This window comes from Natator depressus, chromosome 9, assembly GCF_965152275.1.
Source record: "Natator depressus isolate rNatDep1 chromosome 9, rNatDep2.hap1, whole genome shotgun sequence".
NCBI lineage: Eukaryota > Metazoa > Chordata > Testudines > Cheloniidae > Natator > Natator depressus.
In genome coordinates, this window is record NC_134242.1 from 18858335 (window position 1) to 18930423 (window position 72089).

The 72089-nt window shown below is 39.3% G+C and overlaps 1 protein-coding gene across 2 annotated transcripts; it reads left to right on the top strand.

Annotated features, from left to right (window-relative positions):
- Positions 1 to 10452: 10452 nt before the first annotated feature.
- Positions 10453 to 58983, top strand: BCHE (butyrylcholinesterase). 2 transcript variants are annotated; one of them, XM_074963629.1, is made up of 5 exons: positions 10453 to 10590; positions 12033 to 12146; positions 14428 to 15952; positions 46570 to 46736; positions 56110 to 58983. In XM_074963629.1, exons 3-5 carry the CDS (start codon positions 14430 to 14432, stop codon positions 56232 to 56234), a joined length of 1815 nt encoding a protein of 604 aa, XP_074819730.1. In that variant the 5' UTR covers positions 10453 to 10590; positions 12033 to 12146; positions 14428 to 14429; the 3' UTR covers positions 56235 to 58983. The 2 variants fall into 2 exon arrangements, with proteins under 2 accessions (XP_074819730.1, XP_074819729.1); XM_074963628.1 differs by lacking the exon at positions 12033 to 12146.
- The last annotated feature ends 13106 nt before the right edge of the window (positions 58984 to 72089 follow it).

A 72089-nucleotide genomic window follows, 5' to 3' on the forward strand; every position in this document is an offset into this window, starting at 1 on the left:
ACAGTACTAGTAGACATGGCCCATGCTGGTTTGTTTCAGTATGTGTCTAGCTTAGATAAAGCAGGTATAGGAAGTACTTATGCATCCTGTAGAATCATGTCCCTGCCTGCAATTGGACAGTGAAAAGCATGAAACTCTCTACTCAGCTGCTCACCACTCCCTTGGTTCCTCACTAGTATTTGGAGTGAAAAAAATGACATTCAATATATTTTATTTGAAGTCAAGATATAATAGTTCCCCTACATTATCAGTACAATGCTTGGGCTCAAGAACAGCAAACCATATGGTCCAGACCTGTCTCCTTCTTCTTCTCCTCTGTGCAATAGCCCTTTCATAGTTACAAAATTCCACAGCACAGACACAATCCTGTGATTTAAGAGGTAATGCTTAGAATTGGCTTAATGGTAGCCAAGATAATTGAGGGATGACAGGGCCTTAGTCCACCATAGCCATGTGGACATGTTACGCAATGGGGCAGAACCCAGTTAGTTACTTGCTTGTAAATCCTGTTATTTGCTGTTCAGATGATAGTCTAACCCAGTAGACTGCACTGAGGCCAACATCCCATTAGCTTAAATTTGGAGATTGCCTGGGGCTGGCTTTAGACAGTGCCATTTTCTGTCTAAGAGTTTCTTTTTCCTATTTCCTTGTGAGGACCAGACGGCCACAATTAGAGCAGGCTCCAGCAGTAGTAGATTCCTCAGGGAGTGGCCTATTGAACAATCAGCCTAAACCCCAGCATCACTATCACTTGGCATCAGGTGATACTTTGGGACCACCTGATGCCAAGAGGACAGCAGCCTAGGAGGGAGGGGAAACAATCTACTGAGTTGTTTCTTCTTACACTCAGCCTCCAGCATGCAGTTCACTCCTAGTTATATTGTATGAGTGCTGCAGCCAGCCAGTCTTGAATCACATTACAGAGCAACACTACTCCCAGTCTTTCTCTTCTTTGAGAAGCATCTCCAGCTGAGGTTCAGGAGACAGAAAGTTTGTGTGGACGGAAACCCGAAACTGTTTCTTTTGTCAAGATGTAGATTTTTCACCCACACCCTCTTTCCTGCCAAAGAGTGGCCACTTACTCAGGTGATGGTCCATTTGTATTTGATGACCCCTGTCTGAGGTGTCAGCTTGCCTTTTGTTTCTGGGGAACTGGTTTATAGCCACTCCCCAGACTTGAAACATGTCTTACTAATACCATAGGGTAGAATCTTCTAACCTTACAATGTTGCCACATGTATTTTACCAGGACAATAATGGTCAGCAAATTCTGAGTTTTCAGTCATACTCACAAGTCATACTTTGTACAAAATTTATCATAATCCTTTAAAAGCTGTGAACACGGGTACAGATCATCACAGGAACATATAAAGTTCTGCTTTTCCAAATGCAAGAAAACCAAAGACAAAAGGCGTAGTTTCTTAGCTTACAAGCCCAAGGCTTCTTTTCAGCCAACCCTTGACCCAAAACCTCTCTCTAAGTTTCTCTTGGGGTCACGTTGTGCTTAAGGCTTCTGCTTGGATTTTTTCCTCTGCTCTCATCTCTCTCAGTTGTTTGTGTTCTGCACACACACATCCCATTAGCCAAAACAATACTCAGCAAAAGCATCCACTTACACAGTCCAAATCTCCTGGGTTCACATTGCCCTTTTGTCTGAGGTTAGGGATTTTGATTAACTTACCTACAGTTATGTAAATGAAGGGTGGGTTCATACCCGTCAGACTCAACAAGGTTTTAACTCAACCCACAGCAAGGTTTCACCCAGTTCATAACACTAAGTTGCAGCTTCAATCACTGAACACAGCATCTTGAGGTAGCTGCCAGGCCCATATTAAGTAAATGTGAACTCTGTCTGTCTGGGTCTATATTTTCTACATATTTCTCCATATTTTATATGCTATTTACTTAGTAAGAAATTTATTCAGGTATTGTTTATTGTTTTTCTTACTATGTGGTTTTTCTTATACTTGTTCCTGCTGTTATTCTTGTTAATATTTACTGGTAAAATTATCTTCCTCACATTGGTTAGAATGTTCCATTCTATGCATCCGATGAAGTGAGCTGTAGCCCATGAAAGCTTATGCTCTAATAAATTTGTTAGTCTCTAACGTGCCACAAGTATTCCTGTTCTTTTCACACTGGTTTGTATGCATTCAAGTGCTGCAGTTGTACACTGGTTTTACTTTCAACAGTGCCAAGAGCCGTCTGCTAAATACGAGAACCTCTTTGGCCTCATGCAAGGGAGGAGAAGGTGAGCAAGAGGCTGTGAGCACAAAGCAATTGCTGATTTACATGGCTGAGTGCTAACCACTGTTAAATATTTTCTCATTGGGGAGGACAGTTTCGAAGTACAAGTGTCTCCAGAGTACAAACTCAGACTACATTTGCACTACTTTGTGGTCCATGTCAAAATCTTAGTTCGCTTTCATCAGCTGGTGTCACAGCTTTATGTGTGCACATGAAAATTAGAAGCATTCTAATGTTCTCATTATCATTCAGTCCTTAACCATTCCTATTTGTGCCTCCTATGACATTAGAGAATATTCTTACCCCCACATTTTCACACAGGAAACACAAGGCTTGAGCTGCTGAAGTGCAAAGTCGGCAACAAATGGTGCAAAATGACTGCCTATTTGTCTCTGGCTGCAATGCAAGCCAGTTGGGGCAGCATTTGTGTAGTACAAGCATACTCATGTGCAAATTATTGTGCAAACATTTCTCATTTGGCCCTTTGGTCTGGGGGCTCATTTTTCAGGCCATGCTCTCACTACACCTCTTATTAATAAATATTATGTATTACATAATAGCTCCTCCTGGCTGCTGCTTTTGGAAACTTTTACCAAGCACAATTCCCTGTATCCCTAGTTTGATCTCCATGGACAGTGGTCATTAGGAGCAAACACCACTATTGCCTTTTACTGCAGATCCAAAAAAAATTTTTTTAATGTGGCATATTAAAAATGCAACCCTCTTTATTATATTTACAGAACTAAGAGGGAATTAAAATAAGCAATGGTCTTGTGATTAAAGCTCTGGAGATCTGAATACAAGTCAAACTTCTTGAGTGACCTTGGACAAGTCTCTTCACCTCTGTGCCTCAATTCTCCATCTGTAAAATGGGGATAATAGTACTCCCTTTCCCTAATCTTTGTCTGTCTCACTAATTTCTTCCAGGCAGGGACTGTCCTCACTGTGTGTTTGTAAAGACCCCCACCCAATGGGGCCCAAGGGCAAAAGTAAGGGAATGGGTGGAGTGCCTCCCTTCATTGCTGAAAACAGAGGGAGAGCTACTCTCTTCTCCCTGGCTAGGCAGTTCTCCCCTAGTGCTCCCCTTCCTCCTTGGCTGATGCAACAAGAGCTCCCCCTCCTTGTTCAATCTATTTTAATGACTAATAACCCCCAATCACAGATGGGGTCTCTAGGTGTTACCATAAAACAATAACAAGCAGCCGGTGATGCAGGGTAAAGAAATATTGAGCTAAGTGCCTGCATTCCATCCTTAATTTTTATTCTTGTATCTATGTACTGAGTATATTTTGGAAAGATGCCACCATCTTTCTGAGAATGCTACTTCTTAAAAGTAAATTAAATTTGGATTTTTAGAGTTAATTGACAGAAAAACGCAAACAGAGGGAGGGGGAAAACACGTCCATAGCAATGTTATTTCAGGCTTGAATGATTTCATCAGCACATGTCAAAGTGAGAGGAAAAAAAGAAAACTAACTGTGTACCATTCATGGAGTGAGTTAATGTGTCAGGAAGCCATATAAGGAAAATGATCATTAGCAAGTGATATGCTTAAGAAATTAATGAAAGTGACTGAACCAATCCCTTTATCCCTACGCAAAATAGGTTGGAATATTTAGGAATAATTCATGGTTTAAGGTCTTTGTGAGACAGCAACTCAAAATGCCCTTTGTAGGGTTATAATCATAGAGTTTAAGGCCAGAAGGGACCACCAGATCATCTAGTCTGACCTTCTGTATATTACAATTTGTATTCCCCTCATTGTATTATTTTAACATCCTTTTTATTTTAATGTTCTGCACTTTATATATGTACTTTATATAACCTGAAGGAGTTTACTGTACTTTACCAATAAACCACCTGTCCTGACAGCTCAGTTTTTCAAACAGATGGTACTGTGATGAATTACCTAATATGTAGGAATGATGGCATGTTTCTGGGAAATTTGCACAGATGCTTTTAATGAGATATTCATGGTCACACACTGCTTGCCCATTCACAGAATGACGCTACCTTCTGTTACGACAGGCTCTCCTTCTGCCTTTATGCTTTTATGACTACATTATAACAGCCTCTATCATCAGAGGTCTGATAGGCTTTTGATGACATAAGTGTCTGATGTCAGTGGTTCAAAACATGAATGTAATTTTTCCCTATTTGTAGAAACTGGACAAAGAACAAATCAGCTCAGAGTAATCTTGTTTTTACAAAATGAAATCAATTTAATAAAATTTGGTGGAGGGGAAGAGCTAAATCAGTTTTGAATGATTGGAACTAAATAAAAAGAGACTATGGATTGAAGAACAGTTTTTAGTTTTGTCCTAGTGCAGACAGTGTTCAAGAAACCTGCACTTGATGCTAACAATTTAATGTCATTGTGGCCTCCTATCTCTTGATCAAGGTTACTGAGGAAATAGTAGAACTAAGATGCTGTTGAAGATAGCTAGTCACTAAGACCTTCTCTTGTTCAAGCTTCTGACTTGGTTGTACCAATAAGATGGTATCGGTTGATCTGATAATAGACCTCATGACTAGGAACAAACATCTGAACTAATGTTATTAGTAATTTTCAGCATCATCACAAGGTAATGCTGCCCTGTTCACTGGACCTTACAGGAGTGGACTAAGTTGGATTGAACTGGTTTTACTTATTCCTCCAGAGAGATCCCAGAGGATCATGATTCTATTCTGCAAGCATTTAAATTTCAATTATTTTGAAAAATTTACTCTTATCACCCCTCCTTCTAAAAGCCTGTGTCAAACCTTTGGGGGAGATGGGAAGACGCTATAAAATGCAATGTCATTTAATTCTGAGGTCATCTAGCTGCACATCTCTTTCCAACCAGATCTGAAAATTGCTGTTTCTCCACTGTTCCAGTGTCAGACGTAACTCAGAATGTGGATAAAATATTGGATTCAACTGATTCGAGGTAGATAGAGGTGACTTATTTACATAGTGCTTTATATTTCAAAGTGCTGTACAAAAATTTACTACTTCAATCTTACAACAACCCTATGAAATAGGTCATTAAAAATTGTTATATCTCTTTTACTGTTAGAGAAACTGAAATATGGAGAGGTTAGTTCACAACTTGGCTAAAACCACACAGAGAGAAGCAGAATTAGGTCTCAGGAGTTCCTGGCTTCCAGCCCCATGCTCACCCTACTAGATCCAAACATACTTACTTGTCTGTATCCCAGTCAGGGTCTTATCATTGACCACAGAGTCTGTTCAAGAGTCTGTTTGCTTGTAGTACTTATAAATTGTCAGAAAATTGAAATAATTCGGGACATCAATTATTTTCACAAGTGATCTTTGAACAAACACCTGGATCTACTTTTGTGCCAAGTCAGAGCAGCTTGGATACCTACCCAGTGGAGTGGTTGCTACCTGTTGGACACAAATCTATTTCCCAGATGGACAAAAACTTAACTAGTAGAAGTGGAAAACAGCACAGCTGTAACATCTTTGCAAAGACTGAATCTCTTGCAGAATGCACTGGAACCTAGACTATAATTTAATTAGCCCCAACACATTAACATAACATTTCAACTATGTGCTGACACTTAATTTTGTCTGTTTTCTTATAAGCCAAAGATGGGAAATGTAAAAGTGTTTTGCAAGCCATTTTGTGTATATATTAATCTTGTTTTAAATTCTGTTTATTGAAACAGGTCCCCATAAAAAGACAGAAAAGATTAGATTATTGAATGATACCATCGGGAACTAAAACTAAATAAACAAAATGAATAAAAATAATAAATGTATCTTATAATTAGCAATATTTTTTTTCATTTACACTGATTTCCCCAGAATTTTTGTAAAACAGCCACCGATAATTGTACTAACAAGGAGAAAATTATAGCAGCCTATAATTAGAGTAATAGGGAGAAAATTATAGCACCATATAATTGTACTAATAATGAGAACAAATAAGAACGCAGTGGTTTTTATAAAGTGCAGTGACATCCATTTTCAAGATATTCACCATAGGTATCTTTTCTAATATTAGCCAATTTCTACAAGGATAATGTGGCTCCATGTGACTGTTTAAACCATTTATTAATGGAAATATTATTGGGGAATTTCTATTTAGCAGCTCTCACTGATTAATAGCTAATAATAAATAACGTAGACAGGGCAAGAAGGATCAGTGTTAAGATTGTTGTCACATTCCAAAAGTGCTAGACATGTTGTTAGGTTGATTTGAGATTCAAAAATATTTGAATAGTGGAATTGTATTTGTCTCTGGAAAATTTTCATTATGTGGTGGACACAGCCACATGATCAATGTCACCAATACACACCACATCCTCTTCAGTATAAGGCCTCAGTTCTGCATCACACTGAGAGATTTTCTGCATCCTCACCAAGCCTCACTGAAATCCATTTATAGAAATAATTCTATAGAGAACATTTTGAGCTGTAGGTTTTGAATCCTAGATTTACAATTGAGTAAGTTACTATGGTGAGTGTCACTTTTGTGAGTGTGTTGGCTAGTCCATCTATTTTCACACTGCTGGCTGCCCTCTTAAATTTCATCATTCTTGGAATTACCACCATCAAAGGAATAGCTTTGGAATTGGACTAGGAGAGCTTTGGAATAGGAAAAAGGAATGAGAAAAATTATCACAGTGTTGGTCCAACCACTGGCCACCAATCACCTTTATAGCCTTAAACTCTATTCAAGGAAAACTGTATCTGCAGTGACATTGGTTTACATTCACTGCAATGTGGAAGAGTTAAATTAAACATATGAGAGTCCTTAAATGAAATACAACATGCTGAGAATTCCAAAAAATGTATGGCAGAAGAGGCAATAGAAGAGCTAGAGAATTTAAACAAAACGTTCACTTCTTCAGACCCAGGGCAACAATTCATACAAATCAGTCATAATTTACTGTGCATTTTTGTTCCTCACTGATGAAGTAAGATGAAGAGAGAGAATATAGGTTTTCTACTTTTTAACTACAGTATACATTTCTCCATAAATAAGGCACTTATTAAAGTAACACTTTCTATATGGTTCTTTTGAAGGGCCTTATCAAAACCTTTTTGAAAAAATTAAGTAAATGTTGTCCACCCTGTTACCTTCAGCATGTAATTTTCCACAGAGCTGCAAACGGTTGAAGTAGAACAATTTTTGCTTAAAGCTGTACTGTTTACACCCTATGAGTAAGGAAATATCTTGACATGGAGGCATGTAAGTCAGGTAAAATGTGTTTCCTCCTCTCTTCCACCCCCGAACACTTTCTGTGTGATATTTCCATTGATGATGGTGGTGGCTATGAGTGCGACTTGAAAAAATATGACCCCCATTGTTCTATAGATCAGAGCAGTCAAAAAGCAGGATTGAGTCAGGGATGGGATGAAAGGAGGAGGGTGTTTAAGTCAGAGAGTATCCTTAAAGTTCAGAGCAACACCTAGTGAGTGAAATACTCTTACTGGTGTGATATAGTCATATCTGTTGTAAAACAATCAAGTCTATCACTTATAATAACTTCCACTGGCATATTGGCAGCTCTGGGCTACTCCCTGATTCATCCAGGTATTCAAGCATATGTATAATTTAAGGCTACTCACATGCTAAAAATTATACATATGCTTAGGTAATTTGCTGATCTGGGGCCTCAGTTATGAAATAATAATACATAATAATATTTTGCACTCCTGTAGTATCTTCCTTTGAGGATCTCCAAGTCCTTGGCATACTTCAAGTAGTTCCTCTGAGTATTTTGGTATTTACATTAGAGACCGTCTAGATACAGAGGTAAGATCACTCAAAAACCTTAATTCTGCCCTAATAGTGCCTGAGGTAACTTACCAACACACAAGACTGGTCTTAAAATAATCTCCTTATTAGGAAGGAAACTGCACAGAAATAAGGTAAAAAACACTTCCTAATGTTCCTAACTTCCTAATGATCTCAAGCAGCAGGCTGTGCTGTGCTTCTTCTTTATTTCTATTACTCAGCAAACAGTGCCTCACCAAAAAACCAAATCACAGCATCTAGAGTCTACAGTAGGTGTGACATCTCTACAGTTCCTGGAGGACTTACTCATGGCACACACAGTGACTCCTACTAAGAGAGTCTGAGACAGCTTGATCTGTCAGTCACACAGGTTCACAAAGACCTTATACCTTGAGTTTAATAAATCCCTGTGTTGGACAGAATTGATAGTTGTTTTCAGGGTGGTCGCATCGGGGCACATTAAGGGTGTTTGATTGACCTTAGCTTTGTATACTTTATTTGTGAAGTGTAAATGTTACTGTTTTTCTGTGTCAGAGCCAGTGATAGGGCAGATCCAGGGGACAGATGTTTATGGAATGGTGGTGACCTATCTTGCTGGGCCTCAAAACTATCAGTTACAAAGCAGCTGAATGTGAAGTAATGCATAAATCCATCTTCTTGTTATTTCAGCATGTTCAAAATAAAAGTTTACGATCCTCTCTCCCTTACTCCAGTGTAAATCTGTTGCAATACTTGGGATTTATACTTGTGTAACTGAGCTCAGAATCTAGGTTGAGAAGCTTTAATCGAAAATGAGTGTGCATCTTTGACACTTTCACACTAAAGTTCCAGGGATGTATAACAGAGATTTGGGTTCAGATTGATGATACATTATCGCAAGGGCACGTCCCAAGAGTATGCCTAACAGACACGTGAACCTGAACGATACATGGTAAATCCTCACTATGAAAAATCCCATTTATCATGATTTTTTTCTAGAATTTTCTCTGTCTTCACATTAAAGAGTATAAGCTTAATATTTTAACTTTTTATTTGTGCTTTCTATCTGTTCTGTAATTGCCAATATTGTATTTTTTTTCTAATCAAAATAGAACTCTAGTTTGATCATTCTATCCAGGGAAATGTATTGCCTTGAGCTCTCAAAGGCGACAAAGTTCTGTGCTGTCCAGAATGAAGCTGGCTGTCTTTGTAGTAGTTGACGGCATGTAAAAGTCTGAGGTCTTCCTTCAGAGCAGTGCCAGAGAAAGTTGGGTGAGATAGCAGCATGGACACAGAGCCAAAGGATGGTGTTGTGGTTAAGGCACTTGAGTGGTACTCAGGAGATCTGGCTTTAATTTTTGGCTCTGCCATAGGTTCACTGTGTGACCTTAGGTAAATCCCTTAATCGCTGTGTGCCTCTGTTTCCCATCTGTAAAATGGGGTTAATAATGTATAATCCTTCCTTCTTCCCACCCCGTGTCTCTTATTTATTTAGACTGAGATAGGGACTGCCTCTTATTCTGTGTCTGTACAGTGCCTAGCACAAAAGGATCCTGAAACTCCTGATCTCAGTTGATGTTTCTAGGTGCCGTCCATAATATAAATAATAATAAATTTAAAAGTGACAAACAAGCAAAAGACAGATGGCGCCACCATAAATACCTCCCAGTCCTGTTAATGTCTTATTTCTCCAGTTGAAACAGTGATACTGTGTAGAATAAGGCCAGGAAAGTATACATTTTTTTAAAACTAAAATTAGAATGAGAAGATACAGTATTGTACAATGGGCATTTGACAGCAGAGCCAATCAAAACTCAGAACTTCCATTTCACAGGAAATTCCAGCATTTCAGAATTTGCTTGTATTCCAAATCAGAATGGAAACAATTTTGTCTAACTCCATTTTTGTCAAAATAAACACAATTTTGTGAAATATTTTGGTTTTGATTAAACTGCATTTTCTGATGGAAAACTGTTTTGTAGAAAATTTTATGACTAGCTCTATTAGACAATCAAATTCAGTTAATACAATTGATTGTTGTTGCTTGCTGGTATATCTGTATAAAATGTTCTCATTTTCTCTCCTTCCACTATTTGTAGTGGAAATAGCCAATTGACCTGGGCTGGAAAGATATTTTCAGTATTTTGCCAGATCGTTATAGAAATCTTGAACTTTTGCAAAAGAGAAAAAAATACAAGTAGGAATAGTTCTTCATGAAAGAAAAACAAAAAAGAAGCAAGATTTATACTTCTGCTGTTGTGTTTTGTAGTCTGATTTGTTATAAAGTTGTAGCCTTGTATTAAGGATAATTTTATTTTTCTCTTTCCAATACAATCTAATGCTTGATTTAATCAAAACTGGTATAATTCTGAAGCATTTCTACAACTATACCATTACCCTTTGAACAGATGTCAGATACTAAAGAACAGCTGCCTACAGATCAAGTTGCTGTTGCCAACTCTCGCGAGCTTTCTGACAGAAACAGTTGATTATAATGTCAGTACTGTCCAATTTACAGGCTTAAAGTAGCAGCCGAACACTGCTTTTCACTGAAGTATACAAAGATCTTGACTCTTTTAAAAACTTTGTAGTCTTTGTTATACAAACTGGGGTAAGTGATTCTCTATTTGCATGTTTCTATGCCAGTTAAACTCAATTTGTATGGGGATTCTGATCTTTTAAAATGTTATGTTCTGACCATTTGTTGCTCTGTTGGAGATACTCACTCTGCTCTGCAAATGGAACTGATGGAACAAGTAAGCAGGCATGTGTATCAGACCTTGGTATTATTCAAGGGATTCTGGGCTAAGTAAATTGAACTAAGCAATAAATCATTTATTAATTCAACCATCTTTTCTATTTAAATAGAGATTACGTAGCCTTGTGCATAGATTTCTTGGTTGGGTAAAGATTTGCAAGGAGAGAAAATAATCTTTGAAATAAATTATATTCCCTCACTGAATAAGAATACAAAAGTATATTCTTTTAAATTTTTATTGGATAAAACAAATACAGAAGCAACTTTTTAAAATATACAAATATAGTAAATGACATATCTCTACTTGGTTAAGGGTGGCAGGCTAAAGCAATCTTCTGACCTCTTTTATGCTTGTAGTAATAATCAAGTCATATTTATTTAGCTCAGTGTGTTTTATGTTGCTGACTTTGTTTTAATGCAACATTAAAATTATTACAAAATGTAATATTTCACCACCAAGTGCAGTAGCATACCTTTCAATTGCTAATTTTGTCACTATTAGCAGGAAACATTACTTGAAACTACCATGCTTTCATTTAGCAGTGTAGAAGTTTTATACTTTTCCCAAAGTTTGACTTATTTCATTTGCTCATTAAAATGATCAGATAGCTCATTGGAGAGCCAATTATAACATGTACAGTGTTGAATTTTTTACTTTAACTGTTTCTTTAACATTTGCATTAATAGCTAAAACATTTTAGGATTGTGGATCAAAAGTTCAGGGTCTGTTTTATATTTGCTGATTTTTACTTTTGTCTCTATTAGTTTTTTAGTGTGTGTGTGTGTGTGTGTGTGTATATATATGTATATATATAGAGAGTCTAAAGGTTCTGCATGAACCCCATATTCCTGATGTTCACATCTCCCCTTTATGATTTATTATTATAATTTCACTTTTCTTATGCCTATAATATTACCATTGATTATTTCAATCTTTTACAGTTCCAGATAGCACTTTAAATGCTACGTTAAATGCTTGCTTTCAGTGTGACATATTGGATTGTTTTAAAAATTACCCTCCTTATCCAGTTTACTGTATATTGGATAATTGCTGACTTCCTATGCTGCTAGGTCCTTAGCCCAATACCGATGCAATCTCCTGATCACTTAATTCATGAATTAACTTAAAAGTAATACAACCAGGATTTGACTCATGCATAATCCTTAACCCCTATAGAACATTTTTCATTTGTAGCTCTTTAAAGTGCTTTACAAAGATAGGAGCTCTCACTGTAACCTTTGAATGGGTGGGTAAACTGATGTACAAAGTAGTAAGTGATTTTATTTTGCCTAAGGACTGCAGCTTGGTGCACTAAATCCCTGATTCTGCAAACAGTTGAAGTAATTCTGTTGGTCTGAGGCTGCTCACACCAGTAAAGTTTAGCATGGGTGTGTTTGCAGGATTCTAGGTAAGTAAATCTTAAGGTTTGGTTATTGTTGGATAAAGCCCTTTAGCCCTTTATCTTTATGAATCACACTGAGAAGCTTCTACGTAAAAGATTCTATTGCTTTACATCTTTTTCCACAATAGATCATCTGTGTACTATAGATTTTTATTTGCTCATGCGTTTAACGCAAGTGTGAAATATTGTCTGTGATAATTTATCTCTCTGAGTTACTTTGATTCTATCTCATATTTAGGAATCACTTTAACAAGAAAGAAGAAAAGGAGTACTTGTGGCACCTTAGAGACTAACCAATTTATTTGAGCATAAGCTTTCGTGAGCTACAGCTCACTTCATATGCATCCGATGAAGTGAGCTGTAGCTCACGAAAGCTTATGCTCAAATAAATTGGTTAGTCTCTAAGGTGCCACAAGTACTCCTTTTCTTTTTACGATTACAGACTAACACGGCTGTTACTCTGAAATCTGTCATTTAACAAGAAACTTCCCCATTTTTTCTATTCACCCTCAACTTTCCAACAATAAACAAACAAATTAAGTGTTCTTAGATCAGGCATTCAGCTATACTTTCCACAGAAATTAGCCTCACTCCTTGTAAGGAGAGAAGTGCTGCTCATTAACAAAGAATGAACTATTTAAAGTGGCAGTGCTGAATATGCTACTTACAACAGGACAGAAGCGGGGGGCGGGGGGGGAGAACAAAAAGAGAAGACAGGCTTTGTTGAATATATTCACTGAAACAAACTATAGGATTGGGCCAAATGAGGGTTTTCTTCTTTTTTGACATTTGGCTTTTGAGAGGAAGAGAATGTTTTTATAACAGAGTTAGTAAGTCCAACTTTAAATGACTAAGATCAATGGGGCTACGCACATGCATAAGCACATGATTAAGTACTTTACCTAATCAGGGTCTAAATGCCTAGAATTACCAGCACCTAGAGGCCCCAATCAAGGACTGTACCAAGCACTGCAAAAATAAAGAAAAAATATAGTCCCTGCCCGAATAAATATACAATCTCAGCAACAACAATAATGTTAATTGTTATGGCGAACAATGTCTATAAAACATTTATTTGTTCATGATTTTGGCATAACTATGTATGTGAATACATACAAGAACTGAAGTTATAGAGTATTACAGACATACAAATCAATTGAAGTACAGACTTATGAAAAACACCTCCAATTCCCAGGCAGTACTGTTCAGTTTATAGCGAAGTTATTTTGATGTTTTGCTATTGCATTTCAACCCACTTGGGTTCTGTATCATAAATACATGGTTCAATATCTACAGTTTCACATGGTCCCTGAAACAAAAATAGAGATCTGAATACCCCCACAAGTGGAGAAAATTCTAATTCAAATGAGAGAAGCTGCTTTTTTGGGGTTAATAATGTGTCTGTTTATTTGTGAAGAAATTGCTACATGGGCTGAATTTTGTCCCATAGTTCTAGTAAGAGTTTCCTCGATATCCTTAAGATTGTGCACATTGTTACTAGCTCTCTCTGTTTACGGGATAGTATGAATTAGAAAAGTAACCACTGCCAGAATAATTTCTAATCATGCATTATGTTTTGCATGATGTTCTTCTCATGTACTAGCACCAATTTACAAAGGTAAATATTATGAAAAGGCCTGAAGAGCATATTTTTGTGTGCTAAACCAAATGAAATAGTGTTTGTGGGACGAAAACAGATACTCCTTAGCAAAGCAACCTATGTATGGCTACTTCTGGTGACTTTTACTGTGATGCCATACAAGACACCTGCTGCATTGGGCATATGGCTAATGGTTCATATAGTCACAAACTCACTGGCAATATACCTTCCTCTCTTTCGCCCACCCCTACCTAGCCCTCAACCTCCTACCTCCTTCCATGCTGTGGTGGACAGAACTGTTGTGGAGCACTTAGGGGCAGCAAAGTCCCTGTGGATCCTCTCCATGTCTATCCCCTCTGTATATAGGGACATCTATGCCAATGTGAGGAGAGAAAGCAGGATTATGATCCAAAAACATTGTCTGACTCTAGACTATAAAATTTACCCATTGCTGGAAAACCATGTCAGAACGGGGTGAAGTGAAATCGTTACTGAATATGATTCAGCAGCAAGTGTAGCCAAGGACAAGCCATGGCTAAAATCTGCTCTGTTGCTCTGTGCAGCAGAACCACCCCAGTTTCAGTGCCTTTGGGGTCTTCCACATGCCTTCTGCATGCAGCAAGGTTTGGCCCTTGTACTGATACGTTAAAATGCATGCTCCTAAACTTCATTTTTATTTTATTTCAGGAATGATGACATGCAGCAATGGGACAAGTGTCTGCACAAGATTTCTGATGTGGTTTCTTCTACTGTATATGTTTGTCAGGAAGGTGCTACCTGAAGACGACGTTATAGTTACCACTAAGAAAGGAAAAGTAAGAGGGATTCACTTGCCTGTACTTGGGGGAACTGTGACAGCCTTTCTGGGAATTCCTTATGGAGAGCCACCACTTGGTAGACTACGATTCAAAAAACCAGAGCCCCGCAACAAGTGGACAGAGATTTGGGATGCCACAAAACATGCAAACTCTTGTTATCAGAATATAGATAAAACTTTCCCTGGATTCCCCGGGTCAGAGATGTGGAATCCAAACACTAACCTTAGTGAAGACTGCTTATACCTCAATGTATGGGTTCCTTCTCCAAAACCCAAAAATGCAACTGTCATGGTATGGATTTATGGGGGTGGATTTCAATCAGGGACATCCTCTTTACCTGTCTATGATGGCAAATTTCTGGCACGTGTTGAAAGAGTCATTGTAGTTTCAGTGAACTATAGAACAGGGGCACTAGGATTCTTGGCTTTACCTGGAAACCAGGAAGCTCCAGGAAATGCAGGTTTATTTGATCAAAGGTTAGCACTTCAGTGGGTCCAGGAGAACATAGCCATCTTTGGTGGCAATTCTAGAAGTGTGACTTTATTTGGAGAGAGTGCCGGGGCTGCTTCCGTTAGCTACCATATCCTTTCTTCCGAAAGCCATCCTCTTTTCACAAGAGCCATCATGCAAAGTGGTTCTGCTAATGCCCCCTGGGCCACACTAACACATTCTGAGGCAAGGAAGAGAACTTTGACTTTAGCTAAATTACTCAGCTGCTCTGGTAGCAATGAGACAGACATAATTCTCTGTCTCCGAAACAAGGATCCCCATGATGTCCTTGAGAATGAAGTTTCTGTTTTAACACACAACTCTCTTTTAAAAATGTATTTCTGTCCCATAGTTGATGGTGACTTTCTCACTGAAATGCCACAAACATTGATCCAGCATGGGCTCTTTAAACAAACCCAACTCTTAGTGGGAGTTAACAAAGATGAAGGGACAGCTTTTCTAGTGTATGGGGCACCTGGTTTCAGCAAAGATAATGATAGCCTGATCAATAAAACAGAATTTCAAGTAGGTTTAAGTCTGTCCTTTCCAGAAGCAAGTGAACTTGGGGTGGAATCAATCATTTTTCACTACACAGACTGGGAAGATGAGCAGAACCCTGACAATTATCGTGATGCTATGGATGACATTATTGGGGATTACAATATCATATGTCCTGTAATGGAGTTCACAAATTTTTTTGCTCAACTAGGAAATAATGTATTCTTCTACTTCTTTGAACATCGGTCCTCAAAACTTGCTTGGCCAGAATGGATGGGAGTAATGCATGGTTATGAGATTGAGTTTGTATTTGGATTACCTCTAGAGAGAAGAGTTAATTATACCAAAGCTGAACAAATCTTGAGTAGATCCATATTGAGATACTGGGCAAGTTTTGCGAAAACTGGGTAAGTTTAACTTTTGCTCGTTGATTTTTATGTCAGATGCACAAACTAAAAATACTGATTCTGTTGATTGTGTTCCGGAGGCTAGTGAGGACTGTGAAGAAGGATTAATCGTCCAGCTAGCTGGGACTTCTCTTTTATTATTGATAAAAAAAATAGCATCTCAGTCAAATAAACTGTTGAAATGCAGCTGACAATATCATATGAGTTTAAGAAAATGTTGTGTACCCTTCAAAGTTGTTAATCATCTGCTGCCCACTTATGGCAGCAGCTGTTGCAAATGAAGGCAAGCATTTCAAGCTTCAAAAACGTAATGGTCAATGGCAAAACTCTGGTTGACTTAAGTATGACTCACCTTGAGATTGAAATTTACCACAAAACCCAAAGAACAAAATTTTATGTGCGGCACTAAGTGGGATTGGGGGAGGGAATCCAACCCCCTCAAGCTGTGTACCCAGCTTCTGTTCCAGCATATAGACTGGAATAGTGTCTATAACACCTATTGTCCCCATATGGTGGGGAAAGGTGTCTGTATTAGTGGATCTGCATAAGGCTTCTACAGTCGCCATAGAAATATTCTTTAGGTTTGAAGACATTTACACTAACGATAGCGATTAGTAGATCCGTACAGAGTTAGTCTTAATGTTATAACTCTAGTGCAGTGGTTTTCAAACTTGGATATGTATACCACTAGGGGTATGTGAGCTCTCATCAGGGGTATGCGAGAAAAATTCTGTAATGGCAGACAATGGATCACGTCATGCCTTACATACCTTTCTTTTTTTCTGTTTTCACAGGTATATTATGACCCTATCTCAGATGGGTATATATGGTAGACTACATTATTTGAAAGGGATATGCAACCTAAAAAGTTTGAAAACCATTGCTTTAGTGGTACGTTCAGAATTGACCTGCCTTCTGGTTACTTTATCCATATCTACTAAGGAAAAAAAACCCCATATTGTAAATAGAAAACTGTATCCATGGCAATGCACACTTCAGTATTTAACTTATCCGCACATTAAAAAGAAATAACTTTATCTATATTTTTTTATCCTCACAGTAACTGGCTTCTGGCATGGCTATTTCCTTAAACTCATTTATGCCCCCATACAAAACACACTGAGGTCAATAAAAAAATTCCCATTGACTTCAACTTTGGATCATGCCCTAACCATTTTTCATTCATAGATTCATAGCTTACAAGCCAGAGTAGACCACTGTTGTCATCTAGTCTGATCTCATACATAACAGATGCCATAGTACTTCCATGAATTAATTTCACTTTGAACTATACCATATAATTTAGAAAAATTATCCAATCTTGTTTTCAAATTGTCAGTGATGGAGAACCATCACAACCCTTGGTAAGTTGTTCCATTGGTAAATTAGTCTCACTTCTAAAAATGTCTGCCTTATTTTTAGTCTGAATTTGTCTAGTTTCAATTTCCAGCCATTGGGTCTTGTTTTACCTTTATCTATTAAATTGAAGAGCCTTTTACTATCTATTTCTGTTCTCCATTTAAATACCTATAGACTATGATCCCCTTAACCCCTTAACCTTCTCTTTGTTAAACTAAACAGGCTGTGCTCATGGAGTCTTTCACAATATAGCATATTTTCCCAATCCTTTAATCATGCTAATGACCCTTCTCTGAACTCTCTCCTACTTAGCAACATCCTTTGTGAATTGTTTATATAGTCAAGAATTACATTAGCTCTTTTGGCCATAACATCACATTGGGAGCTCATGTTTAGTTGATTATTCACCATGACCCCATGTCCTTTTCAGAGTCACTGCTTCCCAAGACAGACCTGCATTCTTTGTTCCAAGGTGTATGTATGACTTTACATTGAATCTGGGACCTTTCTTCATTATTTACCACTCCCCCAATCTTTGTCCTCTGCAAACTGTTAGGACCTTTCCTCTTTGGTCTTATTGCTTACTTAGAAACAAATTCATGTTCAGAAACTGTTGTCTCACATTTCTCACCCAAACTATTCTTTTGAGTCGATTATGTGTTTATAAGGTATTTAAGAGGGCAGTATTATTTCATGAATGATAAGAATGGTAAAAATTGATTTGGTGAACTGTATTTAATAGGCCTAGTTTTGTATTCATTTTACATTACATGTTGAGGGGAACTAACAGTTTGTTTAAATGCATCATTCCTTTAATAGATTTTCCGTTTAAGAGGTGTAATTATTTGGCTACATGGATGGAAAAAATAATTCATTTAGCCAGTCTATTCCTTTAGCAGGCTTGAGTGGGGGCTTTCTTGATGGTACTTGATGAGCATTATAAAAGGAATTAAGATACTACATATTTGCCATCTCTCTGAATTCTGGCATACACCGCAGATAAACTCTTCAAATGAATAGTATTTTAATCTAAGTTTTATATTACTGAAAAATTATTTTAATCTAAGAACTCTTTTCATTAGCATTGAGGCACTACGCATTTTAAGCAATAAAATGTGCTTGCATTGAGTAATTTTTTAACGTTGGGCTGCATTTTAGAAAAGGAATGCATTTGATGCTTTACTGTCATTTATGCATTAATTTTTTGCAATAAATTGCTGCTATGGAGCCTATACAGTGAGGTCAGCTAAAACTTGGTAATCCTTTCTGCTTAAGGGTTAAGGATGGATCCAATATCCATAGCACTCTGAAACCAGTGGAGATCAGACCTTTCAACAGGAATTAAGAAAATGCACTGAATTAGGGATCTCCACTAGATTCTACAGCTTTTACAAACCTATCCTGCAGGAAATTGCAGATAATGACAATGCTGTAGCCACCACAACTATATCTAAAAGTGTAGAAGTTTCAATTTAAATCGAAACATTTATTTGTTTTACAAATGAGCTTCTCTTTTCATAGAGATTTTGCAGAGCCATATTTAGATGTGTGCTTTTGGTATTAGCATAGTTTCAGAGGTATAATACATAGTTTCCTGTTTCTCAATATCTGCTTGGTAAGATGAAGTTACAGAGATAAGGGCACAGTGCAAGCTAAAATTAGGCAACTTAAGGTGTGTGTGTGCAAGTTTAAATTTGTGAAAGACTGTCAGCCAATAGTCTTGTCATCTAGTCTGATTATCATTTGGACTATAATTAGATTAGCTGGTAGATAGTATTTCAAGTGGTTTCCACAGCAAACAGAAAATACTCAGTATCTGCTTCTACCACAAGTAATGAAAACATGACTATTTATGGTAGATAATACATCTATGCAATTCTAATCCCCAGCAAAACAATCACATTGGTATGTTTTCTACTGAGTTAATCTGTTAGATGCCACTCACTTCATAAACAAACACATGGCTCTAACCAATGTACACTGCCCATAGTTTAGAATAAGTGGATCAAATTGATTCTAAAAATTATCAGGAGTAGAGTATGCCTCCCCTCTTCCTGACATGTCTGAACACACGCTACAGATTCATAAAAAATACAAATACTCCTTGCATTTGACATATTGTGCATAGTAAATTCTAGTGCAATAAAAGGGTAAGTATATAGGGGGCAAAAGTGCCTTTGCCATTGAGTACCAGAGGAGAAAACTGGGCCAAAAAGATGAAAATCAGAATGATTATACAGCACAGTTATTACTGCGGGCGTTTGACCTAATATTCTAATGTGCACTAATACCAAAGCACGAGGAAGGAAACAGAAGCCTGCATATGAAAAGAGATATTAAAAACTCAGCAAAAGCTGAAAGATTTTTTTTTTGTCTCAATGACTTTACACTTGGAGGTAATTTTGAGGTGGCTCAACTTACCTCAGAAAGGACAGAGTGCTTCATTTAGCCTTCAGTGCTGTGGCTTGTAACTGCATGTTCCTCATGGGTTCTCTTTGAGCTTGCAGTTTGGCCCTATATTTTTCATCCAGACATGAGTGCTGGGATTAAGGGTGTTCATTATGAAACAGGCAGGTTCAATGACCCTAAAGGAGCCGTCTTCCATTCTCAAGAAATACCTGATGTCATGTAAAACCAGAAAAAAAAAGTTATCAACAAAAGACAAATGATTCCTTCAAAACGTACCCTAGTGATATATAAATCCTTGATTCTTTTGTTTGCTAAATAAAATAGGGCTGTCAACTGGCCTGATGTTTTCCAAGACCAATGAATGTTTTACACAAGACAGTTGCTTCAATTTTCCAAGTCTGTAGGCACTTTTATCTGGCAACCTCACTAAAAATAAAGGTGTCAATCATGACTGGCCACTTTGCCAGGAGACACTCTCAGGGATTAGGATTTTCTGTTTTTTTTTAATCAGGATGCAGGAAACAGTACTCTTGTCGATGGTAAGACACTAAGAGCCAGAAACAAACCGGTTAGATAATTTTGGCCAAAATATTCAAAGTTGGATGTCTAAAGTTACACACCAAAATTCCTATTTAGGACCCTAAGGAAATGGCCTGATTTTAGGATGCAAATTATATGTTGAGGTACTGATCTTTAGGCACCCAGTTTTGCCTTTCATGCTTTTGAGTGGTACAGGATTGATTGCCCGGGAGACTGAACTCCTCTATTTATCCACAGATGCAATATGAGCAACTGTAGTGCAGACTTCTCTACACTGTATGCCAGTGTACCTCAACCCTGATCTGAAAGGACATCTCTAAGGGTGAGCAAGTAGTTCAGTCCATGGTCTCTCTTATGAGTCTGCCAAGAAGAGCAATAATTGGTGTCCAATAGGGTGAGCTCTTTATGAACTCTCCTCCATTGAAAATTGCATCAAGACCATAGATTTGCATAATTTTCAATAATTACCCAGGGATCTGTATTTTCCAGTGCTGCTTGACTCAAGGGAATAGAAATCTCATGCTATCAGCTGATTTACTTAGATTTCTTCCATTTTGGGACAAAATCTCCAGGGTATCTTGCAAGACTTCCAGGACTGCAAATGCAATCCAAACCTACACTCTGATTTGGCCTTCAGCCTGGTACTCAAATCTTAGCCTGAGCCTAATCCAGATCTAATCCAAATGCCTCCTCTTTAGCCCAATTTTGCTAAAAATAAGAGTTATTTTGAAAATATTTATTTGCTATCTTGCTAAAAATTCAGAATAAATCCATCTTTGAATAGATTCCATGTAATCTGAGTACATTTCTAAATTATCTCACATGATAATGAAAAAGATTTCTCACAACTTCTGATGTCTTCACTACGGTAGTTCAAACAGAAGCCACCATTCTTTACCTAAAAGAGTTAAGTCCAAAGTCTATCTTATAACAAAGTGGCCTCTTTGCTCTTGTGTTGGTAAAATAGGTATCATTTTATATTTTCTTTTTCCTACTACTCAGCCACATCAGTGGTGATTGTGTGAATAGTTCGAGAGCAGGATACAGTTTGAGATTAACCCTCTCATACTAGGATGATACTGAATTTTACTGATGAAAAGAATCTTTTGACAGCTGGATTTTTTTTTAATAGAACAATAGCTCTCTGTCATTTTGTTGATACAAATATTGTTCTGTTGTTGTGACCATTTCCCTAGAAATCTTTCCTAAGTGCTTTGCATGAAGATTAAGGGCAAAATTATGACTGCTTTTGTGCCGTATGCTAGGAGTAGGATGAGGGTTTAAAAGGTCTTTTCCTCCAACTGGAGAATCCAGGCAGTATACAATCCTGAGCAATAAGATCATGGAGCAGGCTAGTATGCAACACAGAGACCCCACCATCCTGGGTTGTGGCCAGTTGCATTAGCAACCTGGGCAAGATACCAACCAATTGCATACCTACTAACATCTGATCTCTGAGAGGAAAGTGCATGATACTTGTGGGGGAAAAAAACAGGGATAAGGAATGCTATTTTGTATAATCCATTCCCTCAGTACTCCCTGAATTATTCTACATGCTTCTGGTCTGTGCAAGCACATGACATCAGAGCACCTTTATCTGGCTGCTATGGCTCTCCAACCCATTGAGCACTCCAAAGCAAGAGGAGACCAGATAAATATCCTTGGAAAACACTGACTAGGGTATGAATTGGGCAAGGGTCCACAAGGAAATGTTGGTGATGAATAAAGATAACATGGTCTGATATACACTCTGTCTACAGGAGCCACATTCTAATATTCAGCATTTTTGTTTCCTTGGAAAACCCAGAGAGTTATTGGCCTTTATGATGTAACTCGAGTGCTTTTATCTTTCAATAACTATGTGCCTTTTATTGTATCTCTGATGTTTTTTCATCTGAAGTTTATTGACAGGTGAACAGTTGTATTTTCCAGCAACCTTTTTGCTTTCAAACTGAATTCTTTTTATTGAAGCAGAAAGTGCACATACTTAGGAGTGGCCTCTGTTGAACAATATGTCATCAGCACCAGGCTCACAACTAATGCTCTTTAAAGGGCAGAGAAAGGTAAATATTACTAAACTGTCAATAAGATTCCAGTGAATGGAAGTCAAAGCCCTACCTATTTTTTACTTACATTCACTGTCACCTGCAGCTTTTTGCTATTGCATTAGTCATTTCAGCTTTTAATAGGCTGAACTGGAGCATTGGGTCAGATTCTTCCATGTTTTTCAAATGCTGTAGTTCACTCAGAGCATTTCTAGTTTCATAAACTTAATTTTAGGGAATATCTTTCTCCACAACTTTGAGCAAGTAGGAGACAACATTGTTTTTGGTTTCCCTAAAAAAAAAGCCCACTCTCCTGGCTGGAGTAGAGAAAGAGCTTTTGTTTCTTCTTTGTAAAGAAATAAGAAAATAACTGGATTGGGGGAAGATGGTAGCTCCAGAACAAAATCATAATTCATTTATTTTTGTTTTAAATAATATTTCACTTATCCTGACTCAGTTGCTATTGTTTCTATTGTTACTTGGGACCATTTGCAGCTGGACCTAGTTCAGAGCAGCCCTAAGACCAGGGTCTGAACCAGGCCTCAGCCAGACTGAGACTTGAATGGGTACCCCTTTCAGGCCTGCACCTAGCAGAGCTCAGCAGAATGGATTCAGCCAAGTTGTGCTTGATGAAGACCCAATCAAGTCACCAGTGGAATAAGACTCCTTGAAAAAGATGGGATCTGGATATTAGGCTCTGTATATCTATCTATGTTCAGACATGAAGACATAGTCAATATGGATTGAGGTTTTTGGTGGCTTTATCTGGGAGTTTTCCCTGTATGTTTTATTTTAAGTGAGGTCCATGATGACAGACACATTTGTTATTCTCATTTTTCTTTGCCACTTTTGCTGCTCTTCAGAAAGCTTTTGGAAGCAAATGAGTGACACTAACTAGTACTATTAATCATAGTCAGCTGAATGTTCTGCTACCTTCTAGTAAGATGAGGCTTTATTTATCATGGAAAAAATATATGGCATCCCAAATCAGTTGTTGCTAGGTTATGTCTTTTGCATTCTTTTATTCATTATGTTTATTCAGTGTATTTTTCTAGACACGAGTGAAGGAAAATTGACAAGGAGACAGAAATCAGATGAGACAAAAGCTCAAGTAAGAAAGTAGTAGAACATATAAATATAATATTTTAACGCTTTGTGAAAAATGTCTCCTATAAAAAGAAACTTGCAAAATTTGTCTCACTGTTTTCACAAATGGTTAAACAAATCTTTTGAAGCTTTTTAAAAACAAAACAAAAAAAACAAGCCTTTGAAATATTCACTCCTATGTTTTAGGGGAACCTGTGTGGCTTTGATTGTTAAAGCTGTGAAGGATCTTACATGGTTATTATAGTCTTCCCCGATGTTCCTGTGGTGGACATATGACAAATGTCAGTGCTTTTCTTACCAATTTATCACACTATACTTACAGGGAGTAGTTTCATAACAGTGAGAACAAAAACAGAAGCCTCATCTTGAGTCTAGACAGCAGACTGAACTAAAGATCCAAGACTTAGTTGTGTAGAAAGTAACATATATCGTAGAAAACAGAAAATTTAGAAACTCAGTTTTTACCTTCCCAACACTCTGGACAAAGAGTAGGAAATTAGCTTGTGGAAACAAACTAAGCATGGGCCATAGATACTACTGCAATGAGGGCTACGTACATTCATAGAAAGATAGACGTATGAGCCACAAAACTCTGATTCAGATATGGATTTGCACAAAATTCAGGGGTTCATGGGCCCAGGATTCAAAGCATATTTAAACATAGCCCAGAGATTGTTGGACTGGAGCTTATGGTTTCAGCCCTTTTCAAAGAAGAAACCCATGCCTTGTCATGAAACCTTCACCTTCTGATCTAGAGACAAATGGCATGGTCCATATTGGCAGATCGAGCCCTCATGTAGCCTTTTTTCTGCCATATAGATGACAGAAAAATGTAGGTGAGATCAAGGAGTTTGAACCAAATGCAAAATATGGTAGGAAGACAATGGAGTAATTCACGTGTGTTTAGGGATATATGGGAAGACACATTGTTGGAGCCACGGAAGAGAAAGATGCCTTTATCAGGCGAGTAGGAAAGCTTCTTCTGGTGTATGGCTTCTGATGGCACAAAGAATTAATTAGATATTGGGTAAGTGATGCAGCCACTCCATCAGAGCAACAGCACCCGGAGACATAAATCACATCCATCCATCATCAAGATGATAAAGAGAGCAGTCCATAACCAAATGGCATACTGTTTGTTCTTGAGCTCCACAGAGGCAGAACAGGGAGATGAAGAAGCTGCAATGGTAAAGATGTAAGTTAAACCACCCATGACCAGAACGAATCCTGTTTTAATGAAGAAGGATCTTTTGGTTCATATGGTTGCTCTGAAGCAGTCCCAAATGGCATGCCAAAAGTTCCATCTCTTCCATTTCTTCAATTTGGCCACTGCAATCTTTAGCCCTGCTATCACCATTAAAATAGGACATTGCTGAGAGTGTGGGAGGTTAACAAATGTATGCTGAGAGATGGAAAATGGAGTGTCAACAGTGGTGAAGACAAGATCTGGCAATAACTCAGTACCCCAGCGGGATGACTGAAAGTATAAGAATGCTTGAGGTCATAAAGGCAGAATGGATTGGCAGCACTTGTCCAGTCAAGAAGTGTTTTGCCACCAGGAGAGTCAGTGGCATGATCAACGTTTATGTGAGAGGTACTGAACTCTCCTCACACTACTGCAGGAAGGGAAGCAAGGAGGCTGGAAAGGACGTGGCCACAATAATTAAGACAAAAGATGACTAAGGTATGGGCAAGACTTTTAGCAATGGGTAAAGTTGTTCAAAACTAGGAAATTTCCTTTCCTCAATTTCCTCAAAGTCTGACATTTCAAAATTAAGTTTTCATTCCAAATTGGAAAGAAAACAAAAAAATTAAAAATTTCCCATGAAATGAAATTTCCAAACTAATTTTGCTTCAGGTCTGTAGAAGTGTTCTGAGTTTGACTATTTTATATTATTATTTATAATATAATATAAAGTAACATTTTGAAATGAAAAACTTGAAATGTTTCATTTCAACCTTATCAAAAAAGCTTAATTTCAATGTGTTTTTAAAGGAAATTTCACTAAAATTGACACATTTCCTTGGAAATTTTCAGTTTCAACTAAGAGAATTTTCTATCAGAAAAACATTCCATTAGGAAAAAATTTCACCCACTCTGTTAATGGGAAGAGAGACAAAAAGATAGACTGTGACAAGATTATACAAGAAGAAATATTAGATACATATCTATATCTATATATAAATTGTGGGAGCAGAAGGAGAGTGAGAGTTAAAAAGATGAGACTCTATAAGTTTGGTAGATGCACAGCTGTCCATCTGGGTTGAGAAAAGAGGAAATGAAGAAGAGTTAGAAGGAAAGACAAGGACATACAGAAGGAGCTATCTGACAGACTGCAGGTGTGAGATTGGACAGAAATGGAAAGCAATATTTCAACCATCTTCATAATATGGTTGAAACTCTTGGTGTCAATGAGATGATCTAAAGAGAGATTGTTCAGCAAGGAGGAGACAGAAGAAAGAACCCTGTGGGATACCAAGAGACAGAGAGGATGAGAAGACACATTAAGTCATAAAGGAAGGACAAGAACTAGGATAGCACAGTATCACCAAAGTGTAAGGGAAAAGGAGCTGGAAGAGGAGAGTGATCAGTGGTGTTGCAAGCAGCAGATAGATTAAAGATAATAAGGACACAGAATCACCCCTATCATTTAGCTAGTGCAAGACACTAGTCATCTTAGTCAGGTGGCTTTGGTCTAGTCAAGAGGGCAGAAGCCAGATTGGAAGGGAACATGATTTAGGGGAGAGGAATCCCTGGCAATGTGAGGCATAGTGGAGCCATTTTATAATTCCAGAAAGAGAATGGGAGGAGGAAGCCCTTATAAATATGTTTATTAGGTACTGAAGCACAAAGAGGAAAATCTAATTTATTCCTACCCTTTCCTCTCCATATCCTAGGGTGACCAGATGACCCGATTTTATAGAGATAGTCCAATTTTGGGGTCTTTTTCTTATATAGACTCCTATTACCCCCCACCCCCATCCCGATCTTTAACATTTGCTGTCTGATCACCCTACCACATCCTTGCTATGGAACATCCATAATACAGTCTCTTTTTCCATGTGACCCATTTTAGAGCCACGAACAAATCTGTGGAAATCATGCTTTCTTCACAGATAGTTCATAAACAAAACTATGGACTACGCCTAACAAATAACATTGTTTATTATAAACAGTTGGTTCCACTTTATTCAGGAGTCTTTTAAATGACTCAGCATCATTCAACATCAGTACTGATGTCCACACATATTGTTATATTAAAAAGCAGTAATGGGAACCACTGTTTACCTATTTGGTACGTTCGGCTCTAGTACATCATGCATGAAGCCAATAACTGGAGACACACGTTTGGCAGTCATCTGAGGTTCTGGCTTGCAAACTGACAAGCTGTCATAGAATTTCAAAACTGAAAACAGGAATATTTGGTTTAGTCATTTTATTTCAAATGGGGCAGGGTTACAAAATGTTTAGACTAGCTTAATATCATCTCCAACATAAATAAAAGGTACACATTTTTTCCCATATGTACAGAAAATCAGACTCAGAAAATAGAAGTTTGTTCTTGACAAGAGATGGGTCAAATCACTGCTGAAAAAGTTTGCACACTTCCAAATGGCAAATCAGAGCTTCATTTAAAAACTGTGTAAACATCATAGTGAACAATCAAATGAAGTAACAGACTAGCAACTAAAAATACAATATAACGATTTGTCTTGAATTGTGCCACTCAGTGCTGTGTATATGATGGTCCCATCTAACAAAATGTACAACCCATTGCAGTAAGTAAAGAGTCTCTCCCTAATGAAGACAGGCCAAAGATGGTCTTGTGATTAAAGCATTGGACTGAGACTCAGGAGATGTAGGTTGCATTCTTGATTATGCTGTGGGATCTTTGTGTGACCTTGTGCACATCACTTTGTCTCTCTGTGCCTCTGTTCCCCATCTCTAAGATTATAAAAAATAGTAAAAAGAAAAGGAGTACTTGTGGCACCTTAGAGACTAACCAATTTATTTGAGCATAAGCTTTCGTGAGCTACATTTCGTGAGCTACATTTCCTGAGCTTATGCTCAAATAAATTGGTTAGTCTCTAAGGTGCCACAAGTACTCCTTTTCTTTTTGCGAATATAGACTAACACGGCTGTTACTCTGAAACCTGTCATAAAAAATAGTGTTTGTCAGGTGTTCAGATACCAAAATGAGGGGAGCTATATAAAACTTACAGGTAGATAGTAGATAGTAAATATGCTGAACCACTTTGGAAGACATCAGGATTCATCACAACTAATCTTGCCTATGTGGAAAAAGTATAGACCCATGAAAAGTCAAAGGGGGAATCAAGTTGGTGGGAGTGACTGCCCCACTTGCCCCAAAGTAAAGGACGCCCCGGGGCAGAGGGACACACTTTTTCACATGATTGACTTCTCTTTGCATTTGTGAAGGATGGGAATTGCATAAATATATATTTATGTATATGTGCAAATTGTGACCACGTTAAGATCTGTGCATGTCTAAGATGGTGCACACTTAAGTTTTTCACATACACTTTTGGAGATGTACCAGGGAGCGGAAAGCATGGGTCCAACATTAGTACTTAGTTTCATTAGACCATAACTTTCTACAACAGCATTTTTAGAGAAGAACCAAATTGTGTTGCTCTTTAGTGTGAACATCTACCTGTAATCAGTGTTAATCAAGGGTAAAATCCTAATTTTATAGACCCTGGTCTTCTGCCATAGACACAGCTTAAGTTCAAAAATGTTCTGCTTTCCATTTTTGTATGACTGGACAATGCCATGTGAGTTTAGCTCATAAGAGACTGAAACTGCAGAGGAAATTTTTTGCAAACCATTATTTTTCTGGATAATCCTAGCATTTTTAACTGAAATCCTGATGAGAAACATGAGGAACAGAAACCTGCACATTTCAATTCACTCACAAACACAAAAGAATGGTTTCCATGGAGAGTAATCTGTGTCAGAGAAGTGGCAATGAGGAATGATAGAGAGATAGCTATGAATCTAAGGCCAAATTGTCACAGGGGCCTCAATCTGGTGTCTAATTCTGTGCCTGCAGTTTTGTTCCCATCAGCCACAGGTGCAGTCAATTAAGGGTGAAAATGGTAGCAGTTAGCAATCTAGCTGCATGATTTGTGGGAGCAGTTGTTTTTTGGGCTCACAAATCTGGAAGTTTGATGTCTAAATTCAGTCATTTCATGCTCACAGTTGATTGAACTCACAAAACTGTATTTTAGCGTAGGCATAAAATTAGAAGCTGTTAGTCTTCTCTCCCAGATGCTTCAGCCCTCATGTTTGTTCAGCATTTGCCCCTAGGAGAAAGCCTGAACCATTTAAAGACTGTCTATGGTTACACCACAGCAGTTCAAAATTCCAAGGTCTGTTGTCTCCAGTTTACAACAAAGAGATCCTTTTGGGGCTGAGGCTGCGAGACAAATACTCTGATCGTTGTCTCGATTACCAGAGTCTAACAAATCTCTCTGTGATGGATCTGATTTGGTAAGGTGGCAGCCTAAGGATGAACTTCCTGGAATCCCAGTACTTCAAAGGTTATTGTGGATATAACATGATATTTCTACAAGGCCAAAACATGATAGAAAACATTAGAACATTACATGGATTATACAGAAATTAATAGATTCATAGCATATCATTTCTGCTGTCATTACAAAAGAAAGCTAAAGATCTATACAGATGATAACAACCCATTCTTTTCTAAGCTCTCATAGCATCTGGACTGTGGGAAAAGGAAACCATCACTTCATGTCACATTCCCTCTGTTAGTCCTCACAAACTTGCCCCTCCCCCCTTGCTTTCTCTGGTAAGATTTCCCTTCAGCTTTTCAAATCTAATGTATTTTATGGTGCCAGATGTAATTTAAATTCCTAAGGGGATGTTTGTATTCTGCCTTCTTGTGGACATCTTACTTCATTGCTCCACAATGGGTTTAGCCTTGAGATCATGAAAGACTTAGATATCACTTTACTCCGGTTGAAGTGGCTTGTTCCAGCATTTTACTCAGCTCTGCTTTCCTGGGCTATGAGTACACAAGCATTTTTTCTTGAAATTTCCCATTGTCGCATTACCACCAGTGCAACTCCATATGTGGGAGTAAAGGTAGAAGTTCTAGGGTAAACCTGCCACTGGTCATCCTGCATATCTAACCCTGCTCAGAGTAGGTCTAGATAAGACAGCATTTAGACACTGGTGGGCCACACTCACACTCCCACTATTCCTAGCACTGGTGGAACTTCAAAAGTGGTAAATGTCAAGAAAAATGCTCGTGTAGACAAGGCCACAGGGGACCAACAAATTTCAGCCATTTTACTCAGTTGTGAATGGAGTATCCAGTCGAGGAAGAAATAATAATTAGGGTATTAGTATAAAACCAAATATCAGATATCACATCCTGCCATATTTGCTGCACAGAGGCTGTTTTTGAAAGTTTGATCCTTGGAGATCAGGAAAGCACTGAAACCATTTATCTGACAGTCTGTGAGTGACTGGGAGTGTACTCCACTAATGGTGGAGAAGCAGAGAGCCAAATACAGTAATTATATGCATATGAGTACCGTATTACTCTTCTCTCACATTCCAATGGCACCAATACATTTTACCAAAGCCACTGGGGATTTAAAAGACTCTTAGTACTTCTACAGTAGTTAACACTTTTTTCTCCCCCTTTGACCGCTACAAAGTAATCCTGATTTATAGTTTAATCTTATTTCTAATGGCAACTAAGAGTGTGAAGAGTAAGTTTGAAAGGTAGTCCTTGAAAGCTTTAATTGGCACCACATTGAAAGAGCTTTCAGGTCGACAAACCACAAAGGCTCATTGATGGCCACACATTTCATAAATGTGACTAGAGCATACAGCATACATATATGCATACAGCAAGTGGAGACTAGACCCACAAAGAAGTTGTTATGCCAGTACTGTAAATTCTATCTGCAAGTGAAGAAGAGAGTTTTCTATACAGCTCTATACATTTATGCATTAAGGGCCTGCTCCAAAACACAATGAAGTTAAGGGCAGTCTGATTGAGATCAGCTTCTAAGATACTCCTTGACTTTATCGGGAATTGGATCAGGCCTCAAATGCCATCTCAAACAACAGTATGAGCTCCATTTAGATTAAGACGGAGGAAGACAATACAGAATGAAAAATTGTCTGCTTCTTTATTTGCAGATATTCACAAATACAGTCTGAGATACACATGTGATTATTTTTATATGTGTTAGACAGCCTGTGTTAACTGTCCTTTACATTGGAGCACCTCAGCATAACTGTGAATTAATAACAGTGTCTGTTAAAAGAGCGGTGAGCGAACCTCAAAATGTTTGGAAATTCAATTTGCATAAATACCCCAAAGTTCAAATGTTTACTTAAAGCTGACCTAAACTGAAGTTGTCTCTCCCCACACCCTCAAATGTCCCATCTATTTTTTTAAATTATTATTATTTCATTCATTCCTGCCAATCTTGCTTTTCCTTACTTCTCCACAATGCTAGGCCTTTCTTATCCAAGACACTCCAAAGTGACCCTGAGTTAGGGGCCTGTGGTAAGGGGTTGCACAGAGGCATTGGGAGGTATGAGAATGTGTTAGGAGGTCATGAAGAGAAAGGTTCTGCCAGCTGAGAACTAAGAGGGCCTGGAGCATATTGGGAGGAAGGACTCTTTTTCATAGGGTGACCAGACAGCAAGTGTGAAAAATTGGGACAGGGGTTGGGGGGTGTGATAAGAGCCTATATAAGACAAAGCCCCAAATATCGTGACTGTCCCTATAAAATCAGGACATCTGGTCACTCTACTTTTTCTAAACCAGTACAAACCTTAAAAAAAAAAAAAAAAGCAGAGTTTGGTTTAATTCAAAATAACCCCTGAGATTCAAGGTGTTTAAGTGATTAATTGTCCATTAAGGGGGTTTTGCACTTGGCAGCACACGCTGACTTCCCTATATATTATTTATTTGTTTTAGTCCCAATATTTTGAAGACCAGTCTTGAGGACATTTAATGTGTGAGAAAATTTGACAAATGAGGCCCACGCAATTCACCCACAAGAACCATCTCAACTTTTGTGGCTTGTTGCACTTCTTAAGTCTTTTCTAGAGTAGAACAGAATCAGACAAAAACAGAAGGAGCAGAATGTTACTTCTGTGGAATGCTGCATACCACAATAATTTATGGCTTCAGATGTTTGTACACACCACTGTTGTCATCAAGTAAGAATCTGGAAGGAATATCCTGAGCCTTATTTAGCATGTATAAGTGATAGAAAGCCTAGCTGTCAGGTCCTTCTCCAGTTTCTGGGAGTTAAAATGAGAGCCAGTTGGATCACACAGATTTCTCCAGGGATCAGCAGAAGAAATAATGTTTGCTTTTGATATTCCTCTTTCAGTTATACTGCAGTTTTCTTACGACAGGGCAATGGAGCCACTTCCTGGTCATTAGATTACAATCTCTATTTTGTTTGGGGATGGGGGAGGGGAGAAGACTGAGTACAGCAATAAAAGCCAAACTTTCCATAAATACCTTTTTAATATAGAAAGTAACCGAGAGCCTCATTCTGCAATCCTTACTCAAGTTAAATAGTATTCACATGTTTTTTCTACTCAGTTCAATGTGAATACTCACCTATGTCAGACTCAATGTAAAGGTTGCAGAATCAAGACCTAAGAGGGTTGGTGGTTTTGTGTCATCTTCTGCTTAAGGAACAATGCAGAATTTCAGAAATCCCTTCTTACAAAGATCAAATTAAATTAGATTCAACAAGTACATTAATACCTTTAAAAACTGCCTGCATTATACATGTATAGGAACCTGGGGTCAGATTGTGGCTTGTTGTTTGAAAGGTGGCTGAGGTGGGAAAGAGTGCAAGGGAACTGGATTTTTAAGAATAATATTACTGCATCTTTTCCCATCCACACTAAATATTCCACATGGTGATGATGACACCAATGTAGTTACCACTTTTCAAATGGGTACTTACTTTAGTCTCGCTATTGTAAATGGCACCACACATAATCTTTGGATAAGAGACAGAATAGTGAAATACTTCTGTTATCACAGTAGCAGCCATGTTAGTCTGTATTCGCAAAAAGAAAAGGAGGACTTGTGGCACCTTAGAGACTAACCAATTTATTTGAGCATAAGCTTTCATGAGCTACAGCTTCACTTCATCGTGTCTTTTATTTTAGCCTTGTGAGAATCAAAGCCCCAAAGAGACCATTTTTGAATAAAATTTTAAATATGATGCATTTTCACAGGGAGTCCATCAGATCATTTGGTTAGCTGATGTGGAGGAATATTCTGAAGAAGTGTGTTAATTCTAAAAATCTGGAGAATACACTCATTATGCCAACTCACTGGTAGCCCCAGTTGGTAATGATATTGACATTAAAGGTAGTCTATGTATTTGTGAAGTGATAGTGTGTCACATTACCATTTTATTCATTCAGGAGTGGTGCTTCCCACAGTCTTGTTATTCTAAATGGCACATTCACAAACTTTGGATAATAGACCGAGTAGCAAAATGCTTCTGTCATCTTGTCTTTTCTCTCAGAGTTACTGAAAAAACAGCGAAATGGAAGAGGGCATTTTAGTATAAAATATTTTGGCACAGTAGAAAGTATTTACCCAGTGAGTCCATCAGATCATTTTATTAGAAGGTAAATGATTAGTTGACTTGGGAAAATGTGCTGAATAGCTGTCTGAATTTAAAAAATCTGGAGAGTCAACTCATTATACTGAATCACACATAGGTGGCCCCAATTGGTAGTGATATTGGCATCAAATGTAATCTATTTATTCATGCAGTGAAAGCCTTTCACATTTGTGCAGACCCCTCTTCTTGAATGAAAAGTTTACACAATAATTAGAGCTTCTGGGGATATTTTGTGTTTATTTTTCCAAGCATTTGAAGTATTCTTCAGCATCTGTCTATGCTGCCATGAAGCAGAGTTTCCAGAACTATTTTTTTCTGACACTGAATAGTATTGCTCCTCAAGCTGAGAGGGTTTGAGCTATCAAATTTGTGGTACTCCCCAGTGCCTACTTGACAAGAAATAGTGTGAACCTGATATCTGGGTTTGAGGAAAACAGAAGATAGGCCAAATTGTTTCAGCAGGGTTTGGGGAGATTGAACCAAGGTTTAACACCAAATCTGCAACTCCTTTCAATAAGATCCAGCAGGTGAATATCCATTTAGCTCCCAGTGTCATCCTCCAGTCTAAGAAAAAACCCTTGTAAGTGTTATACCATATGCATGCCGCAAATGTGAGCTGTCACAGGTTTGTAGTCTCTCTGGGAATCAAACCACAGCCCTGAATTGTTATTAGCCTAGCAGTTGTTATGTTGTGACTAGAAAGTGAAAATAGGTATAAATATCATGCATCATGGCCTTTAGAAATTATGTGAGACATCTGGATACATGTGCCTGACTAATGCAACAAATACTTCCTGCCACTCTCTGAAATGATCTAGTGCGCCACACAGCTAGTTACATTTTGAAGGGCTGGAACACCATAAACATGCCTGGTGCTCCTCTTCAGCTCTCCAGCTAATTAAGAGTGCCCTTCTGTCCAAATAGAAGAGAGAGAGAACAGCAAAACCACCTCTTCCAGACCATAAAATGTACTGTTCATCCATCTTGCCCAAAAGCCTAGTCAAGATATTAAAGATATTTTATTTGGCTAGTTTGCTCAACTCTCAGCATGGTTAACTCTCAGCAATGCAACTTAATCATTAGCATACTGAGTGTTAAGAGGTATCGCTGGGGGTCCCAATCCCAAGGTCCTTAATTCCTTCCTCAAACTGCACGACTCTCATCGAGTAGTCTCTGACTACACTGAAATTAATTGAACTACTCCCCCAGAATGACCGGTTGTTAAAGTCTGGCTCTTTGTGTCTGTTTATTTCTAAAGAGTCAGAGTCTGCTGTCCTTACTCTCACTAAGTAATTCACTATTCTATTAATATTCCCACTGAAATCAGTAGGCTAGATTGGCTGAGCAGGGGTGAAAGATCCCTCATCCTTTTGCTCATCCTACCTGCATCTTGTCTGAAGGGCAGTCCCTCTTTCTGAAATGGTGGGATGGAAGAGAGTGGGACCTTACTTGAGATGGGAAATAAGCTATATTAATTCAAGAGCCACACAATCACTTTTGTGACACTGAGTCAGTTTCTTCCCACAACTTGCCCCTGGGGTGAAGTATTTGTTTATCAACCCTTACTCACTGCTGAACCTAAACAGAGCAAACCTTACTATTGCTCCTAGCTACTTTCATAGTTCTTACAGCCTTTGTAAAATCAACTATAGGGAATGTAAGAGACAGAAGTCATTCTTGCTTCCCATTGTCATGATACCATACAGCAGAATAGGACCCACTGAACAACAGCCTGGTGTTGAGTAAATCATGAAAACTAGACATAAAATAGAAATTCACACTCACCTTCTCCTCCCTTAAAGAAACTGTTTAAAGATTGGGGTCAAATTGGAACCTAGTGCTAGCATGGTCACTGTTATTATTATTATAGCACCACAGAAGCCTTGAATAATTACCCACCCAGTTTCATAGAATGGTAAGAAATGTGACAGTGACTGATTCAGGGCATAGATGAAGAGATAAGGAATTGGGCAGTGTTTCAGCATATGAGCCTATTAAAAGAGAAATGCTTGTATATTCTGCCCATGTTCAGCATATGAAGGGAAAAGTTTCTCCTTACTATTTTATTCCATACACATGTAAACACATACACAAATCCAAATAGCTGTGTGTATAAGCTATGAAAATGTATTTTACTATGTGCTACTACCAGTGCTGAAAGCATATGAGTAAAAAGCTTCCATATGAGGAGAGATTAATAAGAATGGGACTTACCAGCTTGGGAAAGAGATGATTAAGGGGAGGATATGATAGAGGTCTATAAAATTATGACTGGTGTGGAGAAAAGTAAATAATGAAGTGTTATTTACTCCTTTTCATAACACAAGAACTAGGGGTCACCAAATAAAATTAATAGGCATTGGGTTTACAACAAACAAAAGGAAGTATTTATTCATGCAATACACAGTTAACCTGTGGAACTTTCTGCAAGAGGATGTTGTGAAGGCCAAGACAGCAACAGGGTTCAAAAAAGAACTAGATAAGTTCTTGGAGGATAGGTCCATCGATGGCTATTAGCCAGGATGGGCAGGGATGCAAAACCATGCTCTGAAGAGTCCCGAGCCTCTGTTTGCCAGAAGCTGGCAATGGGCCCCAGGGGTAGATCACTTGATGATTACCTGTTCTGTTCATTTCCTCTGAGGCACCTGGCATTGGTCACTGTCAGAAGACAGGATGCTGGGGTAGATGGACCATTGGTCTGACCCAGTATGGCTGTTCTTATGTTCTTAAGTTAAAGGATAACTAAACACTTCTAAGCCATTTTCAGCTGTATCTTCCCCTGAGAAATTTGTAGAATTGAGCATAGAAAACTTTCCTCTCGAGCATTTCAGCATCCAACAGCACATTTGTGTTGGGGATTGGTAAAGGGGCAAAGCAGAAAGCCAACTGAAGCTCTTTCACTGAAATTAAGTGCACTAATTTACAGGTCTTGGAGAATTCATTTCTTGAATGCTAGTAAAAAAATGTAATGAGTTGTTGCAAAATGATGACCAAACCCTATTCATCACATCTTAGATTAAGCTGTATCTAATTGTGTGTGCGATTGATAAATCATCCATAAAAGTAATGCTGAGGAGATACCAATAAAAATGTAATGAATGCTTATATTGTGTTCTCAAATAGTATCAGTCATATTACTGAGAAAAATAAGGTAATGGAAATATATTTATTATGATTAATAAAGCTCTGTGTACAAGGATGTCACAATTTCCATTTTAACTAAGTTAATTTTGTTCTACTAAAGAAGTTGTTAATATTAAAACTGGTTGGGAATTTTTGCGAAAACTTTTTTTTTTAATGCTGATTCATCACAACCAAAACTTTTTGCAGAAACCTGGATGTTTTGGTGCAACTTTTATTGGGAAGGTTTCTCAAGTCCAGGATGGAATATCTGATCAAAATCACAGAGAGAGAGTGTGGTTAGAGCTCTCCCTTGAGATGTGGGAGATTTAGATTCAAGTTCCTGCCCTGAATCAGGAAGACCAGGAACTTAAACCTTGACCTCCCACATCCCATGCATTGGCCTAACCGTGGGGTATTGGCTATTCTGGGGTATAGTTCTTCCTCTCCAAAAATTCTGAAAGGTGTCCTGTTTGGTTTTAAGTAGAATGAAAACCAATTCTGAAACCTCAAAATTTGTTGCAAAAAGGAATTCTTTGGCTAGGACTACTATATATGAGCATGGAATATACAGAAATTATCAATGAACAACCCCTGTTAAAATTGTATAGATTTCTAAAAGTTCCCTCTGTAAGCCAAATCTGCCATGTTTTATGATGCATGAACTCTGAGGGGCAAATTTTGCTACCAGTTAATGGATAAATAATGTCCAAAGGGCCAGATTCTGATCTCAGTTACACTGATGTAATTCTAGTCTAGCTCCTGTGACTTCAATGTAGCTATTCTGCTATTACTCCAGTGAGACTGAGATTAAAATCAAGCCCACAGACTTCAGTGGGAGCATGTATATGTTCAAAGATCGAATAGGGCCTGTATGTGTACCCTGTATATGAAGTATGGAAATGTGACTTTAATACAATCTAGCTTTGCCCTGTTGTTCGCATACATTGTGTGAGGTGGATACAACATGTTGATGAGATTTTGGCTCTATTTTTGTCTGAAACTGATCCTACTAAGTTGGATGGGATACCTGAATTACTTGGCTCCAGTCATGCAACTCAAGATGGAGATCAAATCAGGGGAACAGTTTCCCTGTCATCAATGTAGTGTTGTGGAGACCAGGAAATAAGTTTGGCTGCCTCATGTTTTTTAAGGACTTATCATCATGAAACATATGAGTGCCTATGAATGACAGGATGCTGTGCCACAGTCAGAATCCAGAGAAGCTCTGCATGGTTTCAGGGCATTTTCTTAGACAAAAAGATGTAATGGAAAATAGAATATCAGGGTTGGAAGCATCTAGTCCAACCCCCTGCTCAAAGTAGGACCAAGCCCCAACTTTTGCCCCAGATTCCTAAATGGCCCCTTCAGGGATTGAATTCATAACCCTGGATTTAGCAGGCCAATGCTCAAACCACTGAGCTATCCCTCCCCCAAGTCATAGAAAATGTAGGGCTGGAAGGGACCTCAAGAAAACATTTAGTCATTCCAAGCCCCAACTTTTGCCCCAGATTCCTAAATGGCCCCTTCAAGGATTGAACTCATAACCCTGGATTTAGCAGGCCAATGCTCAAACCACTGTGCTATCCCTCCCCCAAATCATAGAAAATGTAGGGCTGGAAGGGACCTCAAGAAGACATTTAGTCAGCCCTCTGTGCTAAGGTAGAACCAAGTACACCTAGACCATCCCTGACATGTGTTTGTCTAACCTGTTCTTAAAAACCTCCAGTGATGGGGATTCCACAACCTCCTTTGGACACCTATTCCATGCTTAAATATCCTTATAGTTAGAAAGTTTTTCCTAATATGTAACCTAAATCTCCCTTGCTGCAGATAAAGGCCATGAGTTTTTTTTCTATTTAAAGTGGGCATGGAGAACAATTGATCATCTTCCTCTTTATAACACATATATGAAGACTGTTACTAAGTCTCCCCTCAATCTTCTTCTCAAAACTAAATATGCCCAGTTTTTTTAACCTTTCCTCATAGGTCAGGTTGTAAAACCTTTTCTTATTTTTGTTGCTGTCCTCTGGACTCTCTCCAGTTAGTCCACATCTTTCTTAAAGTGTGGCGCCCAGAACTGGACACAGTACCCCAGCTGATGCCTCACCAGTGTTGAATAGAATGGGACAATTACCTACCATGTCTTACCTACAACACTGCTATTAATACACCCCAGAATGATTTAGCCTTTTTTGGCAGTGCATCACATTGTTGACTCATATTGAACCTCTGATTCACTACACCCCCCATATCTTTTTCTGACTAGTCAGTTATTCCCCATTTTGTAGTTGTGCATTTGATTTTTTCTTCCTAAGCATAGTGCTGTACTTTGCACTTGTCTTCACTGAATGTCATTTTGTTGAATTCAAACTAATTCTCCAATTTCTCAAGGTTGGTTTACATTCTAATCCTGTACTCCAAAGTGCTGGCAACCCCACCCAGCTTGGTGTCATTCAAACATTTTATAAGAATACTCTCCATTCCATTATCCAAGTCATTAATGAAAATATTTTATAGTACCGGACCCAGGACTGACCCCTGCAGGCCCCCCTAGACAGACAACAAACCATTGATAACTACTCTTTGAGTATGGTCTTTAAACCAGTTTTGCACACACCTTATAGTATTTTCACCTAGGTCATATTTCTCTAGTTTTCTTATGAGAATGTCATGTCAAAAGCCTGACTAAAATCAAGATCTATCAAATTTACAGTTTCACCCCTATCGACAAAGTCAGTAACCCTGTCCAAAAATAAATTTGGTTGGTCTCGCATGATTTGTTCTGGACAAATCCGTGTTGGCTATCATGTATAACCCTTTTATCCTCAAGGTGGTTACAAATTTATTGTTTAATAATTTGTTCCAGTATCTTTCCAGGTATCAAATTAGGCTGACTGGTCTTTATGATTCCACAGGTACTCTTTGTTCCCCTTTTGTTCCCATAGATGAAATGTATCAAAGTTTGGTTACTTTCCAAAGTTTGAGGTGGGTTTTGACATTGAAAAATTGCCCTTCATAGGGAAACGATGCAAAAGAACTGCATTTCCTAATGTACACAAAAGAAGCTCCTGTGGATATTAGGAGGAGTGCAGAAGGGGAGCTACTCTCCTCCTAAGATGTGCAATAGAAGATCTCTTTTCTCCATCCAAAATAAAGTTGGAGGCTGTGGCTGACCAGAGCTTGTAGGAAGATATTGGGGACAAGTGTGTAGGGACATGCCTAAGCACTGATGAAGCAACTGTAAAAGAAGAAAGCTTATTAAAAAGATATGTTCCAGAGCAGATCTAAGTTCTACTTGCAAGCATTACCCCAGCTGTAGACCTGGCAAGGAGCATAGGGCATGGGTGGCAAGTATCAGAGGCTGGGGGAGTCTGAGTCTCCCCAAACAACCAGGTGTGGCCCTGCCCACACTTCACCCCCAGTCCTGTCCTGCTTCCCACTCTGTGGGTGGCTCTTCTCTTGTGCTATGTCCCCAGCTGGGGCCAGCACTGGGGCTGTGCTGCCCAGCCACCCAGTGCTCCAGGGCTGCGGCCACACTGGCCAGCCTCCCAGCTCTCCAAGGCTGGAGTGGGCTGGGGCCATGCTGCCCAGCCTCCCAGAGCTCTGAAGCCGGAAAGGGCTGGGGCCATGCTGCTTGGCCTCCTGGCACTCTGGGGCTGAGATGGGGGGAGGCTGGGGCCACGTTCTAGGGGTGGGGGTGCTGGGACTGTGCTGCCTGGCCTCCCAGCACTCTGGGGTTAGGGGGGCTGGGGCCACACTGCCCGGCCTCCTGACACTCCGGGGCTGGAGGTGCTCCGGGGCTGAGGGCACTAGCCTGGTGAGGGGGCCAGCGGCTGCAGTGGGGGGTTCTGGGCATGGAAGGGGCGGGCCTGGGGGGCTAGCCTCCCTGAGCCAGTGGTTCACCTGCCGCCCATGAGCATAGGAGTGGCTTCTCCCTTCCTTTGCTCTTTAGTATGTGGGCAAACTGTGGAGTTTCCTGGGGAAGAGGCATCAGAAATTGGGGTTGACTAGGGAGTGGGAGTTTTGGGGAGATGGTGAAGAGGAGACTTTGGAGATAGACAGCCACTGAAACTGGAGTCAGGTTTCCATGGATCATGATGAGCCCTACACAGAAAATTTTCAGCAGGACCAGGCTCCCACCAGTTACATGGAACTCTGCTTCCACAAGGGGGCAGAGTTCAGGCTGTGCATACAACCTCATCTTTGTCATTGCTTGGCACTTGATTTCTTGCCCACGCAATCATAACATTATCTTAATACAGTTAATTTGTATTAACTGTATTAACTCCATAAACCATGGAATTTTCCAGATTATATTGGGAGTTACAATGATCATGGCAACATTATTAACAAGAAGGAATGAAAAATAGGTGTGATGTGTGCAGATAGATTACAACCCTAAATAATTGTTTCAAATTGAAAATATTATAATCCTGTGGTCTTTTTGTATTGTTGAATCTGGGAACTGTTTTTTAATCTTTGGAAGTTTTCAGTAAGAAGGGAGTTACAGTACATTTCTTGTTAAGATGGTAAGTGCTCTAGCAATGTAGAGAGTATGTTATAATCAGCATGTTCTTGTATGGCAATATACTGTATTAATCTGATCATGTTTTCAATCATTTTTAGTAAAGTGTATCTGCATTCATAGGCATAAACCTCCTTATTATCTGTAAATTACAATTTGGAATGTCATGATTTATTTTATAGCATAAAGCTATTAAATGAATACTGACAGCACTATTAGTTCTCTGATTTTGAACTGAAGTACAAGTCAACTCTATTTAAGTCACTGTCTTCAGAAGCCACACATAAATGTGCAGTTAAAAGGGTTCCATAAGTTAATAAGAGCAGAATTAGTAAAGAAGTGAGCAAGTTAGGAACATAGAAATTGTCATGCCAGATCAGATTAATGGATCTTTTAGTCTAATATCCTGTCTCCACCAGTGGCCAGTACCCGATGCTTTAAAATAAAGCAAAACACTAGAGATGGGCCAATAACTAGATTCATTCAGAATACAGAGAATAGGCCTGGTGTTCTATCAATATTTATATAACTGAATATGAATATTACTTATCCTCCAACCACCTCCACCCGCATCACTGGAAAGTAGAACCCATCTGAATTCCATACCCTTTGGGATTCTCTACTTATTTTTGTCCTCTGAAAGAGGTCACTTATGGCCTGAACTATGTACTCCTCTTATTTACTTTTCCATGTTGAATGCCACTCCTCCTCCTCAACAGCTATTCAGGAAGCTGCATGTGGTTGGAATTGCCCTCATACCATGAAAAAGACTTCTGATGTGGCGGCAGGGGACTGTTCTGTGTACATAATGCATCAGCCGGGCAGGAAAGCTATTGTCCAGGGCTTCAGCATTGTACTGACTATCTGAGGTGAAGACACTCCAGACTCCTAGGCAGCAGTTTCCAGCAAGGAAAGCAAAAGTGTTTGCCTACTTGAAGCACTGAAGTAGGATGTTTAATTACCCGTTTTTCCACCCTGTCTAAGGGCATGGCTACACTTGCAGATGTAGAGCGCTTTGAGTTAAACCGGCCTTCGGAGAGCGCAGTAGGGAAAGCACTGCAGTCTGTCCACACCGACAGAAACAAGCGCACTGGCGTGGCCACATTTGCGGCACTTGCAGCAGTATTGGGAGCAGTGCATTATGGGCAGCTATCCCACAGAGCACCTCTTCTTATTCTGGCACTGTGGCTTGTGGGAATGGGGCGAGGAGTGGGGGCATTCTGGGTCCTGTCCCAACACCCCGTGATGCATCGGTTCACATCCCAGCGATCCCTGTGCTTCCGTCCACATTTGGCGCCATCTTTCAGTGCTTTTTGTATTGCGCGCTCTGTCTTCCCTTTCAGTCTGCGGGGATGGAGCCTGAACTGCTGAGGAGTATGCTGATGAGACTCGCCAGCATGTCATGTTTGGCAGTCGAGTTATTCCTTATGATCCAAAGTGACAGTGAGGGCTCCGACAATGATATCGACTCGAGTAACACATATGACACGAGTTTGCTTGTGGCATTCACAGTCATGCTCACCACCACGGAACACCGCTTTTGGGCTCAGGAAACAAGCACTGAGTGGAGGGATCACATTGTCATGCAAGTCTGGAATGACGAGCAGTGGCTGCAGAACTTTCGGATGAGAAAAGCCACTGTCATGGGACTGTCTGAGGAGCTCGCCCCCACCCTGCGGTGCAAGGACACGAGATTGAGAGCTGCCCGATGGCGGAGAAGCAGGTGGCTATTGAAATCTGGAAGCTGGCAACTCCAGACAGCTACCGATCGGTCATTAACCAGTTTAGAATGGGGAAGTCGACCACTGGAATCGTATTGATGCAAGTTGGCAGGGCCATTAATCGCATCCTGCTCAGAAGAACTGTGACTCTGGGTAACATGTATGACATTGTGGATGGCTTTGCACAAATTAGTTTCCCTAACTGTGGAGGGGCGCCAGCCCACCTAGCCTTCAGGATGGCTATACTGCATGGTGATGGGAGTTGAGTGCAGAGGGTAAGGGTCGTAGTTTTCAGGGCTGGGTGGTGAAGCTACAGGTGTTGGAGGCAGCTGGTGGTGGTAAGAACCCAGATGTTGGGGAAAGTGGGTTGGAGGTGACATGGGGGCACAAGGGAAAGAGTTTTGGGACCAGGGCTGCAGGGGGGGTCGGGCACATTAGTGTTCTGCCTGCATGGCTACAAGCGCCTGGATCAAGTCTTGGCGTTCCATTATGCTTATCAGCTGATCCGTGCTTTGCTGCCAGAGCACCACGCTTTTGTGCCGGCGCTCCTCATTCTGCTGGCAGATCCTCCTTTCACTGTCCCACCACTCCTGCAGTTTTTGATTTTCATTACTTGAATGCTGCATTACTTCATGCAACATATCTTCCTTGCTTCTACATGGCCTCTTTCTGATTCTTTGGAGTCTTTTGGCCGGTGATAATACGTACAGCTGAGATCTCAAGGTTGCATCTGTAAAGGCAAAATGCGACACTTAACAGAGGCAGCATTGTTCACACCAGACAGAGCAATAATTCCCCCATACTTAAGGGCAAACACAGTCTGCACAATAGCATAATTTGCCTGTCCCAAAGAGAGCACACATAACCCACGGGAGTCCCAAAATGGTGAGTAAGCACAGGGTCAAGCGTGACTGACTGTTTCACGGCTGCACCGTCCTCTGGGTTTCTGTGCCTTGGGGAGAGCCAACAGTGGCAGGGGGCCCCTACACTGAACACTGTCCCCACATTTTCCACAGAGGTTCATCATGGAAGATATCTCGCTGCTGAGGGTTACATAGGGAAGCAAGGGAGGGTCTTCTACTGCAATTCGGATTCCGCCCTGGCCCATATACAGCTTGCCTGTATGCAGCAATGGTCCCCCTGCCCCTCATGGCACAGTGGCGTGGACAAGTTATTCCTACTGGAACAAGGACCACAGTGGCTCTCCCAAGAAACCTGTGCAAGCACATTGCCCGTGCTCTGGATGAGACCTTTGAAGAGATCACTGAGGCTGATTAACGCGATGTGAGAGAGCACATCAACGCCCTATTCCGCATCTAGGCATGCATGCAGCCCTAATCCTCCTCACCCCAAGAGCCCACACCAAATAACTTCCTTCCCAAAATAAAAGCCGCTTGCCAGGAACCTCCTCTGGTATTTGTCCTTCCCCAAGCACCAGCCACCACGACTGGCTACCTTCCTCCGGGCTTGAGAACAGCTCCTGGCTGCATGCATCGAGGGATGCCGGAGTGTATTCCTCTGCCTCAGCACCCTCGCTCCCGCTTTGCTCCTCCTCCTCCTCCTCCTCCTGCCTTGTTGAACTGGGCTCTGAAGTGTCCATGGTGGTACTCGTAGTGGAGGTGGGGTTGGCCCCAAGTATCACGTCCAGTTTCTAAATGACGGCAGGTCGCAGGGGCAGCATCAGAGCGGCCCTTTGCCTCGCAGGCTTTGTGGTAGGCATTCCGCAGCTCCTTCACTTTAACCCTACACTGCAGTGCCTCCCGGTCATGGCCCCTTTCCATCGTGTCCCTTGATATCTGCCCGAAGGTATTGTAATTCCTAGGGCTGGAGCGCAGCTGGGACTGGACAGCTTCCTCCCCCTAAACACTGATGAGGTCCAGCACCTCACCATTGCTCCGTACTGGGGATCGCCTGGCACGTGGAGGTATGATCACCTGGAAAGATTCACTGAGAGCACTCCATGCCTGGCTGAGCAAACAGGAAGGGGATTTTCAAAATTCCCAGTGAATTTAAAGGGCGGGTCTGACGATTGGTCACCTGAGGGCAGGGCAGTAGAGTTCAAAGTGATGACCAGAGTGGCTAGCACTGGCATTGTGGGACACTTCTGGAGGCCGATCAGAGCGCACTATAGGACCAGGGCGTCCACACTGGTGCCACGATGCTCCAACAGGGGCTCAGCAAACGTTATTTTACTCGCCGAAGTGGAGTACTAGCAGCGCGGTAGCCACGGAGTCAGAGCGCTCTACGTGCCTTGCCAGTGTGGATGGGTAGTGAGCTAGTGCGCCCGGGGCTCCTTTAATGCATTCTCACTCACAAGTGTAGCCAAGCCCTAAGCTGCCATAGCCGTGCCTTTTAATAGTCACAAATCATCCATCTTTATGTAAATCATACTCTATCTTAAAGGCCTCCTGCACCAATAAATGATTTAAGACTTCCTCTCTTCTGCAACTTAAACCAACTTCTTTTTCATCAAGTCCTATCTGTTCCTACACAATAAAACTCACCCCTCCCTGGAAAAAAGATTAATAAAAATCTTTATGGCCTTAAACCACATCCCCATCTTAAATTCAGTTTATCCCTTGGGCCTATTATAATATTTACCACCACTACAACTAATAATAATCATGAACCTGTTCCGGTTGGAAGTTAATCGCATCCTACTAGATCAGAGGTGGGCAAATTACAGCCCGTGGGCCACATCCAGCCCGCGGGACTCGCCTGCCCGGCTCCTAAGATCTTGGCTTGGGAGACTAGCCCCTGGCCCTTCCCCTGCTGTTCCCCCTCCCCTGCAACCTCAGCTCACTGCGCCACCAGCACAATGCTCTTGGGCGGCAGAGCTGCGAGCTGCTGCCGGGCAGCGCAGTTACAGAGCCGCCGCCTGACCCGGTGCTCTGTGCTGCGCGGTGCCATGGCTGGCTCCAGCTGCGCGGCACGGCTGCCTGTCCTGGTACTGTGGGCAGCGCGGCTGTAGCGCCGCCAGCCACCAGTGCTCCAGGCAGCATGGTAAGGGGGCAGGGAGCAGGGGGTCTTGGATAAAGGACAAGGGGGCGGTGGTGTGGATAGGGGTCGAGGCGGTCAGAGGGCAGGGAACAGGGGGGTTGAATGGGGGCAGGGATCCCAGGGGGGCAGTCAGGAAGGGAGGGTTGGATGGGGTGGCGGGGGGCAGTCAGGGGCAGGGGTTCCGGGGGCAGTCAGGGGACGGGGGTGGGGGTGGATGGGGCAGGGGTCCCGGGGGGGGGCAGCCAGGAATGACAGGAGGGGTTGGATCGGGTGGGGGGGCAGTCAGGGGACGGAGGGGGTGGATGGGGCAAGAGTCCCGGGGAAGGTCAGCAGAGGGTGAGAAGCAGGGGGGGTCAGATAGGGGTCGGGGGCCGGGCCACCATACAATTTCGGAAACCCAATGTGGCCCTCAGGCCAAAAAGTTTGCTCGCCCCTGTACTAGATGCTGAGCACCTTTTAATTCTCTTTGCGTTCAGAATGAGTTGTGATTCAGTGTGCTCAGTAACACAATGGGGGTATTGAGCACATTGTAGTTAAGAGCCTTTTCTTCTAATACAAAAGACATCATCTTCCTCTTTTCGACCTTGCTTTAACCAAGGTGGACTCCAGTCACTTCATTTACACAGATGCAAACCTTTACTTGTAGACCTTTCAGATCTACCTGAACAATGCAATCCAATGGACTCATTAGAATTAGACGTTAGCATTTATATTAAAATATATGTAATGCAAGCGCCTAAATTTACTGTTTTGGGGTCACCTGTAACAGATTATATCTTCTATCAGACCTTCTGGGTTCAACATATGCAATTTATGTAGGTTGGTTTTATTAACTTCATTTTTCCATTAGGATAAGAAAAAACCAAAAACTAATCTGAATATATTTAGTTTTACTTTGTTAATTAACCTTAGTGATATGTAAAATTTAAAGTTTTACTGTTTTGGGTAGTGGCTTTATTTCTATCATGTACAAAAGGTGCTCCAGTAATTCCAAACTAACATGCTGATGTCTGAAATAAAATAACTTGTCAATAGTATAATTTTATTCTATTGATATGCACAGGTAATTTCCCATGAGAAATGAAATATTTCTCTTTAATCATTTAGAACTCCAAATGGGACTCAGATTAATGGAACCAGATGGCCAATCTTCACTACCACTGAACAAAAATACTTAACATTAAACACTGATGCTTCAAAGATATATACAAAATTACGTGCCCAGCAGTGTCGATTCTGGAATGTATTTTTTCCCAAAGTCCTGGAGATAACAGGTAAACTTTTGGTAAATATGCATACATAGGGTATGCTGCTCAATACAAGCTCACTTTCCTGATAGTAGCACTGTATTTCAGTTTGAATCTCCAAGCTTATATTTGAAAAGGTTATTTCAATGGAATCAAATCCTGATGTCTTTTCTCAAGCAAACTCTCATTCACTTCAGCAGGAGTTTGCCTTGTTACTCTTCAGTGTGTTATGCAAACCCAAATGTGTCTGATAGAGAACAGGTCTGTCTGCTTCCATGTGAGGGGCTTTTGGTGAAGCTATAGTGCAGCAGGCTGTTAATGCTGGATGTACCAAGTTCGGTCCTCAGTGATGACCATGATGGCCAAAAATGGGAGCTTGTCTGGGATTTGAACTGCCACGGGCTGCAGATGTTTAGATTGGGTTTTCTCTACCCTTTGTACCTAATCCACAGAGGATGTGAGTTTACTGCTGCTGCTGCCAGCTGGGGGATTTGGTTCTTTCGGACCACGCTGTAGAAGCTTGTGATTTATTTCTGGAGTTCCAGGGCTCAGTCTCTGGTGACAACCATGCAGTAGTTATATAAAGACTGTGTAAAAAGAATGGAGAGACCTCAGGGTTTAGCCAATGCAAAATACCACTGGATTTTAATTAAGATTGTCTGCATAGTGCTTTAGGAGTGTTTTTCTAAATCACTTTTCATAAATTTTTATTAGTGATGGATAATTGTCACCAGGTTTAGAGTTATAGTTTCAGGGAGGTTTGGAGTTTGGGCTTAGTTATGAAGACTGAAAATTTTGGAAACTTTGCTCTGTGATCCAGATCCATTCAGACTTCAATACCTGGCTAGATATCTCTTGAAAACTGATTTTCCTGTCAGGGTTCTGGTAGCTTGCATTTTAATGAGCCAGTGGTACAGATTAGGGTTGTGAGCCTCTGGATGTTCTTCAGGAACAGTCTTTATAAAAAAATGTCAGAGTTCCAACCCGCATCTAAGCCTAGAAGGAAAGAAGTGTCTGAAAAGCAAATCAGGGTTTGGAAAGGTTAAATCATAATTTCACACCCTTCCATAAGGTTCAGTTTAAGGTTGGCTCTAGAAGTGGGTAAGTGTCCGTGGCGGCAATAGTTCGTTTTTGTTCTGTTTTTCTGAAATGGTTAATTCATTCCCATTTTGTGCCCTTTGGTCTGTTACAGGTCTGATCGTGCTCCTACTGAAGTCGTTATTACTTTTCCCATTTACTTCAAAGGGAGTGCGATGAGATCAATATTTTTATACTCGATTGAGATCATATCACGGCAGCTTACTGGACTTGAAATCACAGAGTCTAAAGGGATAGGACTGGATCATGGAAATGGTCTCAAATTGTCTATTGAAACCATTTGCTTTAATCTATTCTGATCTATTTAGGTTCTTATAACTATGCCACATTATCTGAGTGCAATGTTCCCATTCACTTCAATAGAAGTAGGTTGGGCTCATCAGTATGTTGTAGGTGATGCTCAGTAGCTCTCAGCATCAGACCTCATTTTATTAAATAAAAAAGGGAAAGGAAGCAGCATTTGTAACCAATTCAAAGTATTATTTGCTGATTGGGTGACGCTTTGCTGTGTCTCTTATCACGACACCCTGCCATTTGGCGACTACATGGGAGATTTTATAAATAGCAAGTATATTTTTTTGTGTGCGAATTTGGGTCATTTTCAGGTGAGACATGGGTATTTCAGATGTACACAAAGTTGGTTTAATCCGTGTTTTGATCATCAGGCATTACTCATAAAAATGATAATTGTATACTCCATCTGTTTGGATGATGTTATTGATATACGAATGTACTGTGTATACCAAATGTTCTGTGACACGATTTATATCAACACACATGCTTCAGCATCTCTTGGCAGGCCAGCAGAGTTGCCTTGCATGGCCTTGGGCTGGGAAGGATTACAAACCACCTCTTGCAATCTGCCTAGAAAAATGAAAGTATGTTTCTTGATCTACCATAAATCATTTCTTTTAACCCCTAATTTAATATGCATGCTTAAAATATTTTTTGAAAGATTCCATAACATACTCTTGACAAAAGTAAAGGAAGGAGATTGAATGTTGCTAATGGGTGGTGGTGTTTTGGCACTGCCAGTCTTTAGAACAGAAACGTTAGACCTTTGTATATTTATGTTTCCTACACACAACCTATTCCAGCTGTGAGAAAAAAATCATTTTAGTTTCCACTGATAAACTTCCTAGGCTGCACTTTCATTGCAAAGGTTCCTTTCAATGAACCACTGAGTACAAAATAATATTTTTGAAATCTCTTTAGTTCCCAAAGGACTCAAAGCACTTTACATACCATAGACAGAGATACATCTGCAGATCACTTTACCCAACACTGAAACACAGCCACCTCTTAGGTGGAAAGTCACAACTGCTTTAATGTACAGCAACACTGCACAACATTAGGACAGAAGTGAAGAAAAATATCATATCCAGTTGAAAGTGCAGCTGGAATTTAGGTAGACAGGAGTGTAATGATTCCAACTGGAATCTGAAGAGGACACCCAAACTGACATGTCTACTCTTGCAAAAAGTGCAGTTGAATATTTTAATTACCTCAAGTGGTCAGAGCCTCAGTTTTATCTGAAAAATGGCACCTCCAGCTATGATGTGTCCTCTGTCACGATGCTGGGGAATCAGTTTGGTACTGAGCCACCCACTAACTCATCTTTCTTTGCTATTCTGTTTATTACTTTGAGGTCTCCTATCTACATAATGACCAGCACCAATGCTGCTCAACATGTAAGCGAAGCTGGCTCTACCACACTCTAGGCAAGACAGACAGTTGGCTAAAGAAGTAAAATATAAGAGACAGCAAAATGTTTAGTGACTCCAGGCTGCAAGGGTGGATCTTTTCCAGTTTCCTAGAGAAGTAAAATGCCCAGAGCTGGCAAAGCTTATAGTATGGCTGCAGATTTAGAAAATTAATAAGAGAAAAACAAATCTCACATATCCAGATAGCAGGAAGAGACACAAATGGAAGTGCCAGTCTCTGAATATTTCTAAAGTATATACTGTTGGTACAGTTTTGTGGGTTTTCTAGTGTCTTTACTTTGGGGTGGATTACCACACTATCATTGAGGGCCTTAGTTGCAATATATATATTTTTGTTCTGACAATACAAGTAGCCTGGTAAATTGGGCCCTGGAATTGTCGGGTGTGTGCTCTTGATTCTGAAGAAGACAGAACTCTTGCTGCCTCAGGTTGCAGTCCTGCCGGGAGCTGACATGTCCAGCAGGGGACTGAGAACTCTCAACTCTCACTGGCCTTAAGAAAAACTCAGGGCGCTCAACACCATGGGAGGAACAGACTTAAATATTCATCATGCACAAAGGCAAAAAGATTAGTCTGCGGGTACTAGCACAGGCACAATTCACAGTAGTCCTCCTGATGACAGATTCTAAAAGGGTTATCAGGTTTAAGAGCCAGAAGACATTAGTCCTTAACTGTAAGGAATAGGAACTAGAATCATGGATTAATTTTCTCAAAAGAAGTTTGTTAACTCTTTAGCAGCCTCCAGTTCTAAAAGATCTTAATGATCAAAATATTGTGTATCCAAATGAATGTTCCTTCCAATACTCCAACAACCTGTAATGCATCCAGAGCCCTAACTACCACTGCGTCTGTTTCCCCTTGAGCTGGCTATAGGTAGAACAACTTTCAGTTTCCACTCCATTACTTCCTCTGGTCTTTTTAAAAATATATATATTTTTAATTTATAGTGAGATTGGGTCATTATATATTACCTATGAAGTAACAAAACAAAGATAAAATGTCAGAATAGTCCTATCAGTGGATTTTGTGAATATGCTAAGAAAAATATCCTAAGAAAACTAAGAATTAAGCTTGAACATCTTACATGTACAAAAATAGTATCCAAAAGCATTATACATTAGACAAATAGTCAGCTGTATGTAGATCATTAAAATGCCTTCTCATAACACAAGAACTAGGGGTCACAAAACAAAATTAATAGTCATCAAGTTTAAAACAAACAAAAGGAAGACGTTCTTATGTTCTTATGCCACAAGTCAGAAAGTTCAATATCAGAACCAGTTTCCATATTACTTTGGGTTAGATTCAGCAACCATAACTCACGTTGAGTAGTCCCATTGATGCCAGTGGGACTAGTCTCAGAGTAAGACAATACTTAATATAAGGGTGGTAGGATATGGCCCCTAAAGTCCTCTGTCCATTCATTTAATTTGTCTAGCCCCAACCTAGTTAGTAAGGGAGGTAAAACTTCTTACAATATTGTATCATCTGAACATTTCTACTTACTGTTAGAAGAAAATAAAAATCTGGTGATTTCCTTAAAAACAAACAAGGAAACAAAAAACCTGCTTTGTTGGTTAAAGCTGCACAGATCTCCCGAAATTGTATGGATGACTAAAGAATATCCAGGAGAGATTTCAAAATACACCTAATCCTGCAGAGCCTTGTACCTGGACAGTTCTTAATATTTATCAGAGCTAAGAGTCAGGAAGATATTTGCAGGTACAGTACCTAATAGCAACTGGGTAGGAAGGAAATATTACTCCTGCCTTATGTTTCCTAGTAAATTATACTATATCATAACTGTTACGTGACCTCTGTCCAGCTCCTAGTGTCCATAACACAAAAATACATTCACAACTGGTGCCCTTTTGGCAGATATAACAGAGGGGCAAATAAGGGCATGGAGCCAAATTTATCTCTGATGTAACTCCACTGAAATTAGGGTACTGTAACATCACCAAAGCCATGTGGGAAGGGATGTGCTGCCAACTGTTTGATCTGTGGGTATCTTGAACACTTTGTTTTCTTGCTTTGTCAAACCAGCCCCTTTCATGAGCGTTAAAGGCCTGATCCAAAAAAGATTCTCTTTCGCGTTAATTATTATGTATCTATTGTTCATTATTAGTATTTATTGTTATTTTTTATAATTTATAATTTATAATTTTTATTTATAATCATGTCCTGCAAATCTTTTTGGATAATCAACTACAAAACTTTTCGAGATTAGCAAATATAAGGAGATTTGGCCATATAAAACTGCATTTATGCTGTTGCATCTGTTAAAATGTATTAATTATTTCATTGGTTGGCTTTTGTTATATGGTAGTGGATTCAAGTAACCTCATGCTCTGAATTGTAATTATTGGTCAAGATGAATTCTCTAATCTCTTTTTGCCTTCTTTCTGTCAGCCCATCTAAGTCACAGGTGGTTGCTTCAAAGAGATTGATGATGTTGGTGATAATGGGATGCATTGACTTGTGACTTCAATTTTGATCTTATCACTGAAAAAGAGCAAACAAATGGGAACCCAGGTTCTTATTTCAGGGCTTTAGTGTCTCTCTTTCCTTTTTAGATTCATAATGGTGGCTAGTTTGAATTTCTCATTCTCCGTTTTCTATAGCTCACTCACTTTTTATTAATGTCCGTTAGGTAGCTCTGAAGTGTCTCATAATTTATGATCCAGATAAATTATTTCTGATTAGAGATGTATGGACAGGAGATGTATTCAACTTTATAAAAAATCTGGGCATGAATACTTTCCAGTCATTAAGACTTCAGAAATATCTGAGCCTCTGTACCTGAAATATTCAAGAAGAAATGTAACAGTTGTCTGAATCAATAATTGGGCAACATTGCATGGATAAATGAGACTGGATAATCATAATCAAGCCTAAGAAAAGCAATAAGATCCAGGTGTTTTTCTCAAAATAGTACTAGTAATGGTCCAAAGCTAAATTACCCATCCATTTGACATAGTTGCAAATAATCTGGCTTTATCTAAGAGTCTGATTTCTTATTTAAAGTAAAAAAATATATATATAAGCAGAGAGCAGCACTTTATGGTTAGAAAAAAGTGACTGTAAAAGTAGAACATTTAGTATTGAGTATATCTGCTCCTTATAGGTCTTATGAGTCATATTTACATAGTTTATTGACCAAAAAAAGTTTTAATGTTATCAATATTGGGAAAGCCCAAGCTTTGGGGGGTTTGATAATGAGAAAACTGGCCAGGAGAAAATAAGAAATTACCTGAACTTTTCCCAAAACTCAAATCTAGTGAAGCCCTAACTATTTTGGAGCTTTGAAAACAAAAAGTTTGGTTCATCTATTTTTTTTATTTTTTTGCACATCTTCATTCTTCTTGCCTTCACTATGTTCCGGAAGCAAAGGTACTGAATTACTTTTGCTATAACTGAAACTAGGAAGGAATTAAAATCTTATTTAAAAGTCTCTTATCATTAAATTACCAACCTGATTTCCAGACCAAACAGGTTTGGAAAAATTCAGCTGACCTGCAAATAAATAAACTTTATCCCTTCTGACATAAGAATGGCCATACTGGGCTAGACCATTGGTCCATCTAGTCCTGTAACCTGTCTTCTGACAATAACCAGTGCCAGACGCTTAAAAGAGAATGAACACAGCAGGGCAATTATCAAATGATCCCACTCCCAGCTGCTAGCAGTCAAAGCATGAGGTTGTATTCCTGACCGTCTTGGCTAATAGCCATTAATGGACCAATCCTCCATGAACTTATCTAATTCTTTTTTCAACCCAGTTATACTTTTGGCCTTCATAACATCCCTTTGCAAAGTGTTCCACAGGTTGACTGTGAAGTACTTCCTTATGTTTGTTTTAAACCTGCTAATTATTAATTTCATTGAGTAACTTCTGGTTCTTGTGTTAAGGGGTAAATAATTCTTCCCTATTCACTTTCTCCACCCCATTCATGATTTTATAGACCTCTCTCATATCCCCACTTAGTCATCTCATTTCTAAAATGAACCCTCCCAGTCTTTTTAATCTGCCTTTTATGGAAGCTGTTCCATGCCCCTAATCATTTTTGTTTCCCTTGTTTGTACCTCTTGCATTTTAATATATCTCTTTTTTTTAGATGGAGAGGCCAGAACTGCACTCAGTATTCAACCTATGGGCATATCATGTAGTAGCATTATGATATTTTCAGTCTTATTATGTATCCCTGTCCTAATAGTTGCTAACATTCTGTACATTAATGAAAACATTAAGCAGATATTTTCATAGAACTATCGACAGTGACTCCAAGATCTTTTTGAGTGGTAGCAGCTAATTTAGATCCTATCATTTGGTATGTATAGTTGGGATTATGTTTTCCAATGTATATCACTTTGCACTTCTTAACATTAAATTTCATCTTAAAAAAAATTCATTTTTTTGCCCAGTCACCCACTTTTGTGTGATCCCTCTGTAACTCTTCACAGTCAGTTTTGGATTTATCTTAAGTAATTTATTATTGCCTGAAAACTTCCCAGATAAATTATGAATATGTTGAACAGTGCAGATCCCAGCACAGGTCTTTGGGGGACTCCACTATTTACCCCTCTCCACTGTGAAAACTGACCAATTGTTCCTATCCTTTGTTTCCTAACTTTTAACTATTTACAGATCCATGAGAGGACCTTTCCTCTTATCCCAGGACTGGTTACTTTGATTAAGGTCCTTTGGTATGGGACCATGTCAGAGGCTTTCTGAAAGTTCAGATACACTATATCAACTTGCAAGGATCATTCTTGTCCACATGCTTGTTGACACCTTCAAATAATTCTAACAAATTGATGAGGCATGATTTCCCTTTACAAAAGCCATCTTGACTCTTCCCTATCATGATCATCTCTGGGTCTGGTAATTCTGTTCTCTAGTATAGCTTCAATCAGTTTCCCTGGTACTGAAGTTAGGCTTACCAACCTCTACATTGCAGTGGGGGAGGTTTAGGCTGGATATTAGGAAGCTTGTTCACTAGAGGGTGGTGAAGCACTGGAATGGGTTAGCTAGGGAGGTGGTAGAATCTCCTTCCTTAGATGTTTTTAAGGTCAGGCTTGACAAAGCCCTGGCTGGGATGCTTTAGTTGGGGATTGATCCTGCTTTGAGCAGGAGGTTGTACTAGATGACCTCCTGAGGTCCCTTCCAACTCTGATATTCTATGATTCTATGTAATTGCCATCACCTTTGGAGCCTTTTTTAAAAATTGGTGTTACATTAACTATCCTCCAGTCATCTGGTACAGAGTCTGATTTAAGTGGTAGGTAATATACCACAATTAGTAGTTCTTCAATTTAATATTTGAGTTCATTCACAATCTTTGGATGAATATCATCCAGTCCTGGAGAATTGTTACTGTTTAATTTATCAATTTGTTCCAAAACTTCCTCCACTGACACCTCAATCTGGGACAGTTCCTTTGATATGTTACCTAAAAAGAATGGCTCAGGTGCAAATATTTCATTTAGCTTCTCTGCCACAGCCTTAACTTGAATGGAACCGTGATTCCACCACATATCTCTGTAAGTTTTTGTACAGCACTGCCATAAATCTGTCGGTGGTAGAGTGCCCCCTGTAGGAGCTATGTGGGGAGTGCAGACATGAGTTAAATTGCCCCCACCCCAACAGGTGCTGCAAGGTGTATCTTTCTAGCAGGTCTATCTTTCTAGCTCATCTCTTCGACCAAGGCCTCTTGGTTGTTTCATCCCCTCTCAGGGTCTCAGGTGAATCAACAAAACAGCCCTCAGACAGCAAATGAGGTTAAACAAAAGAAAGGAAAAGAAAAATCTGTCAGCAGTTCCCTCCAGGACATGGGCTGTTGTTACTTCAGAGGGCCCTGGGAGAATTACTGTCCACTTCAGAGTTCCCTGGTCTCCACTGCAAGTCTCAGTCCCCCCCTCTCCCTTTTAGCTCAGGCGATCTGCACCCTCTTTCTGCAGGCTGTCACCTCCCCTGGGGCTGGAGAAATTCAACAGTCTGTTTCCTTCCCAGGGTGTTACCCCATCTGAGTGGAGTTCCCTCCCTTTAACAACTCCTCCTGTCTTGGAATGATTTGCAGGTGAGGAGGGCAGTGCCACTCCAGCCCAAAGCACCTCCTTAACCCCTTCCATACCACTGTAAGGTTTATATACTCCATCACAAGCACCTAGCACAGTGGAGATATAATCCTTATTGGGGCTCCTGGGCTGTACTCTAAACTATGTATTAAATAATTCTATTTTGATGAAAATAAACAGAGGTTGCTTTTAAAAGCTGAGATAAACAATACACGTTTATTTCATAAACATATATACAATGTAAAGAGAACAAATTCATCTTTATCAATATATAACACCTAAGATCATGCCAGAATGATAGTTCTTCATTTTAACTCGCTACTTTCTGACGCAGTGCTAAAATATTAGCCACTAAATTTCCAATAGTTAGGGATGAGAGAGAGGGAAGAGAAACTGTTGTGCCATTTAGAGAAAATGGCACTGGTAATCAACATTATTTTTCAATTAATGTAAAAAAAGATTCAAATTTAGATTAATACAACCCATTATGTGTTTTACAGGAAATATTGATGAAGCAGAACGAGAATGGAAAGCAGGATTCCATCGCTGGAACAATTACATGATGGACTGGAAAAATCAATTTAATGATTACACTAGCAAGAAGGAAAGCTGTGCAGGTCTCTAATTAATAGGTTTACCCTTTTGAGAATGTCCATATTACCATTGATCAAGGCAAACATACAAGGAACTATCTAACATGTTTAGCAATAAAGCATATTTTGTAAATTAAATAAAATGTCATGAATATAATATTGATTCCCCAGATCTTTTAGTTTATATTCTCTCTTGTATCTCAATAAACAATATAAGGCACTCATACCCTTCAGCGTATGTCAAATAGGACTATAGAGATTAAAGTATGAAGATTAATGATGTACATGTTATCATAAACACTAGCGGCTTAAAGTCTCACTTCAAGGAAACATTGTAATCTATTACAGAAAGTGTAATTTTTTAAATAGAAATATCAGTATTTTATAATATTGTCTGGAAAGCACAGCTGATGTAGATCTTTAGCAGCATTATGCTAAAGCATTATGTCACAGCATTATGAACCTTGCTTCAGTTGTAATTTAGTTGACATAAACAGACGATAACTTTTCTGGACACAACAAATGTTAACTGCTTGTTAAAGCAAAGGGGTTTTTAAGAGAGTTATTAAACCTTGAATAATTGCTTCTTTAAGGCCCAGTCCCTGGGAATCACCACACAGCTCATGTATTCTCACACATTAATATTCCCTACTAGGAGCCAAGGATAAAAAGAATCCTTCCCCTATGTTATAGAACCACTGTGCAGCCAGTCTGTGTAGCACCTCTGCTTATTAGGCAGCAACGGCTCAAAGTAATGGATCCACAGCCAGTGCCAGCCTTTCCCTGCTCATCTCTCCCTCTTTTACCCTGTGCAAGAGGTGGGAGCTGGATAGGTGATGCAAATGCCCACTGAGCACCCCAACCCTTGAATAATTCTGTCCTTCTTCACCCAATGGAACCAGCCCAGATTCACTGTAGCGAGGAGCTCTCTGCACATTGAAGGATGGATTCAGATTTACTCCTAAGTGACTAGATTTGACATAGTGTCAGTCGAATCAGTTTCCCAAAGACCAGAAATATAACCTCAGTTTTCCTGATTAGGTAGAAAAATTACAATCCTGTAGTGTGTAGTCATTATTCAGGCAAGTCCCTCAGTGAAGTTATTGGGAGCTGAAGGAGAACACTATTTTGCAGAAGTGGGCCCTTAGGTTTGTAGGACTGAGCCCCAGATTTGGTTCATACAAAATCCCCCCTAATGTTTTCCACAAACTCCAAAGGAATCTTTTTTGTGGCTTCAAAACAAATCTGTACTTCTTGGTTCTGGCTTGAATGTGAAGCAAAATACAGTAAGATGCTATCGTTGGTCCAATCTAGAAGGAAGTATTATCAGAATTTTCCTGAGACAGCAGGCTTTGGTGAAATTTATAGTCCATTTTGGCAGACTAAAGAGATCTGGATAACACTGAGATGATGGAGAAGCAGATGAAAATAAAGATGTAAACGCCAAGAGAAAGGTCTGACAGCTTCCTTTGCAACAAGCACTTTAGCTGATAAAATATGTTCACCCTTTTGAAAAGGGAATATAAATTTCTTATACAAATTCTTGGAAGTCAGTACCAGAACTTTTATCACAATTTCTTGGAAGACCAGTTTCCTGGATTACAACCTGCACAATCAAAAGGCCATCAGTTTTTTGGCCAGGCAATTACCATACATAGAGTAAGGAATGCAAATGTTTAACTAGGACCTGGTCTACACTAAACAGTTAGGTCAACTCAGCTATTGCACTCCAGGTTTTAAAATATCCACTCCCTTGAGCGGTGTAATTAACCTGAGCTAATCGCTGATGTAGACAGTGCTAGGTCTACTGAAGAATTCTTCCGTCAACCTAACTATCACATCTCGGGAAGGTGACTTACCTACACCAATGGGAGAACCCCTCGCATTAGTGTAAGAATATAAGAATGGTCAGACCAATGGTCCATCTAGCCCAGTATCCTGTCTTCCCACAGTGACTGGTGCCAGATTCTTCAGAAGGAGTGAGCAAAAGAGGACAATTTATCGAGTGAGCCATTGCCTGTCATCCAGTCCCAGCTTCTAGCAGCCAGAAGTTGGGGTTGCCTTCCTGACCATTTTAACTAATAGAGTAGGTAGTGTCTACATTGAAGAGCTACAGAGGTGCAGCTGTAGACAAGCCCTAGATTTTGCAAAAACCCTGTGTATAGTGTATCATGTTTATAGTATATACACATTTATGGCACTATATAAATTACTATTGTTACTGATGATAATATTATAACATGCAGGATTGTGGTGATGTACAGAGTATTGAATGTTTAGCACCTGCCATCTGCCTATCCCCTGCTATTCAGACCATTGGAAAAATTTACCAAAAGGTTATGAGTCTCTGTGCATCACCCAGCTGGTTCTTTTGGTTCAGAAGGCAGTCCTTTTTTATTGACTTAATTGGTATGATTTTCAAAAGGGCTCAGTGTGGGCTTAACGCTGTCAAAAGTGTCAATAGTGAATCTCAAAGGAAGCAAAGTAAGGTCAACCCTAAGTACTTCCGAAAAATCACACCCAAATTCTTGGTGTCATCGTTTCAAACCTTTTCAGTTTGTTTCTGAAAATGAGACAAGCAACAACACTTTTTTAAAAAAAAATTCAGGGCTAACAAGCATAATTTTTTTTTAAATTAAGCGTTTAAAAGATATGTAGTATTTTTCATCTGTTTGTACAGCGTGGGGCTGGATGAGTGTATCTGAAGAATAAAACTCTTTTTACAATTTGTAGCTGGACATTGTAACATGAAACCCTAACAGAAGTTGGAGAAAGGGAGGGGAAGAAAAACTGAATAAAATGAAACTTAAACCCATTCATTTGTTGGCTTGCTGACTTTGTTGGTGTGAATATATTGTATGCTTTCATTTTTCTTGCCCTGGAAAAGGATTTTGTAAAATACCATTACTACATCGTTCCTATGCTGTGCTGATTTCATTTAGTCATATGTCTCTATCCTACACTTATGCAAATACAATAAAAGCTGTCATAAGTGACTAATGAAGGGAACAGCAAAAAATCAGTCACCCACTGTAGGTGGTTTTATAGCTAAATGTTGAACAAAATTGTACTAGAAATTGCATAAGGATATTTTAAAGTAGTTGCTTAAGACAGTCATTGCCTATTGGGCAGATACCTTAATAGAGATCTCACTGTGTATGTATTATGGTTAATGATATTTTTATTGGCTCAAAGGGGGCTTGCAACCAGGGGTTGATGGGGAAGATGTGCTGCTACTCTACTGACACACTCTCTCAGGATCCAAAGACTACCATACCTGAGTGGTTTTTAGTTTCTGAAAACATGATGACATTTAAATTAATGCCATCAGACATTTAAATTAATGCGATTATGAGTTAACATCACACTGACTTGAGTGGGGTCAGCTGACACCTAGCTCAGAGAAATTGGGTTAACTTCATCATGGTGTTGCCACAGGCCTAGGTACCAAAGTGATTGTTGCTCTGTAAACACATAAACGGATAGAATTTGGGTCATTGTTTCTATCTATCAACAGACTTAGTAAAACAACACTAACACGGCTACCCCTCTGATACTTAAAACAACACTGTGTCAATTCATATTTGGAAAATGAAATTTAAATGTAAACTATGGAGAAATTGATGGAGTTACCAAAACATTGCCTTTACATTGTACAATGTATAGACTCAATATGAATTCCATACGTTTAGGCCTCTGTATGATTCCTATTCCTGTAGGATGCAGTAGACGTATTATCTTTTAAACTACCTCATAATGTTGTAATTTTTAATTGATCAAACATTCTGGGGTCTGAACTCCACCGTGTAACTTAATATCAAAGCAATCTAGCCCATTGCCACAGACAGATAACATTCAGCTTAGTCTGAAAAATAATATTAAAAGTGGAAATATTTATATCAGAAAATTGTCTTCATCTCAGCCATTGTTATAGATCACACTTCCACTGGCTCTACACAGGTTCTGTGACATCAGCAATAGCTGATTCAGATGGACATAATAACCATCATAGTACTGCTGTTACACTTGCAATGTGTCCAACTATTAAAAAACAGCATGTGTCATCAGTACCAGCCACCACACTGAAAACCTCACAGCCTCCTTGCTCTTCCTGCTCCTCCAGTGAATTAACTGTTAAAAAAACAAGACATGTTCCAGGGTTAGCAAGAATTAGAGGACGTGGAGGAGCTTGCTTATATGGATACACTAAGCGTTATGGTATCTCTGTTCTGCTAATTTCAGCTATAACTTTGTTCCACTGAGTTAAAGAAATAGGTTAGGAATCTGACAGTGATTCAGAATATGGGTGAGGAATGAGAGGAGCAGCTCTGGCCCAAGCGTGCAGATTACTGGGGAGATGTGTTAGTGCCAGCTGACTACTTTCTCGCTTGTCTTTCTCTCTCACTCTCTGTGCAGTGATGGGGATTTGCCAACAAATCTGTCTGCTCTTGGCTAGCTAGCAATTACAAAACCAAGCACCTGTGTAACAAATATGTGCAGCTGTATATGTTTACCATTGCTGATCCATCTGTAGTACATGCCACATGCCAGTTGATTCTCTCTGGGTGGATTGGAAGCAAGAATCCATTAGAGAAAATCCCTTAACAAGCATTTTTCTCTCTCCTCAGTAACTTACGTTTCTAGGTGGTTTTCTGGTTCTCTGTAATTGTTGCTAAATACTGATCAGGAAACATTTACTCTAACCTTTTGGCAACAAGTTTTTCACCATTTGAATACCTCATCCCAATGATCTATAGACACTATTTGAAAGCAGCTAACATGTATGGCTAGCAAGGCTTGGGGGGAAGAATTTATCATAGCCTTTGACTCTAATAACATAGGTCTTTCAACCTGGTGAGCTAAGATAGCCACTGCACTGACTCAGCCTGTAGAGATAACAGATGTTAACTTCAGAGGTTCTGTGTCCATCCAATAGACCTATACCCCCTTTTTTGTCTTAAAATTTCTTTTAGGGCTTTCATTCTTTCCCTAGTAAATGATAGAAGCTCTCACATGCTTTTCTAGTCTAGTTCTAGGAGCATCACGCCCCTTACTTCTTTCTTATGCAGTTTGAATGTTCTGAATTTTTGAAATTACCCCAATTTCTGTTCTGTACCTATTTCAGTTGTTCTGTGCCAACTTCTTTTAGTTGCTTTTAAATTCGACTATGTTTATTCCCTAGAGCTTTCCATTTTATATATAAAAACAATGGAAAGCTCTAGAGAATATATATATTCTCTCTCTCTCTGTATATATATATCACTCAATCACTTTATCCCTCCATCTCTTTCCATTTTAGCACAGTGCATTTTACTTTTCCATTTAATCATTTCTTTTTTTAAGGCTGATGCAGTTTTAAAAAAATATCATTCACAGTCTAATCCAGTTTACTCTTTTTCTCTTAGACACTGTAGAGAGTGTTCCTTTATAGGAGCTCATAACAGCCAATCGGATAGCTGGATTTTTTGAAAGAGCAGGTAATTTTCTGAGCAAGAAAACGTTTTGCAGTTGTGCATAATAAGGCAGGAGTAATCAAAACCCAAGGTGATTACTGCCAGAATTGGAAGGAATTTCTCAGTATATACATCGTTGCAAAATTGGCAGGGTACGTTACAGGGTTTTTCTTTTTCCTCAGGGCCACTGCCACAGACAAAATACTGGGCTTGATTAGGCAATGGCTAGGTTCCTAAACTACTGTGTGTTGTTCATATGCACAATCCTTATGAATAAGCTCCTTAGTACATTGTATCCCACAAATATATTTTAACCTTTGTAAGAAATATTGATTTGTCTGATGAAAACTTACTTTTAAAAATGTGATGTATAATACACATATATACCATCTATTACTCATACTTCCAAATCCTATTGGTTTAAATATGGTCACAGAACTTTCTGATATAATGCACAAAGCAGGCAAATCACTCATTCAACCAGTTAAAAGTCCAAAAGCATTTACACAGACTTCAGTTGATTTAGGACCAAATCTTATGCCCTAAAGTAATTAACTAATTTAGTAATGCTCATAAGGAGAGATAATTCCTTCCTGATCCCTGCTGAAATCTTGCTGCATGAATATTGATTACCCCTGTCTTTGTATGCAAGCCTACACATGTTTCTGATAGACTAAATTAGATGTACAATACTCAGAAAACCTTTGATGCATAGACTTAATGACTATAATGCAGTGATGTGATGCTAAAGTCAATGCAGGTGTGCACTTTAACAGGGTTTTAGTTGGGTTGCTGGTGATTATAAATAGGGCTCACAAACATTATGAAAGGAAAAAATGGGTGATGGTAGATTAGGGCAGGAGAGGAGGGTACTTCGCATCACTTTGTTTCTTCTGGAGCCCAAAATATAGTTTAATTGTAATACAGTAGTTGCTATGCCAATCTCAATAAAGGGAGAAAGGTTGTTTGATATTTGTTCTGCTCCCCAGCAGTATCACAAAATGACTAACCCAGTGGCTTCATTGTAGCAATACAGACCTCTGGAGGTCAGTCATACTTTTCCAGTCAAATCCTTGTGCTGAACATATTACCTTTTCCTTAACAACACTGAAAGACAGGATAGAGTCCTGGACCTTAACAGATGTTATATTCATTTCAGATCTGAATAGCAACTAATCTCTTGCATGGTACTTCCCAATTAACATACAAACAAGTAAGAGAACACATTCTCCTGTCTCTTCAAGTTCTGCTTCCATTTTAATTTATTCCAGAGCTTCAACAGCTAATGCTTTAGCCACTATTAATAGAATAATGTACAAATGGTGTAGGTGGTTCTTGCAGTTTGGAGTGCTGCGGTTAATTTCTTTAATTTATAAAGTATTTATAAGTCTTAGTTATACTGAGCAGTGGTAAAAATGTGTAGGCAGAAAGCAGTTATCTACACACCTCTTAATCTTCCAAATTAAATTCACTCTTGCTGCATGTCTAATCACTTCAGGCACCTCATCATCTTCTCTCTATTGCAGGCTAGATAGCACCATTTCTTGCAAAATAGATATGTATATTTCAGTGAAGGTCTTTAGACTGATCTTATTTTATTATCTCATCTGTGAGGAGAGAATTAACGGGGTTAACTCAGAACCAGCCCCAAGAGATTTGACTGATCATTCATCAAGAATTGTTTAGAAAGTAATTCATGTCAATTTTATTTAGGACAGGGGAGCTAGTATGAATTACACATCCAAAACAATATTTCTGAAATATTCAAACTTTCTCCCACTCACTAATTACAGAGCTGCACATTTTATAGGTATAGCTAGTTGGAGTTACCCCAGAGCCACTAAATAATATTGATGTGCATGACTGTTAAGATATTTGTTTGAAATCAGGAGTAATGAGGCATAGTGGAAAGATTGTATGTATTTATTTATTTATTCATTTGTAAGTAAATTTATATTTGCAGGATTTATTTGTCTGGAAAAATTACTTTTTTTTTCTGTTTCAACAGGTTAGATTGCTAGCTAGGAATTCATTCCATTCCGTATTTCACCTGTAGTGCTATAAATGTAAGTGAAAATATACTTCAGGAAACTATCCTGACCTGCAGGGGGGAAGAAGTTGATGGATTAATAGTTTTATTTTTCCCCATCTCTTCTTTCTGTGATTATATCATAATAAAGAGCTTCTCCTTCTGATTCAGATAGAACTCCCACTGAAGTCACAAATTTGGACTCAGCAAGAGTTCTTAGAAACCAAAACAACAGGCTCAAATTCAGGTTTATAATAGAAACGGTCAGCATGTCTTAGGGAATGACCTTGTGTTGTCTGTTCCCTTAATCAAAAAATTCTGGGGCCCAGATCTTCTGCCATTGAACTAATGAAAGTTTTGCCATTGCAGGAAGAGATCTTTGACTGATATTTACAAATCTTTTTACTCTAGCCTCCTCTCCCAATTCTTCAGGTGAGAGACATTTAATATCATATTCAGAAAAAAGATCCCAACCAACCCCTGTTGCACACACTTATGCTCATGGGAAAACATACTTTCTCTTAGTGACAAGGTCAGTGGGAGAGCAAAGCTGGGGACTAACTGGATCACATGCTGCCTTTTCAGGGGAAAATTCCTTGGAAGTTAAAAATTGAATTCATCTGCTTTACATTTTCTGAATTCCTGTCCAATTCTTCCCATGAAGAGGGAAGGATTTGAAATGGGACAAGGTATGGAGAGAAAGATGAGAGAAGGAAGCAGAAATATGGAGAACTAGTCCCTCAGAATCCTTGGCCAATTCTATAAAGTATCTTCAGTTCTGCCTAGCTATACTCTCCTCCCAGCTCCTCAAAGCTCTTAAGAGCCTGTTGCCACAGATTTTTTCTCTGGGTTTGAATCAACCTAAACCTACGAGGGAAGTGGAAGTTATGGATGAGGAGTGATGACTGACTGTGGTACTTTTGAGTAGATTTGACTAGCCACAACCTCCTTGGAGATTTTTTTCAAAAAAAGGGGATAAGAAAGGTAACTAAAAGGAGGACGAAATCATCAATTTTCATGTCACAAGTGTGTCATAGCATGGCATGGCATGCCTCACAGCTCTGTGCTGGGACTGGCGTTCTCTAATATGTTAATTATCTGGAAAAGGGGATGAGCAGTGAGGTGGCAACATCTGTAGATGACACAAAATTATTTAGGTTCATCTAGTCCAAGAAACTTCAGAAACTAACTAAGCTGCATCGGCAATTCAGTGTTGACAAATACATAATAATGAATGGTGGAGGGGAAATATGAACTATTCATAAATCTTGCAGGTTTCTAATTTAACTGTATCAATTCAGGAAAGGGACCTGGCATCAATGTGGACAGTTTAGTGAGGACCGTGACTCAATGTGCAGCTATGGTCAAATAGGCAGACAAGATGTTAAGTTACATAAGAAATGGGATGGAGAGTAATATGGAAAATATTATAATATCATTAAATAAATCAGTGATCCAGCCTTTATTGGGGTTTTACTGAGCCTTGGGGAGTGGGTGTGTCGGGGGCGGCGGCAATGAGAATCAGTTGAGGCTTGGCAGGCCTCACATGTGAGGAGATATTGAAAAGTTAGTGCTAAAAAGAGTTTTGAAAGGGATATAAAACCTCATACTCCAGGGCTAAGGCCAATCTTCAATTACTAGAGCTCACCATATGACTTTATTGTGGGGGAGGAGGTAATCCCACATATGTCTACCGAAGGTGTTTCGTTTCTTTTTCTAAAGTTTCTAGTGCCAGCCACTGTCAGAGGCAGGAAACTAGGCTAGATGAACTGTGAGTCTAATCCAGTCTAGCAGTTCCTACGTGCCTTATAATTCCCCACAAGACAGAGTGGTCTGCCATTAAACCCAGTCCTTCTCTCTGATGAGTATGGGTGTTCCCCAGCCTCATAATATACGATAGATAGCCACCACTGATAGATCTTTGGGAGTCTTTTGAATAACAGAGAGATTTCCATAATTCAGTGAAAACACTGGGACGTAAATTTGCGCAGACTCATTTAAATTATGATGTCATCACCTCCTCTTGCAGATAAACTGTGCAATTTATATTAATATAAAAGTATATTTGCTTGTGCTTTGTGCCAAGCCATTTAATATTGCACTCTCTTTTATCTATATTTTTCCAAGAAAAGTTGTCCATGCAGCATAATCAGTAACAAAGCCCATATTATCTTGCACCTCATCCAAAAGATCCTAAAAATAGTGTACCATGAGGCTATAGCTTTGCAAGGAATTTGCTGCTGTCTAGACACACACAAGTTTAGATTTGTAAAATGCATTAAGGACCTTGTTAATGTAGTTAATGGATTTAACAAAGCAGATATTACCTAAAGTGGTACAACTATTGGACAATAACTCCTCCTTAACTGCCTATATTACTACCACTTTATTTCAACATTTGGCTTCTTACCCTTTGATCTGCTAATTATCTTTTTACCCTTTGATACTCTTTGTAATTCATTGGAATACAAATTGACCAATTAATTATATTATCCAAACTCCATACATTTTACAGAATGTACATTTCTTCTGACCATCCATCATAAAAATATTTATAATCTTTCCATTCAGTGTATCTGACATAGTAAGTATTCTTTGGGGTGAACTGTACAATTAAAGGTACAATCAGACTTCCATTTATAACCCTTTGGGTTGGAATTTCCAAAGGGGCCTGGTGGAGTTAAAGACCTGACTCTCCTTTAATTTCAATTAAATATGGATGCCTAATGCCCTCAAATTCTTTTGAAAATCCCCACCTTCGTTACCGCTTCATAACTTTCTGAAACTTCCCCAGATGTTCATTATTGGGGTTTGGGTTCCATGCTTGCTTTATTTAATTTTGGAGAATCTGAGAAAAATACATTTAAATGCTTTGAGCTGTGTAATGTGGACAAAATGGATTTCCTTATGTAAAAAATTTTCTATGATTTTTTTCATATGTGCGCATGTGTAACTCATGAAAAACAAAATTTTACAAGTAGAAGTTTCCATCTTCTCTCAGACACTGTCTAATAGTTTAAGTGGATTCTAAGCATGTTTTAAAGTAGAAGAGTTTGAGCAATTAAAAATCACTCATTCACTTGTACAGTACAGAAGTTAAAGTGCAAGGATGGAATTCTGGTGTTTATGGGACTTATGAAGAAAAGGGAGGGCTCAGTGGTTGGGGTGGTAGCCTGGGACTTAAAAGACCAATATTCAATTCCCTGCTATGACATAGACTTTCTGCGTGAACTTGGGCAAATCATTTATCCTCTCTGTGTCTCCGTTCCCAGTCTGCAACATGGGAATAGTAGCACTTCCCTGCTTCACAGAAATGCTGTAATTTATAAATGCATTAGGGATTATGAGATACTCAGATACTATAGTAATGGGGACCATATAGCTGGGTCTTAGATCTACAGCAATAATAATGTTGCCTTTTCTTCTGATATCAGCACCACCTCTCAGCCAAGTGGTAACAGGTCAGCTTGCCAGTAGAGGAGAGATTAGTTACAAGGAGTTTGGGTTAATTTCTAAGTGTAACTAATTTCATTTATACACTAGCCTTGGAACAGAAGAGGTCAGACAGCATACAGGCAATCTCTTTTCAGGAATCTCAGCCCAACAACAATGCTTTGTTCCCAGGGAGCAACACTGCCTTCAGAATTAACCTTAATCAGAGACCAAGGCACAGCAAACTCTCCTTCTGCTCACACAGATCCCTCTCTCCAGAAATTGCCTGTACAAAGAACATTGCATGATCCCCAAATGAACAAGATTATAGCATTTTTTCCCATTTGCTCACATGCTAAGAAAGATAATCTTGAAGACTGTGTGGAACAGTGCCACCTGGCCATGCTTGCTATAACGATATCCATATATAATGCCAAAGCCAGTTAGATATATAGCGCTTCTGTTTCACTGTGGAGTTCCATTCTTATCTAACCAGAATTTTTACACCTGAAGATTACTCTAATTTACACCATTTTGCAGTGGATCCTTCCAGCTCAGCATACAGAACAGCGATCAATACAAGACCCTTATACTGTTCCACCAGTCTGCCCAAGAAGACTGACATGGATTTGGAGCTTAGTCTGGGCTGATTTACTGGTTTAAGCATATGGTGGGATCTAGGAACTCCTTGAGGTCTAATCTGGTCTATTTAAATTAACTGAGTCCCAGTTGCCCTGTCTAGTGAGAATAAGTGAAGATTTCTTGGGCATTTTTTTGCATGGGATTTCAAAATCTCTGATTTCACCCTTCACTTGAGTGGGAGCAGAGTGAGACCAATGCTTAGCACTTTTGAAAATCTCGCCCGTAGAGCACTACATAGCATAAATGTTAAGGTCTATTTTTGTGAGGATAACATGACACTTCAGCTCACATATCCATTCATTACATCAGTTGAGATTGCCAGCCAAATTTGTGATGTGTCCACTCAGAAATAGAATGAGACAACCACTCATTTCCCAAAACCCACTGAACAGCCATCAGATGGCTACCATTGTTTATGGAATATGTTTTTCTTCAACATCTTTTCTACTGCAAAGATATTTGAGTAAACCTTCCTTGTTAATTGAAATAATCCTTGCAGTGTTCAACATGCAGGAATCATTTGAGCTCCTTTAATGTGCCATGCTTCTCATTTGTCTGTCTCCCAGTCCCCATTACCAGACTATTTCTGTGAGCTACGAAGAACGCAAGGAGTAAAACATGCTGTGTGAAAAAGATGCTGTTCTCTAGAAAAAATTGAAAAATCGTTTATGAATTACCTTTCTTTCACTACATAAAATATTTTAAACGCAATTTGTGTTTATTGAATAAAGTCTTTGCACAGTCATACTTAATTGTACTGACCTATGTTCCCCTTTCCCTTTTTAGACTCACTTGACTGCATTTAAGTTGCAGACTTTCACATTAGTTCTTAAATATTTCACATTTTCCTGCACTATGAAGCACTTACAGTTGTTCAGTAATCGGGTTGTTCAATTGGCTGAAGATTCCTTGCCATGTAAAAGTGAACAGAGAGGTCCTCCAGAAAGGGAATGGTCTCTGAAATACAACGGGCCATTTCACTGTAACTGAAGCAAGTAATGGAGACTTTGTAAAATAAAATGTAAAGGAATGAATTGTGGTCTGTAATAAATACATGCATTGCTCCAAGGGTATTTCCTTGTGAATTATAGGATTTCTCATTCACTGTTTGAGAATTAGGGTTTATCTGTTCAACTTCACTTATAGTCCCCTAGCCAGATATTTTAGCTGCTTCTGAGGCACACTATAATTCAATAATATCAGAGCAGCTCAATACATTTATTGTAGATCTGAGGTTTTCCTAACATATCCAGAAATATGATCAAAATTGCTGAGACTGTAGATTTTCTTCTGTATCAGCTATACTAAAGGGCAAAACTTTTTGTTGCTTGCTTTGCTAGCACTCAACACCAGCAAGTATTTTGAAGTGAATGATAATGTGACCACCAATTTTGCTTCCCAATTTCAGTTTGATCCTACTTGGCTTGCTGCCTAAATTGAGATCTAAAAGACCCTCTGACCGAACTGGCTAATCAACAAGCCGTATAAGGAAGAGAACTTACACTGCCTCCAGAAATATGTTCCCTTCTTTAATTTTTACACAATAGTTATCATAATCAATATTTTAATAATTAAAATCCAGCAAGTGACAAGTGTTGGCTCTCTTAATGTGAACCCATTTCCAAAGCTGCTATTTCCAACTGCCCTGGCGGATCTAGAGCAACATCTAAGGATCATAACATTTTTATGCTCTTTATATTTCTGTCCAAACTGCCTCTCTGAAGATTAATATCATCTCTCACTAATAGCCACCTCATTTTGTCCTTTTCCCCCTCTCTCCCTCCAGTAAATTGCACCTGGTATTTTAGTCCCGTTTTCATTTTCATGGTTCAGCCATACCTCTGTTAGTCTGATAATATAGTAATTTTTGAAAATATGTATCTCCCATTCAGCAGTCTTATTATGTATGCCCCAAGCACTGGAATAGGAGGAGGAGGAGTTGTTGTTTTTTCCCTCTCTCTCTCTTACTGTAGCTTTCCTTTGCTTTCCCTTGCCACTATTTCCTATGCTGTTAATCAGTGATTACGTTACCTAAAGATATTGGCAGTACTTCTTTAAATCCTTTTGCTCTATCACTACTTATCAAACAAAAAAAAGGCAAAGTAATTTTCCATAGTGGTTGCCAATCTCTGTATTTCCATATACAGGATTTCAGCTGCAGTCCGTCTCTTAAAAATGTTGCTTTCCCTCCCTCCCTCAAGTTGTTTAAACTTATAAAAGCTTCAGGCTAACACAGTATGCCTATTGTTCTTGCTTTTCCAAAGTCTAGTTTTTGACCTCATGGCTCCCATTGGTAATTAACATTCCAAGATGTTTATTAAGGTCCCAGGAAAATGAAAGGAGAATCATTTAAGTATCTGTGCTTTCCTTTCTCTAGCATTATTTGTTCGATTGATTCGATTCAATCAAGTTCGATTCTCTCCATTAGGGGCCTAATCCAAAGGCTTTTGAAGTCAAGGAGAGCCTTTCATTTGACTTCTGTGGGCTTTGGATCAAGCCCTAACTGTGTAGTTGGGCACCTCGTTGGCTGTATAGCAATAATTAAGGAATTTATTTATGACAAGGAGGAAGAATGTGTGGGGCATCTCATATAACAGCACATGTGGCATGTGCCTAAGAACAGCTATGCTTGTTGACTGTCTCTTTATCCTTGATACCAGGAAGGCTTTAAAAAGACTGAGACACCAATTTAGTATGAAGTAAAATTACTATCTGTAAAATTTAGCATTGCATCTCTTATTACCAATGCTCAGGGGTTGGATGGTAATGATTTAATAGTGTAAATACCCTTCCTTTCTGGTCTCTTCTCATATTAGTTAAGCAAGCCACTTTATATTAACCAAGGGAACTAGATTAGCCCCGCCACATTATTTTTATTGGTATTTTGACCCTCCGCCTCGTGAACTGAACTCCACGCAACTTATTATCACTGAATTTTGCAGCTGGTAACCGCCACTAGCATCCTTGCGGCCATTCTGGAGTTGTGGTGCCCAGCAGCTCTGAAAATCAGGCCCTAGGCATATAATATTAGGCTCTCAAAAGTTGAAACCCCCCAAGTTTATGGATCCTTTTAATATTTTAGTCCTCTTTAGTCTCCCAAGGAGAACTTAATTTTATTCTTTCTTGTTTTTTTAAAATATGAAATAAAGCCAACTTTATTGAAAACACTTGTTTGCTCTTTGTGTATGACAAAACAAGCACCTACAACAGGTACTTATATATCCACACCCCATTGCGTGGGATTCTGGCTTTATTGAAGTTAATGGTAAATTTGCCATTTAATTCAATGGGGCAAGGATTTGACCCATTGATTTTCATTGGCACTGCTTCTGGAGAAAGGTACTAGTCAGCACATAGTAATCTGGCCCAGAATTTGTAAATAGTGTTATACTGTAACTACTGACGCAGCCGAAGTATTTTACACCTGTTTAAAGACATATAATTTATCTATGCTAATACTTTTATTTGGAATTTGGTGATAAATCCCACCAGAGTTTCAGAAACACTTGCAAATTGTGTGTTGGTGAGTGAAGTGTTTGCCATTAGTCTCTTTTGGACACGATGCCGATCCATCGTGGATAGTCCTTGTTCAACATTTCTTCAGAGTACTCTTTTTACTGCTAATTGATTCCATTTGTTTTCTAGCACGTTCTTATAATCAGAGATGATGAATCCCTCCATTAGGAAAATATTATTAATATCCTTTAAGAAAAGATTAATGGTTACATGAAGGCATCATAAGCACAACACAGACAAGACAAGAGTTCTCAACAGCATCAACTAAAGAGAGATCTGTACTAAAAATAGTGATGCTTTAATAAGCCTAAGCATGGATGACAACATTCCTGGGTATTTTAACCCTTTATTTGCTTTTCTGTTTAATAGAGAGCACTGTTTGACACTAGATAAAGTCCTATAAATGAACTGGGAAGCCTATACAAATTCTCTGTTTTTTTAACAATTTATTTATTCTTTACTTATTGTTAGGTTTAAGATTACAAATTATAGAGCTGTAACTATACAGGATTAAAATAAAGAGGTATTCTTTTGGGGAGAAAGTTACACTCAGTAGGAATTACTGTGATCTAGAAATGTATATGGACCAGCTTCTTGGACTTGAAGGGCCACTGCAGTTGCTTAGAGTTCATTCATAAATTACAGACTGGGAAGTGTAAAATCTTCATTTGGAAACCTTCTAATTAAATAGTAAAGTTTGTCTCTACTGATGATTTTCCTGAGAATGTGTGCATGACTGTACATGAAATTAGTCTTATGACCATTTCTCCACCTTGCTCCATGAAATGCTGTCAGGGCATATTCTAAATTATCTG

Excerpts from the sequence above, each read along its gene's own strand:
- BCHE (XM_074963629.1), top strand. The coding sequence starts at position 14,430 with ATGATGACATGCAGCAATGGGACAAGTGTCTGCACAAGATTTCTGATG. Across the intron at positions 15,953-46,569 it reads GCAAGTTTTGCGAAAACTGG|AACTCCAAATGGGACTCAGA; the intron begins GTAAGTTTAACT and ends TTAATCATTTAG. Across the intron at positions 46,737-56,109 it reads CAAAGTCCTGGAGATAACAG|GAAATATTGATGAAGCAGAA; the intron begins GTAAACTTTTGG and ends TGTGTTTTACAG.